The following is a 67,904-nucleotide window of genomic DNA, read 5'->3' as shown; positions in this document are numbered from 1 at the left end:
ATTTCTCATAAAATAGTCTTAAAATTGAAATAAAAAACTTTAATATTTGGAATTTGTTAAATAATTTTGATGCAATATCGAAAATAACTTTTTATTTCGAAAATTTTGACTTCTGGCTAAAAAAAATTATTTGAGAAAATAACTCTCGCTATCGGTCTTTAGAGTAAATATATAGTTACGAATCTTGTAATACTCTTGACAATGCCTCATCTTTAGCCTATTTAATAGTCTTGACTATAGATCAGTCTATAGTGTTGACTATAGATTAATCTATGTTCTTGACTATAGCTCACTCTTGGCTATTGACTAATATATAGTCTTGACTTTAGATCACTTTATAGTCTTGACCATAAATCACTCTATTATCTTGAATATAGATTACTCTATATGTATGATGGTGAATATCGATCAGTCTATCGTCTTATCTAAAGTCCCGACAATAGATTTTTCTATAGTCTTGACTACAGATCTAACTATAATCCAGACAATAAATCAGTATACAGTCCTGACTATAGATCAGTCTATAGTCCTTACAATACATCATGAGTCTATAGTCTTAACTGTATTTATATGAGTCTGACCATAGACTATAGATAAGTCTATATTCTACTATACATTAGTTAATAGTAGAGTCCGACCGAACTCAAAATCCGTTCGGTACCGAACACCGAATCCGAACTACGGTAAATTTGAAAGTTCGGCCGAACCCGAACTTTGTTCGGTTTTCAAAGTTCGGTGAACACGAACTTTTTTTAAATGAAAAATAATACTTTTTTATTTTTGGTTTTTAAACGATTTATTGACAATGTTATAATTATCTGTAAGAGCACGCAGAGAAAAACATGGTTGTGGTAACCATGTTCTAAGAGCAACATATTATGATTAAAATTATGATTGTAATCTAAACATATTATCGTTATTGTAACAATTTTAAAATATCATATTATTAAATACCGTCAAAATATTTCATCATTATATTTTTGTATTTATCATAATATTGTTATAAATGATATTATGATCCAATGTGATCAAAATTTCGTTTTAAATATGTATCGAAATCAAAATGAATTTATCGAATCAGTAAAATTAGTTTTTAAAAAAATAAAAAATATATATACAATACTTAACACAATTCGCAAATTTCAATTTGCCGATTTATATGAAATTTTGGTTCCTATAAAAATTTAAGTATAATTTCATAAAAATACTAGTATTTTTAAGCCTATTATGAACGTTAGTAATTTTCTAAAGCGAACATTATATGGAGGCCATGTCCAAATGTAAACCGATTTTGTCCATTTTGAATACCAATCAAACTGCAACAATAGTTTTGGTCCTATCGTTCTTTCAACGTTCTATCGTTCTGACAGACTGACTGTCTGACTGACTGACTGACTGACTGACAGACTGACTGACAGACATGTCTAGATCGTTTGAGAATAAGGACCTAGCAAATTTCAATGTTACAAATGAAATCAAAGATTTATAATCGAAACTAGATAATTCAAATTAAATGTTTCACTTTTCTTAGCTTTTTAATCACTTTCTGGTTAACAGTTTTTCAAATCAGCCGAAAAAACTAACGGTTAAAAATGCGTTTTGTACCTATGTATATCCGAAATTTATTGTACAGCCAGGATGTATGATAACTTCTGTAAACAGATTTTCAGCATTTTTAAAACTTTTTGATGATAAAAAAACATTTTATAAAAAGTTCGGCGTTCGGTTAAAATTTCGCCGAACACCGAACATTGACCGAACCTCACTTTTTACCGAACTCCGAACCCGTACCCGAACGTTCGGTCGGACACTAGTTAATAGTCTTGACTATAGATCAATCTTAAATTTTTTTATAGATCATTAAGTAGTCTGACTATAGTTTAGTCTATAGACTTATCTATAGACAAGACAGATCTATAGTTTTTACTAGAGATCAGTCTATAGTCATGATTATAGATCATTCTATAGTCTTGACTATAGATCAATCTATAGTCATGATTAGAGATCAGTCTATAGTCTTGACTATAGATCAGTCTATAGTCTTGACTATAGACAAGTCTATAGTCTTGACTATAGACAAGTCTATAGTTTTGACTATAGACAAGTCTATAGTCATATACACTATAGATCGGTCTATAGTCATGACTATAGATTAGTCTATTGTCTTGAGTATTGGTCAGTATATATATTCTTGACTATAGGTTAGTCTATAGTCTTGACTATAAGTCAGTCTATAGTATTGACTATAGGGCAGTCTATAGTCTTGATTATAGGTCAGTCTATAGTCTTTACTATAGATCTGTCTATAATCTTGACTATAGGTTAGTCTATAGTCTTGACTACAGATCACTCTATATTCTTGACTATAGGTCTATAGTTATATGCACTATATATCGATCTATAGTCTTGACTATAGGTTAGTCTATTGCCTGGAGTATAGGTCAGTCTATAGTTTTGACTATAGATCGGTTTAAAGTCTTGAATATAGATCTGTCTATAGTCTTGACTATAGGTTAGTCTATAGTCTTGACTATAAGTCAGTCTATAGCCTTGACTATAGATCATTTTATAGTCTTGACTTTAGATCATTCTATTGTTTTTGCTATAGATCACTCTATATAGCCTTTTATACAGATTAGTCTATAGTATAGTCTGTAGATCAGCCTATGACTATGGATGGTTATACCAGTGATTGAAGATTTGCCTATAGTCTTGAATACAGATCAGTCTATGATCGTGAATATCTATCGTCTTGTCTAAAGATGAGTCTATAGTCCTGACAATAGATTTATATATAGTCCTGACTACAGATCTGACTATAATCCAGACTATTAATCAACTTACAGTCCTGACTATACATCATGAGTCTATAGTCTTAACTGTTTATGAGTCTGACTATATTGACTATATACTACTATGCATCAGTTAATAGTCTTCACTATAGAGCAATCTATAGTCTTGGCTATAGATCAGTCTAAAGTCTGGACCATGGATCTATCTGACTATAGATTCTTGACTATAAATCAGTCTAAAGTCTTGACTGTAGGTTATTCCAAAGTCTCAACTATAGGTTAGTCTATAGTCTTGACTATAAGTCTGTCTATAGTATTGACTATAGGTCAGTCTATAGTCCTGATTATAGAACAGTATATAGCCTTGAGAATATGTAAGTCTATTGTATTGACTATAGATCAGTTTAAAGAATCGACTATAGATCTGCCTGTAGTCTTGACTGTAGATCAATGTATGTTTCTTACCAGAGACCAGTCTATAGTATTGACTTTAGAACAGTATAAAGTCTTGACTATATATCTGTCTATAGTCTTGATTATTGATCTATAGATCTGTCTATAGTCTTGAGTATTGACAGTCTATAGCCTTGACTATAGATCAATCTATAGTTTTGACTAATGATCAGTCTGTAGTCTTAACTATAGATCATTTTATGGTCTTGACTATTGATCAGTTAATAATTTTGTTTGTAAATCCCTCCATAGTTTTGATATTCATCAATTTTTACTCTTATATAAATCAGAATATACTATTGATTAATCAATTTATAGGCTTGGCTATAGATTAGTTTTAATTTGTGACTATAGGCCAGTCCACAGACTTCACTAAAGATCTTTGTAATTTTAAAAAAGACTTTGGTGAAAAATTTTTCTGAATTTAAAATAATTTTTTTCTTTCTCTGGAGGCACTGTAGTGTAAAATTTTTAATATTTACAGATATTTGATTTTATTATTACACATCGTTCTTATTAGTCAATTTTCTCTTTATTTTCAAATCTCTTGAACAAATAACTCACACATGATCGCACTCAAAATTCAACTGTCAAACTAGAGATTTTTATGTAAACAAAATCTATGGAAAACTTTTGTGATATTTCAATGAGCGTTTCAACTTAACCTTCACTCAAAGTGTGAGTTTCACACACATGTTTGAGTAAGAAATTCAAACAAACTTTTTACATTATTTAGCTTATTTTTTCAAACTAAGTATTGGCTAGATTCATCTTTTTAGTGCATTTTCTTGGGAAATATTCTTAACCTCTAGCTAATAAAAATTTTTCCGCAACAGGTTACATTTTAGAAAAAGAAGAGGTAAAACAAAGAAACTGCTATTTGTTCATTTAAGTGTGCTGTTTTTTGAAAATTTCCGCTTGATTTGTTTTGTTGTGATTTTCTCTATAATTTTCTGAATTCAGAAATATTTAGCGAACAAGTTCATGGAAATTATTTGTTTTGGTGTCGATTTTTTTTATTTTAATAAAAAGTAAAATTAGTGCAAATTGTAGCTGTTTAGTAAATAAAATGCATAAATTCTAGTTTAATTGAAACTGTTAAAGAAGAATGTTATGAGAAATATATATCAGATGATCTTGAAGAGTAATCTGAGCACTTAATGCAGATTTAGATAAAAAGATCACTTTAACAGTAGACGAACGTATGGCTTTTATAAGAAATAAAAAATCGATCTCATATATCTTCGATGATAATTATGGCGACTGATATAAGGACTCAATTAAGATTAGAGCAAATTTGTCAACTTAATATCAGATGATCATGTTGCTTTCAAATAATAAAAAAATATTGTCACCGGGACGATGATTTATCAAGAATGAATTTATATAACATTAAATTAAGCTACACGATCCAAATATTGGGACTTATCAAGATTAAGATGGAATGATCAAGTCAATATCAGATTACAGTGTTTGCAATTGAATCATAAATGATCGTTGCAGTGGAAATTATTTTCAAGAAATCGATTTGTATATTATAAAGCAATGATCGTGTTGCTATTAAATGATCTTATCCAAAAGAAACAAACAGAAAATATTGATTTCAAATAATTTTATGTGTATGTGAGTGCGTGCAATTAAATCTCCAAATTAATGTTTAATTGATAATAAACCATAATTAAAAAATTAAAAATTACTTCCTAATTTCCTCAAAATCAAACACGACATTGTGCATTTATGTGTTAAAATATGAAGAATTCAACAGAGAAAAAAAAAAACGTCTTCAAAGTTATTAAACAAGAAAATAAAAAAAAATAAAACAAAGTAACAGAAATATTGAAACACTTGAGTAATTTCTTGATACAAAACCGCCTAAAACATTTTTCACTTTTAACGTTATAACAAATAACTTGAAAATTTAAATAAAATTACTTTAAAACCTTAACAAATTGTACGCTATTTTCCCTCTTTTTATCAGTTCATAATCAATTTAATTTGAATCTTAAACTTAGTTTGGTTTATAAACACAAATACCCTGTAGACAACTACAACTAAATGAGCAGTTTCCTTAAAAAGAAAAAAATAAATCAAGTTTAAATAAAACAAAAATATATATTGATAAACACTTTCGCGCTTTCATTTTTTTATTCTATATTAAAGTTATTATCTAAAAAATAACAACGTAAATTATAAATAAATGGTCTGTTAATTTTCTTCAAGTAGAAAAGAAATATTGTTAAATCAAATATTTAATTATAGTTTTTCTTTCATCAAATTATTAGCTAATATTTATAATACGCAGCAGTTACTGCAAAACTGGTTAAGTGATTTTAATAAATAATCAGAAAAAAAAAATCAACTCTATAGTCTAGTCTATAGTCTAGTCTATAGTCTAGTCTATAGTCTAGTCTATAGTCTAGTCTATAGTCTAGTCTATAGTCTAGTCTATAGTCTAGTATATAGTCTAGTCTATAGTCTAGTCTATAGTCTAGTCTATAGTCTAGTCTATAGTTTAGTCTATAGTTTAGTCTATAGTCTAGTCTATAGTCTAGTCTATAGTCTAGTCTATAGTCTAGTCTATAGTCTAGTCTATAGTCTAGTCTATAGTCTAGTCTATAGTCTAGTCTATAGTCTAGTCTATAGTCTAGTCTATAGTCTAGTCTATAGTCTAGTCTATAGTCTAGTCTATAGTCTAGTCTATAGTCTAGTCTATAGTCTAGTCTATAGTCTAGTCTATAGTCTAGTCTATATCTAGTCTAGTCTAGTCTAGTCTAGTCTAGTATAGTCTAGTCTATAGTCTAGTCTATAGTCTAGTCTATAGTCTAGTCTTAGTCTAGTCCTATAGTCTAGTCTATAGTCTAGTCTATAGTCTAGTCTATAGTCTAGTCTATAGTCTAGTCTATAGTCTAGTCTATAGTCTAGTCTATAGTCTAGTCTATAGTCTAGTCTATAGTCTAGTCTATAGTCTAGTCTATAGTCTAGTCTATAGTCTAGTCTATAGTCTAGTCTATAGTCTAGTCTATAGTCTAGTCTATAGTCTAGTCCTAGTAGTCTAGTCTATAGTCTAGTCTATAGTCTAGTCTATAGTCTAGTCTATAGTCTAGTCTATAGTCTAGTCTATAGTCCTAGTCTATAGTCTAGTCTATAGTCTAGTCTATAGTCTAGTCTATAGTCTAGTCTATAGTCTAGTCTATAGTCTAGTCTATAGTCTAGTCTATAGTCTAGTCTATAGTCTAGTCTATAGTCTAGTCTATAGTCTAGTCTATAGTCTAGTCTATAGTCTAGTCTATAGTCTAGTCTATAGTCTAGTCTATAGTCTAGTCTATAGTCTAGTCTATAGTCTAGTCTATAGTCTAGTCTATAGTCTAGTCTATAGTCTAGTCTATAGTCTAGTCTATAGTCTAGTCTATAGTCTAGTCTATAGTCTAGTCTATAGTCTAGTCTATAGTCTAGTCTATAGTCTAGTCTATAGTCTAGTCTATAGTCTAGTCTATAGTCTAGTCTATAGTCTAGTCTATAGTCTAGTCTATAGTCTAGTCTATAGTCTAGTCTATAGTCTAGTCTATAGTCCAGTCTATAGTCTAGTCTATAGTCTAGTCTATAGTCTGGTCTATAGTCTAGTCTATAGCCTAGTCTATAGTCTAGTCTATAGTCTAGTCTATAGTCTGGTCTATAGTCTAGTCTATAGTCTATAGTCTAGTCTATAGTCTAGTCTATAGTCTAGTCTATAGTCTAGTCTATAGTCTAGTCTATAGTCTAGTCTATAGTCTAGTCTATAGTCTAGTCTATAGTCTAGTCTATAGTCTAGTCTAGTCTATAGTCTAGTCTATAGTCTAGTCTATAGTCTAGTCTATAGTCTAGTCTATAGTCTAGTCTATAGTCTAGTCTATAGTCTAGTCTATAGTCTAGTCTATAGTCTAGTCTATAGTCTAATCTATAGTCTAGTCTATAGTCTAGTCTATAGTCTAGTCTATAGTCTAGTCTATAGTCTAGTCTATAGTCTAGTCTATAGTCTAGTCTATAGTCTAGTCTATAGTCTAGTCTATAGTCTAGTCTATAGTCTAGTCTATAGTCTAGTCTATAGTCTAGTCTATAGTCTAGTCTATAGTCTAGTCTATAGTCTAGTCTATAGTCTAGTCTATAGTCTAGTCTATAGTCTAGTCTATAGTCTAGTCTATAGTCTAGTCTATAGTCTAGTCTATAGTCTAGTCTATAGTCTATAGTCTAGTCTATAGTCTAGTCTATAGTCTAGTCTATAGTCTAGTCTATAGTCTAGTCTATGTCTAGTCTATAGTCTAGTCTATAGTCTAGTCTATAGTCTAGTCTATAGTCTAGTCTATAGTCTAGTCTATAGTCTAGTCTATAGTCTAGTCTATAGTCTAGTCTATAGTCTAGTCTATAGTCTAGTCTATAGTCTAGTCTATAGTCTAGTCTATAGTCTAGTCTATAGTCTAGTCTATAGTCTAGTCTATAGTCTAGTCTATAGTCTAGTCTATAGTCTAGTCTATAGTCTAGTCTATAGTCTAGTCTATAGTCTAGTCTATAGTCTAGTCTATAGTCTAGTCTATAGTCTAGTCTATAGTTCTAGTCTATAGTCTAGTCTATAGTCTAGTCTATAGTCTAGTCTATAGTCTAGTCTATAGTCTAGTCTATAGTCTAGTCTATAGTCTAGTCTATAGTCTAGTCTATAGTCTAGTCTATAGTCTAGTCTATAGTCTAGTCTATAGTCTAGTCTATCTATAGTCTAGTCTATAGTCTAGTCTAGTCTAGTCTATAGTCTAGTCTATAGTCTAGTCTATAGTCTAGTCTATAGTCTAGTCTATAGTCTAGTCTATAGTCTAGTCTATAGTCTAGTCTATAGTCTAGTCTATAGTCTAGTCTATAGTCTAGTCTATAGTCTAGTCTATAGTCTAGTCTATAGTCTAGTCTATAGTCTAGTCTATAGTCTAGTCTATAGTCTAGTCTATAGTCTAGTCTATAGGTCTAGTCTAGTCTATAGTCTAGTCTATAGTCGAGTCTATAGTCTAGTCTATAGTCTAGTCTATAGTCTAGTCTATAGTCTAGTCTATAGTCTAGTCTATAGTCTAGTCTATAGTCTAGTCTATAGTCTAGTCTATAGTCTAGTCTATAGTCTAGTCTATAGTCTAGTCTATAGTCTAGTCTATAGTCTAGTCTATAGTCTAGTCTATAGTCTAGTCTATAGTCTAGTCTATAGTCTAGTCTATAGTCGAGTCTATAGTCTAGTCTATAGTCTAGTCTATAGTCTAATCTTAAGTATGGTATGTAGTCTAGTCTATATCCTAGTCCATAGTCTAGTCTCTAGTCTATATAATATTCTCTAGTTCATAAATGTTCTTTAAACAACATAATTATCATTTAGTTAATAATGTTATTAGCATAAATAGTTACAGCATTTTAAAATTGTATTTCCTCTTCCAATTTTACTCTTGAACTTTCATTCGAATGCGCAACTTTTGCAGTTATTATGACATTACAACTAAAATTAGTTTATTAAAGATAAAAGAGCATAATAGTGCACATACCGTTTAGTTTAAAAGGAAAAACATCTTAAGACCACAATAATTTCAAAGCCATTTCATGTGAGACAGTTTGTCTCACTAACTGACTACCATACATGACATTATGATATTATTGTTGTTATTATTATAAACAGGGGAAAAATATTAAAAACATATTTTAACTAATTGCTTTTTGTAACTCATACAGCGACCAACAACCACGGCGATCATCAATCAATTGTCTAGCAAAAAAATCTTGTATAGGAAAAGGTTTTTTTGTGACGAGTTAAAAAAAATGAGATTCTTTGTCTTATTTTTCATTTCTGATATGAGACTGTTTTTGTTTTTTGTTTAAAGTAATTTGTATGTGTGAAAATTTCAATGGCAAATTGCTCAAGCTGCATAATAAATATTTGTTGCATTATTAATGTGTTTTTGTATGCTATGTTAAATTTTACTTTTGGTAGTTATTTACTTCCTCTTGCAGCAGTCTGGCATCTTTGGTTTACACGAAATTGTTAATATTTTAAAAATTATATGAGTATTTTAGCATAGTTTCAGGCGATTTATTAAAAGAAAAAAATTTATACAATTCACTAGTTTAAAATATTAAGTAAATTCAGACACCCAGGAAGAACTTATATTGAAAAGTAAGAAGTTTAAAAGCTAATAAAACTCTTTTCGCTACCATTTTAACTCTTTATTTTAAAACGATTATGACATTGGAGTTAAGTACTTACTTACCATTAACTACTTATATGGAGTTAAAAATTTTTTATCTAGTTTTTGCTGGGATAAATGAAATTAGAATATCGGACAAAGTCCTGAAATATAATCAACATGCTTATGTTGATCAATTGAAATCGCGTTGAATAAGGTTGTTTACTATACTCTTGCAGACTGTACTGATATCGAAGATGTTTTTATTAACCCACAAACTTATTTTCTTATACAGTCCTTTAACTAGTTCCAAATTGAGCAGGCGATCCGTGAATCGTTCAGCAGTATATTAAGTTATAGGTGATTAAGCTGAAAGATGTACAAGATAATCATCAGGAAAAGAGTATTTCGTGGTAACCAATATTAATAGCTTACTAAACAAAAATTGCATAGGAATTCATCTGAGCTTAGCCATGAGTACCGAATGCACATTGCATCTTAAACAGAACGATATCAGTTACCGACACACAAACACCGGACATGACCTATCGCATACCGTAAATACATTGTTTTTAGATATGAGACAGAAGGCAATTAGAGCAAAAACAGCTGATAAGTTTTAATCTAAGACTGTATTGGGCTCTATGAAAACCATAACCGAATACTCTTCCAGTGCTAAGCTCTCCATCGTATGAATACAATCTATTCTATTGTCTAGTCTATAGTCTAGACTGTAGTCTTATAAAAAGTCTATAGTCTAATCTATAGTCTAGTCAAATCTATAGTCTAGTATATAGTTTAGTCTATAGTCTAGTCTATAGTCTAGTATATAGTTTAGTCTATAGTCTAGTCTATAGTCCAGTCTATAGCCTAGTCTATAGTCTAGTCTATAGTCTAGTCTATAGTCTAGTCTATAGTCTAGTCTATAGTCTAGTCTATAGTCTAGTCTATAGTCTAGTCTATAGTCTAGTCTATAGTCTAGTCTATAGTCTAGTCTATAGTCTAGTCTATAGTCTAGTCTATAGTCTAGTCTATAGTCTAGTCTATAGTCTAGTCTATAGTCTAGTCTATAGTCTAGTCTATAGTCTAGTCTATAGTCTAGTCAATAGTCTAGTCTATAGTCTAGTCTAGTCTATAGTCTAGTATAGTCTATAGTCTAGCCTATAGTCTAGCCTATAGTCTAGTCTATAGTCTAGCCTATAGTCTAGTCTATAGTCTAGTCTATAGTCTAGTCTACAGTCTAGTCTATAGTCTAGTCTATAGTCTAGTCTATAGCCTAGTCTATAGTCTAGTCTATAGTCTAGTCTATAGTCTAGTCTATAGCCTAGTCTATAGTCTAGTCTATAGTCTAGTCTATAGTCTAGTCTATAGCCTAGTCTATAGTCTAGTCTATAGTCTAGTCTATAGTCTAGTCTATAGTCTAGTCTAGTCTATAGTCTAGTCTATAGTCTAGTCTATAGTCTAGTCTATAGTCTAGTCTATAGTCTAGTCTATAGTCTAGTCTATAGTCTAGTCTATAGTCTAGTCTATAGTCTAGTCTATAGTCTAGTCTATAGTCTAGTCTATAGTCTAGTCTATAGTCTAGTCTATAGTCTAGTCTATAGTCTAGTCTATAGTCTAGTCTATAGTCAGTCTATATTCTAGTCTATAGTCTAGTCTATAGTCTAGTCTATAGTCTAGTCTATAGTCTAGTCTATAGTCTAGTCTATAGTCTAGTCTATAGTCTAGTCTATAGTCTAGTCTATAGTCTATAGTCTAGTCTATAGTCTAGTCTATAGTCTAGTCTATAGTCTAGTCTAGTCTAGTCTATAGTCTAGTCTATAGTCTAGTCTATAGTCTAGTCTATAGTCTAGTCTATAGTCTAGTCTATAGTCTAGTCTTAGTCTAGTCTATAGTCTAGTCTATAGTCTAGTCTATAGTCTAGTCTATAGTCTAGTCTATAGTCTAGTCTATAGTCTAGTCTATAGTCTAGTCTATAGTCTAGTCTATAGTCTAGTCTATAGTCTAGTCTATAGTCTAGTCTATAGTCTAGTCTATAGTCTAGTCTATAGTCTAGTCTATAGTCTAGTCTATAGTCTAGTCTATAGTCTAGTCTATAGTCTAGTCTATAGTCTAGTCTATAGTCTAGTCTATAGTCTAGTCTATAGTCTAGTCTATAGTCTAGTCTATAGTCTAGTCTATAGTCTAGTCTATAGTCTAGTCTATAGTCTAGTCTATAGTCTAGTCTATAGTCTAGTCTATAGTCTAGTCTATAGTCTAGTCTATAGTCTAGTCTATAGTCTAGTCTATAGTCTAGTCTATAGTCTAGTCTATAGTCTAGTCTATAGTCTAGTCTATAGTCTAGTTCTATAGTCTAGTCTATAGTCTAGTCTATAGTCTAGTCTATAGTCTAGTCTATAGTCTAGTCTATAGTCTAGTCTATAGTCTAGTCTATAGTCTAGTCTATAGTCTAGTCTATAGTCTAGTCTATAGTCTAGTCTATAGTCTAGTCTATAGTCTAGTCTATAGTCTAGTCTATAGTCTAGTCTATAGTCTAGTCTATAGTCTAGTCTATAGTAGTCTATAGTCTAGTCTATAGTCTAGTCTATAGTCTAGTCTATAGTCTAGTCTATAGTCTAGTCTATAGTCTAGTCTATAGTCTAGTCTATAGTCTAGTCTATAGTCTAGTCTATAGTCTAGTCTATAGTCTAGTCTATAGTCTAGTCTATAGTCTAGTCTATAGTCTAGTCTATAGTCTAGTCTGTAGTCTAGTCTATAGTCTAGTCTATAGTCTAGTCTATAGTCTAGTCTATAGTCTAGTCTATAGTCTAGTCTATAGTCTAGTCTATAGTCTATAGTCTCTTCTGTAGTCTAGTCTATATTCTAATCTATAGTTTACTACATAGTCTAATATATAGTATATGTTTTAGTCCATAGTCTAGTCTAAAGTATAGTCTATATGGGAGTATATAGTCTATTCAATAGTCTTCTCTATACTATAGTCTAAAATTTATTCTAAAGTCTAGTCTATAGTCTGGTATACAGTTTAATACTCCATAATGAAGTCTATAGTCTAGTAGTGAATCAAGTCGATATTCTACTCTAGTCTACAGTCTAGTCTATAGTATCGTCTATAGTAATACGCGATATATTGTTAAGCTATCGCTGCATCCGGTTTCATTCCAAGTTCATACAAAGAATTAAAATGGGTTTATTATATTTCATTTATTTAATTCAGTACGTATACAATTTTATTACTTAATTGCAAAGAAAAATATCATAAATGTTGTTTAAGGTTTTAAATTTTATAAATAAATTTAAAAATTGTATTAAAACTACTAAATGGAAATTTATTTTTCATATAAACACAGTGATGATTATAAACAATTTGTTAATTAAATACTTGGTATTTGTAATACAATATACACACATACATAAGTAAAATTATTAGAAAAAAAAAACTTAATTATTTACATGCTACAAAATCTTCTAATAATAAACTTTAAACAGTGCAAAAAATATATAATTACAAAACATAAAATAATTATTTAATTAAATATAAAATAAAAAATTAAAGCCAAATTTAAACATATAATTTACAAATCGAGAAAATTAAAAGACAAAAAATAAAGACTAGAAAACTAAAAAGAAAATTAAATAAAAAAAAATTACAAGAACAAAATTTGTCATTAACTGTTAAAAATGGCTTCGAAGGACCAGGGGAGAAGAAAATTTAATTTGTTCGAAAAATTTTTAATTCGCAAAACCTTAAGATAATTTGAAATTAATAACACAGAATTTATTAGAATATTCTTTAAAATAAATTTAGTTGAGTAATATAGTTAATGATAATATGGAATTATTGGCTTGAAAGACCATATACATAATTCGTAATATCATATTGACAAATTTCGTTTATTTTATTTAAAAAAAAAAAATAATATAACTTAACTAATAAATCATTATTTAAGAAAAATACACTATTATTTACATTAATCATGAAATTGTTGCCGAATCATTTGCAGCAAATTCCATAATATTTTCTATACTATTTTAAACGTTTTCTTTAAAGCACCTTTTTCACAAAAAAACCAATTTTCTTTATACAAAAATCTTTAGCACTTTGAAAGCCAAGACAACCAAAATACAAGAAAAATTTTAAAAATAATACTGCTAAGAGCACTTGATGAAAATGAGGGGGGAGGGAGGGTGAAGAATTATATATAGAATAAAGTGAAAGTTAAGCAGGGTTAAATAGAGAGAGAGAGAGAGGGATCAGTTCTCCTAATGTCATATTTCACATTCAAACTCCGATATACGATGATTGAAATAGACCATGCCCTGTTCGAGATCTTCACTAAAACCACTAACATCCATATAATCCGAGGCGGCCGAGTCATCATCAACCCATTTGTGCAAAGAACGTGATATCTCCAATCTACACTGGCAAAAACTGGGACGCATATGGGGATCCTTATGCCAGCAGCGTGACATTAAGTTATAAAACTCATGACGACCCTCTTTGGGTAAATCGGGTCGTAAACCTTGTGGTACTCGCCGTATAACTTCACGTCCCGTTATTTGGGAATAAGGCGTAGATCCTAGTGCGAGTTAAAGAAAACGATTAACTTAAGAATTTCTTATTCCCATTAATTACTTACCCAATGTTGCTATTTCCCACAATACTATTCCAAATGCCCATATATCCGTTTCAGTACTGAATATATTATATTGCAATGCTTCCGGTGCCATCCATCTAATGGGTAATGCTGGCCTCTTACCTATGGTATCATGTCCATGTGATTTCTTTTCACTACAATCTTTTGGCGATCCTTGCCAATGATTCATTATGAATTTCTGTCCAAAATCAAATTTGAATTTATTAAAATTACTGCGCATTATTTCATTTGCACAATTCTTTTCTAGCTCTTTTCGTTTGCGTTCGGCATCCAAATCTATGGACATACCAAAATCACAGATTTTACAAACACCGTTATGATCGAGTAAAACATTACGGGCTGCTAGATCACGATGAACAATCTGGAATGGGAAATTTGGAAACAAAGTGAAATGTGTAAATATTAAGATATGTTTGTATGAGATATATGTTTATTCGAACTAACGAACTCCTTATCAAATGAAACCAAATGATCCTGTTTGGATATGTTTTCACATCTCCATTGAAAGGTTCGAAGAGTTTTGAATTTAAAACTGTTAAAAGGACCCTATAGTACTTAATTAATGATCTAGAAGAGAGATTACCTTAAACAAGATCAAAATTACCTCAACAAGAAAAATATTCTATTCTCTTTACGTCACCTGAAGAAGACAGTGTTTAACAGTCCACATGATCTTGTATGGATCCAATTGACCTTGTTTGAATCAGATTTTAGTTGAAATTATCTTTACATCAGCAGATAGAGATAACTTTTTGAAACCAGTGTAATCTATATACATGATCTTGTTTGTATACAAACTATTGAAGTAGATATGTGGTGACAAACTTACACTCAAGTGATATCATTGATTAGACAATCTTGTTAAGATCTAAAGATCTTTATACGTCACACGAGACAAAGTTGCTAAATAAGTTTGATCATCCATTTAAGCTTATGTGGATCCAAATGACCTTGTTTGAATCAGATTTGAATTTAAATTATCTTTACATCGCCAGATGGATTGTAAGAAAGCTTTAACTGAATACTCTCCCAGAGGTAAGGTTTACATCATATGGGTATCAGCCCACTCGGGAGTAGTCGGTAACGAAAGGGCGAATGTAATAGCTTTAAAGGGAAGGGAGCTCGAGGCAGTTAACCTGACAAACGCAAAACCATTCGACGCAACAAAAGCTGAACTAAAAATATGGGTGAGAGAATCCCATAAGGCCTCTTGGAATAATGAAACGGTGGGTAGACTACGAAGATCCTATGGGGTGACCCTGATGAGAGCAAGACGAAAAATCTCCTCAAAATGAGCAAGTCTGAAGTTAGTATGATGGTACGTATTCTGAGTGGACACACAGGACTACGAGCACATCTATGCAAAATTGGACGTGCGGATTCAGACGAATGTAGAGCATGTGGAGAGGACAGTAAAACTCTGGAGCACTTTCTTTGCCACTGCCAGGTATTCGTCGAAGTTAGATCCAAGTATCTTGGAAGTGATGTTATTCCGGAAATAACATTCCTGACTAACACTGATTGGAAGATTCTTAGGAATTACGTTCAGGAAACTGAGTTTCTGAACACTGAAAAATAATTCTTTCAGTTTTTTTTATTCATGATAAGGAGCGCACAACAGGTCCGGTGTATTTCTTCGGATTTGATGTAATATACATCCTCCTATCGACCTACCTACCTACCTTACATCACCAGATAGAGATAACTTTTTGAAACCAGTATAATCTTCATGCATGATCTTGTTTGCATCCAAATATCTGATATCTCAAACTTCCACACTACCAGAGGAAGGGAATGTCAGAGAAAAAAGTTTAATATGATCTTTATCGAGCAATCTCACGAAATAAAGTATTTTCAACTATAATCGCTAGCAGGATTAAATATTTTTTTATGAGAACAGCATATAAGATCCAATAACGGTTCAGATATTCTTTCAGATATTTCTTTTTTAGTAAAACTATCACTTTTTTAAATATATAAATAAACGATAATTTTGAAAATGCTTATTGGAAAACGATCGATTCATCGGTTTAGAGCAATTCACGAATCAAGTTTTCGTCCTTGCTTCTATGACGTCAAGTTTCATTCAAGACATAACTGCTCTCTAATCGTATAGATTCTCTTGGAATGTCTCTGAAGAAAGAAGTCAAACATGACTGAGATGTGATCCTTTTTCTTCTACCCCGAGTCAATGACATGAAAAATTTTCATAAGAAGACCATTGATAAAACAGCCTTGTTTCAACAACCCTAAAGTAATTATATATGAAGTGAAATTCCCTTTATAATCCACACCTAGTCTAGTTACGAAGGAGAAGCCAAGCCTTAGAGAATTGTTTGGTATAGAATTTTCTCTATATGAAATGGCTCAAATCAGATTGCTTAGCGAACAGTTGAACAGTAAGCTTGTAACTTATGCCAGGAGAATGAATCTCGCATACAATGATTACTGTAGAAATTGTCGTAACGAGGACGAAGTGGAGACTGTATCTTCTCTGCTCCCGTCCGACACTCACTGAGAGCAGGAAACAATAATTTGGAGGAGTTACCTATCATAAATCTTAAGAACATCCTAAACTTTGTAAATCGAAACGGTTGGTTTAAATCGTTGAAGTAGTGAATAGTATTATAAAAGGACTTATACGACCGTTAAGGTATCACAATGGTACCACAATAAGGTGGACCCACGTGAGCTACTCAATTAAGTGACTATCTTTTGTTTCTAAAACCTAAAACTATAAAGAATCAAATATTTTAATAATTCAATGCCTTTGTTTCAACCTAGAGCAATTCTAAGTGAAATTCTTTCCAGAATATCAATTCTTTGGTCTATCCTATCTTCTTTTGGTCTATCCTATAGAATATAGTAACGATCCATATACATTTATCTTCAACTGCTTCTCATATCTTTATGTCTGCTTATATACTCTGAAGGTCCCAAGTACTTCCTATTTGAATACTTTTTTGGACGAATATTTCTTCTATGATATCACATGAAGGGGAGCCCAACCTTATAGAAATGTGCTCTTTTTCAAATCATAAAATCTTCAATTAAGTGTTTTTGAACACAAGATCTTCCGTAAGATTTTCAACTGCCAGAGAGAAGTAAAGGAGAGCTAAAAGGATATTCTTTTTAACTTCATGATTGGTCCTTTAAAATGTAAAGTATTCTGTTTTGGAACTATCTTACTTAGTGTTTTAATATGACATTGATCACTTTATCATAAAATTGGAAATATGTTACAGTTCCTGAACCACCCTAAGCATAAAAACAAAATCTTTCCGCAATCAATACTCACTCTCTTCTCAGCAATATATTCCATGCCACGAGCTATATCCAAACAAAAACCAGCCAAGGTACGAGGAGACAAAGGGGTCAGACTTCTGCCACCTGGGACAGAGGCCGGTAAAATGTTGGTAGCATTGCGAGCTGCCCTCAGCAAAGATAACAAACGACCACGCATGGCATATTCCATAATCAACATATGAGGTTCTGGAAGAAGAAAACAACAAATCAATAAAAAAATTCCAATTAAATATAAAGCCACTACTTACCCGAATCCACACAAGCTCCCAGCAATGTAACCACATTCTGATGGGAACCCAATTTACGCATAATATTCGCCTCATCCTTAAGACTCAACTGGGTGCTACAAGCCTTAATGGTCTTGACAGCTACGATGCGTGTCGCACCAAAATGACCACTTAAATCATCAGCTTCCGCTTTCCAAACCTGACCAAAATTACCCTCTCCCAGAAGGCTCTTTAAACGTATATTAGTACGTTCGAATTCTTGATCACTGGACACCGAACTTTTATCATCATAACGCTGCTGCTGGCTTAAGGTCACATTATGATTATTATCACGCGCCATAGGAGCCGATACCAATTTACTGTGTAGACTATGTTGTCTCTGCGGCAGTTTTTTATGATGATCCACCTCATCTTCATCCTCTTCTTGATATTTCGAATCGATTTTTTTCACTGGACTTATAGGCTGTTGATCTGTGATGCAAACATCAAAATCTTCATCATCTTTAATGGGTCGTTTTAGCAGATAGTTGCGTAATAGATATAGAATAATGGCCAGTAGTGGAACAATGCCTATACCCGCCAAGACCATGGTAACAACATTCATGCGTTGCATTTCCAAAGAAATCTCTTGATCATCGGTCACCACTGTCGAGCTTATTTCGCCAGTTATCACCGGCTGTAGGGTGGTAGAGGAGGGTGTCATTTCATTATTTAACAAAGGTCCCTTTTGTGAACTAGCCGTGGGCAGTGGAGTGGTGGTATAAAAGTTATTAATTTCTTTACGAGTATTTACTGTCGATCTTATCGAAGTTAAGATGGTGGTATGTAGAATAGTTGTCGAGGAATCGGTTGTCGCTGCTTGAGGTGAATAGGCTGGTATTATAGATTGATAAGGTTTGGGGGTTGTTGTGGTTGTGAAGCGATTAGGTCGATAGGTGTCTGTGGTTCGATTAACAAATATTATAAGATTCGTTCGGTCGTCTGTGTTAATGGGTTGTGTTAGACTGGGACCCAATTGTCTTAAAACTTCGGCCTCTTCATCGCTGATAAGGGGTTTGTAGGTGGTGATATCAGCAGGAGTAGCAGGAGGTGACGGTGTAGTAGTGGTTGTTGTAGTGCTGGTAGTAGTAGTTGTTGGGGTAGTGGTTTTAGCTGTAGTGGCAGGAGGCTGCTGATATGGTTCAGGAACTGGTGTGGTCGTGGTTGTCGTCGTAGTTGGCATAGTAGTTGTGGTAGTGGCTGCTGTGGTGGTGCTAGTAGTTGTTGTAGTAGCAGCTGTTGTAGTTGTAGGTGCCGCTGTGGTAGTAGTTGTAGTTGGTTTTCTTGTTGTTGTGGTAGTCGTTGTAGTGCTGGTGGTTGTTGTTGGTTGTGTGGCAGTTGTTGTGGGTAAAGTGGTAGCTACTTTCGTTGACTCCTGTTTTGTGGTAAATACCACTCCAGAGTCCGGTGTGGGTGTTACCATATCTTCATCACTTAATACTGTTATTATCAAAGGTGTTGATGGTGAAAATACTTGTTCATCCCTCAAAGCTTCTGTAAAAGGTCTAGGTGATGTAGAATCACGTATCTTTTCCAAAAATGAGGCTATCTTAACTTTAGGCTCCTTCACCACTTCGGCTACTATTCTCAAAGTAGTAGTTCTGGGTTCGGTAGGTACTTCCGGAGTAGTAGATCTATTTATGTTGGTATATCTGCGATTAAAACTTACTCCGTTTCTCATGTTATATTTGAAACGAGCGCGACTTCTTTCCACCGCTGATAGAGTAGAGGCGGAAGTTAAACTTACTGGTGTGGTTGAGGAAGGTTCAACATCTGCTACTGACACCTCCAATAGCTTGGGGTGGTCATCACTTATCGCGGTAATGGTTAAGGAATTGGGTTTTAAAGGTGGCAACTTTTGTCCAAAATACAAATAAGGTTGTATTTCATCATCTTCTATGGAGGTGGTGGCCAAAGTTACCGTACCTATTTGGGCTTGCGGCTTACGTCTTCCCCTCAGTTTGGCCACTGTGCCACCTTTATTTTCATCTGGTATATGATTCAAAGTATCATTTTGTTCTTTCGCTATGACCAATAGGCCATGTGAAGATTCGTCGGTAAATAAGATTTCATTAGTATCCCTCTCTCCCGCTTGAGCCGTTCCCGTTCCAGATTTTGAGGAATTTTTTACTACCACTGTCGAGGATCCGGGTATATTAGAAGCTACTCTTGAAAAGTTCGCACATTGTCTCATACAGCTGGCTGTGGTTCGTCTTGTGAAATTTTTCGTACAATTTCGTATGCAAATTGATCGTGGATCGGTGGGTGATTTTGAGGTTGTTTCAACAGCTGTTGCTGTACGTCCAGTGGTGCCAATACGATTACGGAAACCAGGACGCTGTAGGGCACTGCGTCGTGCCGCTAACACATGCATAAGACGTCTCTCCCGTTCTTGGGCCGAAGTAAGTGAAGGTGTTATTGAGGATCGTATAGGACGATAGGTAGTAGAGGAAACAGTGTTCAAGTGCTCGTAACCATCTGAAAAAGAAGAAATAAAATCGGCATTAGTATACAATTATTTGAAAGAAGCTATATAAAATGTATATATCTTTCTGTTATCAAGTTCCCCTGTTTCTTTTACTCTTTCCACTACATTTCCCATTCTTAACACGTTGAATTTGATATCGTCTCGTCTAGTAGCTTGGAATATTTGCATGAGTATAAGGAACAAAGAACAAAAAAATCATATAAATAACTCGAAATTTTATTTAAAATAATTCGTCATGCATAAATGCATGAATTAAGCATTGAATGAGTAATGACAATACATCCATTCGTCAAACCTACTTGGATACAAACAAATATGGCGTATTGTTATTTTTCAACGTCATTTAAATTAAACAATAATATTTTTTTTATAAATTCAATAAAAACAAAAACTTTTAAATTAAAGTAAATAAAATAAAAAAATAAGATAAATTATTTAGCTGGAACTAACTAGAAGATACTTAACAATGATTGCACAAAGAATGATCGCACAAAAACAGATCGATCACATAACATTTTCTGAAAACTGATAGATCCTAAAATTTTTTGTAAGAAACTTATGTTACTCCTTAGTTTTTTAATGGAAACTGATCAATTTCAAAATTTTCTTTATAAACTGATTGATCTCTATATAGTCTTTAAAAAACTGGTCGATCTTTATATTTGTTTAAAAAAAAAAACTGATCGATTTTAAAATTTACTACAAAAAACTGATAGAGTTAACAATTTTGCTTCCAGAAACTGTTAGATCTCACATTTTTCTATACAAAATTTATAGATCTCACAACTTTTTCTATACAAAGTTTAATAATCTTTCCTATAGGAAAGAGAACAATCTAAAAATTTCTTCTGAAAAAAGATCAATCTCACATATTCCCCAGGAATTGCATAACTTTTAACAGAAAATCTATGGAATGTAGAATTAACTACATTCCACTTTTCATTAGAAATAGGAAAATCGATCACAAAACAGTCTATAGATCGATCATACAATTTTCGACAGAAGTCAGATCGATACTATTGATCTCTCTAGACATTTCAGCGATCTCACAATTTTCTTCAGAAAACTGATTTGTGATCGGTATTAATTGAATCGTTTTCAAAAAAGGACCAATTTTCTAGAAAATCTGCATAGCGATCGCAACAATTATGTACAGAAGAGTGATCGTTGATCGCAACAAATCTCCATAGGGAACTGATCTGCGATCACACTATTTTTTATAGAAAACTTATTCGCGATCGTAGAAATTTTCTATTTTATGTACAAAACTGATCAGCAGATTTTTAAAAAACTTTTCTGCAATGGCAGAAAACTGATCTGCGATCGCTAAAATTTTCTTTAAAAAAGATTTGAAAACTGATCTGCAAACGCTACAATTTTCCGTAGAAAACTGATCTGCGATCTTAAAATCTTTTGGAAAATTTATATGCGATCGTAACAATTTCGATCGCAGAAATCTTCCGCAAAAAACTAATTTCCGATTGGAACAATTTTCCACAGAAAACAGATCTGCAATGACAATTTTTTTTAAGAAAACTGTTCTGCAATTGCAACAATTTTCTATAGAAAATTTCTTGTAGAAAAATGATCAGCGAACGCTACAAATTTCTGTATAAAACTGATCATAATAATTTAATTATCTGTAGAAATCTGAACGTTATAATTTTCTGAAGAAAACTGATTTGCGATCGCAAAAATTTTCTATAGAAAACTGATCTGCAAACGCTACAACTTTCCGTAGAAAACTGATCTGCGATCTTAATATCTTTTGGAAAATGTATATGCGATCGTTACAATTTCGATCGCGGAAATCTTCCGCAGAACAATTTTCTACAGAAAACTGATCTGCGATCGCAAAAAATTTCTATAGAAAACTGATCTGCAAACGTTATAATTTTCCGTAGAAAATGATCTGCGATCTTAATGTCTTTTGGAAAATTTATATGCGATCGTAAGAATTTCGATCGCGGAAATCTTCCGCGGAACAATTTCTTAGAGAAAACTGATTTGTGATCGCAAAAATTTTCTTTAGAAAACTGATCTGCAAACGCTTCAACTTTCCGTAGAAAACTGATCTGCGATCTTAATATCTTTTGGAAAATGTATATGCGATCGTAAGAATTTCGATCGCGGAAATCTTCCGCGAAACAATTTTCTACAGAAAACTAATCTTCGATCGTTAGAATTTTCTGCGCAACACTGATCGTTACAGTTTTCTGTAATTTTCTAAAGAAAAATTATCTTCGATTGCACTATTTTTTACTAAACGATCACCGCAAAGAAAAGCTATCTGCCAGAAAACTGATCAGCCATCTCTGAAATTTCCCAAAGAAAACTGATCGATCGATACCCTCTAGAAAACTGATCCGCGATCGTCAGAATTTTCTAAGGAAAAGAAATCAAAAGATCAACAATCGTAATAATTTTATATAAGATCTCACCAAATTTATTAAAAACATAATATTAATGCAACCTTATCGACCAAATGTAGTGTACCCCCGTTCAGTAGTCACAGCAGTAGCACATCAATTAATCAACATCGCTGAGCGAATATTGTTTGTCTCTCTCTCGTTTAAATAAATAAAAATATTGCATTTTTTCAACTTATTGTAATGAATTCTTTTTGGTTTATTTTTTATAAATCAAAAACAGAAGTTGAATTTGTTGATGCGGGGTTTCAGCAGGTAGTTTTTTAACAAATTTTTTCTTAAAATCATGACATTTTTATGTTGAAATTAAAACACAAATGGTTTTAAATTTTTATTTTAAATTTGACTTATGGACTTGTATTCCATGGCTGCCTACATTTAAGGTAATTGAGAAATATTTTAGAATATTTGTAACAAATGAAGCAGGATTCTAATCTTAGCTCAATTCTTACAATAGTTTGAATATTTTTAAATTCCCTTGAAATATATTTATTAAACATTTACGAAATTTATTTATAGCCCACATGTATTTTATTATCCATAAATCAATTACACAAACACACACCATGTCCTTCTAATACCAAACTTTTTAACCAAAAAAATATTTTAAAATTTGTTTCTATATCACCTTTTAAAGTATTTCATAAATATTTTTACACATTTTTTTTCTTCTAAACCACCCATTAAAACAAAAAAATTAAAATTCCAACTTGCAAACCAACCAAAAGAAAACAACACAAAATCCAAAATAAAAAACCGCCATAATATATTAACAATTGTTTAGAAGGTTTTGTGCAAATGAAAGAGACTTATGAGCTGACTTGCTGAATTGAATAGGTGGTATTTGTGGTGGCAGCCAACGGCACACATACCAAAGACTGTACCCTACAGTATATATAAGCGTTTTGGACAGTGATCGCAACAAAATTGTATAGAGAAAACTGATCAGAGATCTGCAAACAAGTTTTCTATAGAAAACTGTGTAATGCGATCGCAAAGAAGTTTTCTATAGAAAACTGTGTAATGCGATCGCAAAGAAGTTTTCTATAGAAAACTGTGTAATGCGATCGCAAACAAGTTTTCTATAGAAAACTGTGTAATGCGATCGCAAACAAGTTTTCTATAGAAAACTGTGTAATGCGATCGCAAACAAGTTTTCTATAGAAAACTATGTAATGCGATCGCAAACAAGTTTTCTATAGAAAACTGTGTAATGCGATCGCAAACAAGTTTTCTATAGAAAACTGTGTAATGCGATCGCAAACAAGTTTTCTATAGAAAACTGTGTAATGCGATCGCAAACAAGTTTTCTATAGAAAACTGTGTAATGCGATCGCAAACAAGTTTTCTATAGAAAACTGTGTAATGCGATCGCAAACAAGTTTTCTATAGAAAACTGTGTAATGCGATCGCAAACAAGTTTTCTATAGAAAACTGTGTAATGCGATCGCAAACAAGTTTTCTATAGAAAACTGTGTAATGCGATCGCAAACAAGTTTTCTATAGAAAACTGTGTAATGCGATCGCAAACAAGTTTTCTATAGAAAATTGTGTAATGCGATCGCAAACAAGTTTTCTATAGAAAACTGTGTAATGCGATCGCAAACAAGTTTTCTATAGAAAACTATGTAATGCGATCGCAAACAAGTTTTCTATAGAAAACTATGTAATGCGATCGCAAACAAGTTTTCTATAGAAAACTGTGTAATGCGATCGCAAACAAGTTTTCTATAGAAAACTGTGTAATGCGATCGCAAACAAGTTTTCTATAGAAAACTGTGTAATGCGATCGCAAACAAGTTTTCTATAGAAAACTGTGTAATGCGATCGCAAACAAGTTTTCTAAAGAAAACTGTGTAATGCGATCGCAAACAAGTTTTCTATAGAAAACTGTGTAATGCGATCGCAAACAAGTTTTCTATAGAAAACTGTGTAATGCGATCGCAAACAAGTTTTCTATAGAAAACTGTGTAATGCGATCGCAAACAAGTTTTCTATAGAAAACTGTGTAATGCGATCGCAAACAAGTTTTCTATAGAAAACTGTGTAATGCGATCGCAAACAAGTTTTCTATAGAAAACTGTGTAATGCGATCGCAAACAAGTTTTCTATAGAAAACTGTGTAATGCGATCGCAAACAAGTTTTCTATAGAAAACTGTGTAATGCGATCGCAAACAAGTTTTCTATAGAAAACTGTGTAATGCGATCGCAAACAAGTTTTCTATAGAAAACTGTGTAATGCGATCGCAAACAAGTTTTCTATAGAAAACTGTGTAATGCGATCGCAAACAAGTTTTCTATAGAAAACTGTGTAATGCGATCGCAAACAAGTTTTCTATAGAAAACTGTGTAATGCGATCGCAAACAAGTTTTCTATAGAAAACTGTGTAATGCGATCGCAAACAAGTTTTCTATAGAAAACTGTGTAATGCGATCGCAAACAAGTTTTCTATAGAAAACTGTGTAATGCGATCGCAAACAAGTTTTCTATAGAAAACTGTGTAATGCGATCGCAAACAAGTTTTCTATAGAAAACTGTGTAATGCGATCGCAAACAAGTTTTCTATAGAAAACTGTGTAATGCGATCGCAAACAAGTTTTCTATAGAAAACTGTGTAATGCGATCGCAAACAAGTTTTCTATAGAAAACTGTGTAATGCGATCGCAAACAAGTTTTCTATAGAAAACTGTGTAATGCGATCGCAAACAAGTTTTCTATAGAAAACTGTGTAATGCGATCGCAAACAAGTTTTCTATAGAAAACTGTGTAATGCGATCGCAAACAAGTTTTCTATAGAAAACTGTGTAATGCGATCGCAAACAAGTTTTCTATAGAAAACTGTGTAATGCGATCGCAAACAAGTTTTCTATAGAAAACTGTGTAATGCGATCGCAAACAAGTTTTCTATAGAAAACTGTGTAATGCGATCGCAAACAAGTTTTCTATAGAAAACTGTGTAATGCGATCGCAAACAAGTTTTCTATAGAAAACTGTGTAATGCGATCGCAAACAAGTTTTCTATAGAAAACTGTGTAATGCGATCGCAAACAAGTTTTCTATAGAAAACTGTGTAATGCGATCGCAAACAAGTTTTTCTATAGAAAACTGTGTAATGCGATCGCAAACAAGTTTTCTATAGAAAACTGTGTAATGCGATCGCAAACAAGTTTTCTATAGAAAACTGTGTAATGCGATCGCAAACAAGTTTTCTATAGAAAACTGTGTAATGCGATCGCAAACAAGTTTTCTATAGAAAACTGTGTAATGCGATCGCAAACAAGTTTTCTATAGAAAACTGTGTAATGCGATCGCAAACAAGTTTTCTATAGAAAACTGTGTAATGCGATCGCAAACAAGTTTTCTATAGAAAACTGTGTATGCGATCGCAAACAAGTTTTCTATAGAAAACTGTGTAATGCGATCGCAAACAAGTTTTCTATAGAAAACTGTGTAATGCGATCGCAAACAAGTTTTCTATAGAAAACTGTGTAATGCGATCGCAAACAAGTTTTCTATAGAAAACTGTGTAATGCGATCGCAAACAAGTTTTCTATAGAAAACTGTGTAATGCGATCGCAAACAAGTTTTCTATAGAAACTGTGTAATGCTATCGCAAAACAAGTTTTCTATAGAAAACTGTGTAATGCGATCGCAAACAAGTTTCTATAGAAAACTGTGTAATGCGATCGCAAACAAGTTTTCTATAGAAAACTGTGTAATGCGATCGCAAACAAGTTTCTATAGAAAACTGTGTAATGCGATCGCAAACAAGTTTTCTATAGAAAACTGTGTAATGCGATCGCAAACAAGTTTTCTATAGAAAACTGTGTAATGCGATCGCAAACAAGTTTCTATAGAAAACTGTGTATGCGATCGCAAACAAGTTTTCTATAGAAAACTGTGTAATGCGATCGCAAACAAGTTTTCTATAGAAAACTGTGTAATGCGATCGCAAACAAGTTTTCTATAGAAAACTGTGTAATGCGATCGCAAACAAGTTTCTATAGAAAACTGTGTAATGCGATCGCAAACAAGTTTTCTATAGAAAACTGTGTAATGCGATCGCAAACAAGTTTTCTATAGAAAACTATGTAATGCGATCGCAAACAAGTTTTCTATAGAAAACTATGTAATGCGATCGCAAACAAGTTTTCTATAGAAAACTATGTAATGCGATCGCAAACAAGTTTTCTATGGAAAACTATGTAATGCGATCGCAAACAAGTTTTCTATAGAAAACTGTGTAATGCGATCGCAAACAAGTTTTCTATAGAAAACTGTGTAATGCGATCGCAAACAAGTTTTCTATAGAAAACTGTGTAATGCGATCGCAAACAAGTTTTCTATAGAAAACTGTGTAAAGCGATCGCAAATAAGTTTTCTATAGAAAACTGTGTAATGCGATCGCAAACAAGTTTTCTATAGAAAACTGTGTAAAGCGATCGCAAATAAGTTTTCTATAGAAAACTGTGTAATGCGATCGCAAACAAGTTTTCTATAGAAAACTGTGTAAAGCGATCGCAAATAAGTTTTCTATAGAAAACTGTGTAATGCGTTCGCAAACAAGTTTTCTATAGAAAACTGTGTAATGCGATCGCAAACAAGTTTTCTATAGAAAACTGTGTAATGCGATCGCAAACAAGTTTTCTATAGAAAACTGTGTAATGCGATCGCAAACAAGTTTTCTATAGAAAACTATGTAATGCGATCGCAAACAAGTTTTCTATAGAAAACTATGTAAGGCGATCGCAAACAAGTTTTCTATAGAAAACTATGTAATGCGATCGCAAACAAGTTTTCTATAGAAAACTGTGTAATGCGATCGCAAACAAGTTTTCAATAGAAAACTGTGTAGTGCGATTGTGTTTGCGATTTCTGATCAGTTTTAAACTTTTTTGCGATCGCACAGCTTTCTCCAGAAATTCTTGTTACGATCTTCTCTATAGAAAACTTGTTTGCGATCGCACTATAGAAAACTCTGTAGTGTTATCTCAAAAAACAGTGTGTTGCGATCGCATGAGTTTTCACGATCCTAAATGCACATGTGCATGAAAATGTCGGTAACCGAAATTAAGGTTAAATTTCTATACAGTTAATGCCCCATTTTAAATGATATTGCCATAATAAAAGTGTTGCTGTTTTAAATATATTTTGTTAATTATTCAGTTCTTTTTATATTATTTTAAGTATGTATTTGGGTTCTTTTAATTAACCATTAAATAAAGATTTAATTTTAAGATAATTTTAAGTTAAATTTTGCACAAAACTAAACAAATTAGTTACCCAAATCATTTAACAAAAGCCATAACAGACTAATGGTTTTACTGTTTGAGGGCTTAGCAAAAGAAAAAACTAATTTATCATTTCAATTTATTTATTTTAAGATTTGTTTAAAAACCAAATAATTCTAACGGCTTTTAGTTATACAATTAACTGATTAACAACCAACCAAGACTACTTGAACGAACGAAACAGAAAAACCAACAAAAATTTCTTTTGGTTTTTAGTACATTGGCTTAAGAGTTTAGGCCAAGGTTGGTTTAGTGGTGGTAGTTGCGATGATGTCAAAACAACGGTTAGGAAGCTTTAACAAAGAATTCAGTAGAAAAATGCAAAAAAGTTTATCTGACAGTTGTTAGAGAAAAAAATTGTAAGGAAAAACAATGAATGAATAAAATTGTTAAAAAGTTTTTAAGTACAGCAGAAAAATAACTAACAAACTGCCCACTGCAACAGGGCCTCCAACATGATTCAACTAAAACAAAATGGACGGACAGTTAGACAAACAAACAATCTTGAAAAGGTTGATGGAAAAAATCCCCACAGCTGGATGGTTTTTTTTTACACAATTTCTGAATTGTTATGAATTTTACAACAAAAATATATATTTTAATAGTTGTTTGGGATGATGACCCGGGGTATTGCTGTGTTACTGTGTTTCTTTTTGTTTTTTGTACTATGCTCAAGTATGTACTTGTTTAATTGTAAACATTTGACTTTTTGTTGTAACATTTTGTTGTTTTTAGTTTTATTAAAGCTTAAAGCTTTTTTTAACAAGAATTTAAAAATTATTCAAATATCAAACTTAGCTATACTCCAGCACAATTGTACTTGTATGGCAAAAGAAAAAAAAAATAAAATTGAATTGTTTAAATTAAACAAAATACCAAACGAATGAACCAACCAACAACTGTTTGTGGTGTTTGCAGCTGTTTGCATTTTATAAGCCGACATTAAAATTTCCCAGCAGTTTTGAAGGTAGTTAATGTATCCCTTTGTATGTTTTACAAAATTGCTAATTTTATAGGTTTGCAATCTCTCAACGGGAGAAAGTCAATCGTTGGTATCTACAAGTTAGGCGCAACATACTCATTACAAAGCTGCCCCTAAGCAATCAAGAAAGTGGTCACTTTAAACTTTTTATTCCAACATTCCTAAAATTAACAATGATTTAATAAGCACTTTTTGACAAAAAGTTGCTGAAATAGCTAATTCTAATTATGTAACCAAATGAAACATGTAGTTGGTGTCACACGAACTGCTGGGTTATTTTAACTTAAGCCAAAACATCTAATATATTCTCTTATATCTATTTCTTTTCTATTATTTACTATTTGGGCGTCTTGTCACGTTGTTAGAGTTTCAATGAAAATAAAAACATATATTTGTTTGTTATTTTGCAGCAACTTTAAGAAGAATTATTAACTTTTTTGAAAAATACATGTTTTTGTTGTAGTAATACTACCTACACTTGATAGAGAATTAAAATGCAATTTACACTAACCATACTATTATTCTTAATACGAAGATATAAACAAAGTTCAACGCTTTGTTCCCTAACTAACTAACTAACTACTACTACTAACTAACTAACTAACTAACTAACTAACTAACTAAACTAACTAACTAACTAACTAACTACTAACTAACTAACTAACTAACTACTAACTAACTAACTAACTAACTAACTAACTAACTAACTACTAACTAACTAACTAACTAACTAACTAACTAACTAACTAACTTAACTAACTAACTAACTAACTAACTAACTAACTAACTCCTAACTAACTAACTAACTACTAACTAACTAACTAACTAACTACAACTAACTAACTAACTAACTAACTAACTAACTACTAACTAACTACTAACTAACTAACTAACTACTAACTAACTAACTAACTAACTAACTAACTAACTAACTAACTAACTAACTAACTAACTAACTAACTAACTAACTAACTAACTAACTAACTAACTAACTAACTAACTAACTAACTAAACTAACTAACTAACTAACTAACTACTAACTACTAACTAACTAACTAACTAACTAACTAACTAACTAACTAACTAACTAACTCCTAACTAACTAACTAACTAACTACTAACTAACTAACTAACTACTAACTAACTAACTAACTAACTAACTATCTAACTAACTAACTAACTAACTAACTAACTAACTAACTAACTAACTATCTATCTAACTAACTAACTAACTACTAACTAACTAACTAACTATCTACTAACTAACTAACTAACTAACTAACTAACTAACTAACTACTAACTAACTAACTACTAACTAACTACACTAACCAACTAACTTAACTAACTAACTAACTAACTAACTAACTAACTAACTAACTAAATACTAAATAACTAACTAACTAACTAACTAACTAACTAACTAACTAACTACTAACTACTAACTAACTAACTAACTAACTAACTAACTAACTAACTAACTAACTAACTAACTAACTAACTAACTAACTAAACTAACAACAACGAACAACGACTAACAACGAACGAACGACTAACTAACTAACACTAACTAACTAACTAACTAAAACTAACTAAACGAACTAACAACTAACTAACAACTAACGAACTAACAACAACGAACTAACTAACTACGAACGAAAAAACTAACTAACTAACTACTAACAACTAACCTAACTAACTAACTAACGAACTAACTAACGAACAAAACGAACGAACTATAACTAACAACTAACTAACTAACAATAAAACTCGAACTAACTAACTAACAAGTAACTAAACTAAAACTAACTAACTAACTACTAACTAACTCCTAACGAACTAAACTAACTAACAACTAACTAAACTAACTAACTAACTAACAAAACTAACTAACTAACTAACTACTAACTAACTAAACTAACTAAACTAACTAACTAAATGAACTATACTAACTAACTAATACTTACCTAACGAACTAACCAACCAACCAACTAACTAACTAACCCACCAACTAACTACCTAACACTCTTAAGTTCTTACAACCGATATTTATGGTTACAGGTTTCAGAAATACTCTCGAATAGTTTATGAGGAGTACAAGGTTAAAATCCCAAGTAATGTTAAGGTAGCATCTCAAAGGACCTTTACGATCTTTAGAAAATCGTTTCAATGTAATATATGTTACAGTTTTCCCCTAAAGTGAAATCCACATAATTTTGAATCGTAAAATGCTGGGAAATAGAATGGTATTTTTTAAGGGAGACACAATTTTAGTACGTTAATTTATAAGAAAGACCTTTATCGACCTACGTGCAGACTAGGTTGTCCGTGGGCCTTTTATGTATTAATATGAGAAAAAAATTATTAAAGGCCCTCAGTTGCTAGCCAGCAATTGAATATCCTGATCTCAGTGTAATATATTAAAAAAAATTGTCTGCAATATTTTCCATTTGAGCCTCAAAAATTCCATAAAAGAAATTAAATTTTTTTAGAGTATTTTTGATCCGCTAAAGCGACTTTTAGTGCATTATAGAGGGTATATAAATTCCAAAATCATCTGAAATTAACCAAAACTGTATGTGTGTGTAAGATAAAAATTAGGTAAACTTTGACACTTATTGCGATAAAAAGCGAAAATAATATGCTTCTCAAACCTACTAAAAATCACATTGCGGACCAAAGATATTCTAGAATTTCACCATTTTTCCCCGTAATCAGTTCAAAATTATGGAGTTTTCGAGACACTTTTCGAAAAGATTGCAGAAAATCTATTTAACTTAACTTAGTCGTTAAATAGTTATAGGATACTTTTATCAATTTTGAGTTAGACAGGAAATTCTAAAACAAGTAAATTGTAAGAACAATTTAATCCAAAAAGACTTTAGCAGAATGGACTTTTTAACACTGAGAAAATGAATTAATTAAATCTGATTACGTCAATTTATGTAGACAACTAGATATTTATTAGTCAAAAGTTCGTGTTGTGTTTGTGTAAGAATTCGATCAATGTTCATGCTCTGGGTCAACAGTTGGTTCTCATAGCTTTATAGACAAAAAAGACCGCCAGAAGTAATTTAATAGCTTTAACAAGCTAATTACATACATATGTATGTATATTACTACAATTAGAATAGTAACGAAATCAATTAATTTTCGTATAATTATATACTTGAGAACTAAATAGGGTTTTAATTAAATGGACCTAAACTATTTACACGCCCGTTTTTTTATTTAACCTTAACGTTAATTACAAAGGTCAAAAATACTTTTGCTTTAGGCTATAGATTTTTTAAGACAAAAACTTAAAATAATGACTATTTAATCTAAACTAAACTACTTAAAAACTAATTTTTGAATTTTTTAAATTTTTTCAAAAAAAAAACTTAACATTATTTAATAGTTTTATTATGTAAATATTAGGAAGTTGAATTGATTTCAAGCAAATTTTCCATTGTTTTTGCTTAATTTAATAAAATTTTTTTATTTTTGTTTGCAAAAAAAAAAAAAATTGTTACAACATCAGCCCCAACTACAACAACTGTTGGTTGGCTATTTCTTTTCTTCGATTTGGCTGTTGTTGACCTTTTTATGTGAAATTTTAAACTTTTTGGCAAATAATATTAAAATTTAACTACAACACAAATTTATTTTCTTTTTGTCGATTTATTCGTTATTTTTGGCAACAACTTTCGCTTTTGTGGTTTTTTGAGATCAACAGATCAACGCTATAAGATGTGAACATTCAAAACGATGACGACAATAAGTAGAAAAAAATTTTTAAACACGTTTATTTTCAGTTTATAAGTTTCATTCATAAATAAAGACCACAAAAAGTAAAATTTGTTCAAAAAAAAATGTTTTTATATTTAGAAGAAAACGTTCACCACAAAAAAAAAGCAAAAGCCAATAAATGTCAGTCACGTGAATATGAGTGTGTGGGAATTTTAACATATATACATAGTACGGGTTTAAACAGTTAAACATAAATATTTATTGCCGGTGATACACATAATATTTTGTTCGATGAAATATACTTTCATTCTTAACGAGGGTGGAGAGAGAAAGTTTTGTTGGTTTTAAAAACGAAAGTTTTTACAATATTAAGTGATCTGTAGTTAGGGCCCAAATTAATGCATACCATAGTCTGGTCTACAGACTCGACTATAGTCTATGGTTTCTACTATGGTCTATGGACTTGACAATAGTCTGGTCTATATACTCGACTATAGTCTGATCTATAGACTTGTCCATAGTCTGGTCTGGAGACTCGACTATAGTCTGGTCTATATACTCGTCTATAGTCTTGTCTATAGACTCATCTATAGTCTGATCTATAGACTCGACTATAGTCTGGTCTATGGACTCGACAATAGTCTATGGACTCAACCATAGTCTGATCTATAGACTCGACCATAGTCTATGGACTCTACAATAGTCTATGGAATTGACTATAGTCTGGTCTATATACTCGACCATAGTTTGGTCTATGGACTCGACTATAGTCTGGTCTATAGACTTGTCTATAGTATTGTATATAGACTCGTTTATAGTCTGGTCTATAGACTCGAATATAGTCTGATCTATGGACTCGACTATAGTCTATGGACTCAACCATAGTCTGGTCTAGATTCTCGACTGTAGTCTAGTATAGAGACTCGACTATAGTCTGGTATATGGACTTGATTATAGTCTGGTATATATACTCGACCATAGTCTGGTCTATGGACTCGACTATAGTCTAGTCTAGAGACTCGACTACAGTCTGGTCTATAGACTCGTCTATAGTGTAGTCTGGAGACTCGTCTATAGTCTGGTCTATAGACGAGTCTATAGTCTTATCTATAGACTCGTCTAAGTCTTATCTATAGACTCGTCTATAGTCTTATCTATAGACTCGTCTATAGTCTTATCTATAGACTCGTCTATAGTCTTATCTATAGACTTGTCTATTGTCTGGTCTATGGAATCGACTATAGTCTAGGACTCAACCATAGTCTGGTCTATAGACTCGACCATAGTCTGATCTATGGAATCGACTGTGGTATATGGACTTGACTATAGGATGGTCTATAAATCGACCACAGTCTGGTCTATGGACTCGACCATAGTCTGGTCTATGGACTCAACTATAGTCTGGTCCAGAGAATCGACTATAGTCTGGTCTATAGACTCGACAATAGTGTGGTCTATATACTCAACCATAGTCTGGTCTATGGACCACACTATAGACTCGTCTATAGTGTGATCTAGAGACTCGTCTATAGTCTTATCTATAGGCTCGTCTATAGTCTTATCTATAGACTCGTCTATAGTCTTATCTATAGACTCGTCTATAGTCTTATCTATAGACTCGTCTATAGTCTTATCTATAGACTTGTCTATAGTCTTATCTATAGACTTGTCTATAGTCTGGTCTATGGACTCAACCATAGTCTGGTCTATAGACTCGACCATGGTCTATGGAACCGACTATAGTCTATGGAGTTGACTATAGGCTGGTCTATATAATCGTCCATAGTCTGGTCTATGGACTCGACCATAGTCTGGTCTATGGACTCAACTATTGTCTGGTCTAGAGGCTCGACTATAGTCTGGTCTATAGACTCGACTATAGTGTATTCTATATACTCGACTATAGACACGACTATAGTATGGTCTATGAACTCGACTATAGTCTATGGACTCAACCATAGCCTGGTCTATAGACTCGACTGGACTTTAGTTCTGTCTATAGACTCGACTTTAGTCTGGTCTCTAGACTCGACTATAATCTACTCCATGGACTCGACTATAGACTAGTTTATAAACTCATCTATAGTCTAGTCTAGTCTTTAATCTTGAGTTCATTTCAAAAATTTTCTTCAACTACTTCTGCAACCACCCTCGTATTAATCAAATAACATCGCCTGCATACTTATAACTTTTAGTTGTTTCTTTGAAAATTATACTTTCTTTCAACTGTTTTTTCTTGTATTATTTTGTGTTTCCCCATTGTTTGTTCCAATTTCTTTCCATCGAAAAAATAAAGAGTTTCAACTTTAAAACTATTGAATTTTTAATGTTAAATTTTTAGTTGTTTTTAATAATAATAATTTTTCGGAGGCAGGCACTTTGCCAAAAAACACGTACATTTATGTATAAATAATAAATAAATTTTCATAACAACTGAAAAATTAAAAAAAAAGAAAAACTTTGAATAACCAATAAGTTTAAGTTTGATGGTAAATTTAACAAAGTAAGGGTGTTCATACAACTAGAGCTAAAGCATGAAAATTGCATTTATTGGAGATTTTACTAGGTGAAGGTAATGCAGTGGCCTTCGGTAGGTTAGTGGTTAGTGTTCCAGTCTGGTAAACCGTAGGTGGTGGGTTCGATTCTCACCTGAGGCTGTGGTTAAGGAGCGCACAATGGGCCTGATATAACGTTGGTTTTGCATTACTACTACTAAGTGAATTCCCTTAATATTTATTGCACAAACTATTTGTCTGTTGCAAAAAAAAAACTTTTGTTGGCATTTCGCTTTATTTGATTACAATTTCGTGTAATGTTAAAATAAAATGAAAACATATTTATTTATTTTTTTTTTTTTTTCATTGAACACAACACATTCATGAGTCGACAGACTCTGGCTGTAAAACTAATTTAACATGAATTGCAATCATGTGTTAAACATATTTTTCTTTTGTGAATCTTTTGCTAAACTGAACTACTATTTGTAGCTGAACATTTTGAATTTTTAGAAATTTTGCTGAAAAAGAAACTTAAGTAAAAATTAACATAGTTTTCTAAAGAAAGTTATTATGCATCTAAAAGTTTTAGACTGAAACATCACTCTGTTATGGAGGAATTCGCTGACTTGTTATTCCTGTATGATCTAAGTCAATTTTAAATTCATTTGAAATTTACATATGTTATTAAATTTATTATAATTTAATTACTTTTTATTGCATTTTTTATCATTTAATTGTGTTTGTTTCAAATATTTAATCTGATTTTGCTGAAATAATTTTTTCTGTAAAAATAATTAATGATGTCACTTGAAAGTGGTCACTTGTCATTAGATTTAAGTCATGTGGTTTTTGTGTATTTATTTTAAAACAAGTAGAGTATAGTATAATTAACCCAATTAAAACAGAGATATGAGTCATGTATGTATATCAATGGCCAATAAAAAGAAGTTTTTATTGAAAAAAGTACCAATTTTTTAAATTTATTTCTAATTTCTTAATTAAATTGTCTTAAACTAATTTTATAATATTAAGAACAGAGTTAAAATTTTTAACATATAGATTTTCTATTATATTATAATATTATCAATATCGATCTAAGACCTAGGTTTAATCATTTAAAACATATCACCTATAAATTTTCGTTGGACGGACGGACAGACAACCATATGGAAAATTTTATTGATTTCATCAATTTACATAATATATATACTATAAAATACAGTTAAAAATAAAATACAGTTCCCATTCTGAAAGTTGAACTCCTTTTCTATTTGTATCTAAACAATTTTTGTACACATCATAAACGTTGCCCTCGGGGGACCAATCGCCATACGCCAATAATATCTAATCATATGTACTACTAGCTCCAATTTTTTATAAACTTTTAAAGTAAACAATTCACACTTATTTCATACAAAATTTTAAAGAAAAATTTCATTGTTCTAGAAAGCATATAACTTAAAAACTTTAAAAGGGGGACCAAACACCGCTCTCATAAACATTCCTTCTAACCTTATATGTTCCCTTTTAAAGTATGAGAAAATATTTGTATAATTTTTTTAAATTTAAAAATCTTAAAACAATATCAATTATATTAATCATTACCCCCCCCCCAAAAAATAACTACACAATTATAATGACAAATTTCGAAGTAAAAAAGTTTTGAATAAAAAAAAACAATGTCATTTGTCAAAGAATTGGCTACGGTAAAAAACTAACAACAAGGTAATTACACAACAACAATTGACAAAAAAAAGTATGATACAAAAAACAAAATAATTGCAAATTTAAAAATTCTAATAAATTTTTGTTTAGAATTTTTTTTCGCCAAATGAGCGGAAATGAATTGTACCCTATAGGTGGTATTTAAGAATAGTTAGGCATTTAGGTCTATATACAAGACTTGTGTATAGGATTGACTATAGTTTGGTCTATACACTCGACTATGGTTTGGTAAATAGACTTGACTACTGTTTGGCTTATAAACTCAACTATAGTCTGGTCTATAGAATCTACTATATACTCGACTGTAATCTGATCTATAGCCTCGACTATAGTCTGGTCTATAGACTCGACTACAGTCTGGTCTATGAACTCGACTATAGTTTGGTCTATGGACTCGACTAAAGTCTGGTCTATAGACTCGACTATAGTCTGCCCAATATACACGTCTACAGTCTGGTATATTGACTCGACGATAGTCTGGTCTATAGACTCGACTATAGTCTGATCTATAGACTCGACTATAGTTTGATATATAGACTCGACTATAGTCTGGTCTATAGACTCGACTATAGTATGGGTGTAGACTCGACTATAGTCAGGTCTATAGACTCTGCTATAATCTGGTTATAGAATCGACTATAGTCTGGTCTATAGACTCGACTATAGTCTGATCTATAGACTCGACTATAATCTGATCTATAGACTCGACTATAGTCTGATCTATAGACTCGACTATAGTCTGGTCTGTAGACTCGACTATAGTATGGTCTATAGACTCAACTATAGTCTGGTCTATAGACTCAACTATAGTCTGGTCTATAGACTTTACTATAGTCTGGTCTATAGACTCGACTATAGTCTGGTCTATAGACTAGACTATAGTCTGGACTATAGACTAGACTATAGTCTGGTCTATAGACTCGACTATAGTCTGGTCTAAAGACTCTGGCCTAGAGGCTCGACTATAGTATGGTCTATATACTCAACTGTAGTCTGGTCTATAGACTTTACTATAGTCTGGTCTATAGACTCGACTATAGTCTGGTCTATAGACTCGACTATAGTCTGGTCTATAGACTCGACTATAGTCTGGTCTATAGACTCGACTATAGTCTTGTCTATAGACTCGACTATAGTCTGGTCTATAGACTCGACTATAGTCTGGTCTATAGACTCGACTATAGTCTGGTCTATAGACTCGACTATAGTCTGGTCTATAGACTCGACTATAGTCTGGTCTATAGACTCGACTATAGTCTGGTCTATAGACTCGACTATAGTCTGGTCTATAGACTCGACTATAGTCTGGTCTATAGACTCGACTATAGTCTGGTCCATAGACTCGACTATAGTCTGGTCTATAGACTCGACTATAGTCTGGTCTATAGACTCGACTATAGTCTGGTCTATAGACTCGACTATAGTCTGGTCTATACCTACGACTATAGTCTGGTCTATAGACTCGACTATAGTCTGGTCTATAGCTACGACTATAGTCTGGTCTATAGACTCGACTATAGTCTGGTCTATAGACTCGACTATAGTCTGGTCTAAAGACTCGACTATAGTCTGGTCAATAGACTCGACTATAGTCTGGTCTATAGACTCGACTATAGACTGGTCTATAGACTCGACTATAGTCTGGTCTATGGACTCGACTATAGTCTGGTCTATAGACTCGACTATAGTCTGGTCTATAGACTCGACTATAGTCTGGTCTATAGACTCGACTATAGTCTGGTCTAAAGACTCGACTATAGCCTGGTCTATAGACTCGACTATAGTCTGGTCTATAGACTCGACTATAGTCTGGTCTAAAGACACGAGTATAGTCTGGTCTATAGACTCGACTATAGTCTGGTCTATAGACTCGACTATAGTCTGGTCTAAAGACTCTGGCCTAGAGGCTCGACTATAGTATGGTCTATATACTCAACTGTAGTCTGGTCTATAGACTTTACTATAGTCTGGTCTATAGACTCGACTATAGTCTGGTCTATAAACTCGACTATAGTCTGGTCTATAGACTCGACTACAGTCTGGTCTATAGACTCGACTACAGTCTGATCTATGGACTCGACTATAGTCTGGTCTATAGACTCGACTATAGTCTGGTCTATAGACTAGACTATAGTCTGGTCTATAGACTAGACTATAGTCTGGTCTATAGACTCGACTATAGTCTGGTCTAAAGACTCTGGCCTAGAGGCTCGACTATAGTATGGTCTATATACTCAACTGTAGTCTGGTCTATAGACTTTACTATAGTCTGGTCTATATACTCAACTATAGTCTGGTCTATATACTCAACTATAGTCTGGTCTATAGAATTTACTATAGACTGATCTATAGACTCGTCTATAGTCTGGTCTATAGACTCGACTATAGTCTGGTCTACAGATTCGACTATAGTCTGGTCTATATGCTCGACTATAGTTTGTTCTATAGTCTCGGCTATAGTCTGGTCTATAGACTCGACTGTAGTCTGGTCTATAGACTCGACTGTAGTATGGTCTATAGACTCGACTATAGCCTGGTCCATAGGCTCGACTATAGTCTAGTCTATAGACTCGACTATTGTCTGATCTATAGACCCGACTATAGTCTGGTCTATAGACTATAATCTGGTTTATAAACTCGACTATAGTTTGTTCTATAAACTTAACTATAATCTGGTCTAAAGACAATTGGTCTATATAGTCTGATCTATAGACTGGTCTATAGACTCGACTATAGTCTTGTCTATTGAATCGACTATAGTCTGATTTATTGACTCGAATATCGTCTAGTCTATTGACTCGACTATAGTCTAGATTTATTGTGATTGTCAAAAACGTTTCAATTGCTACTAACCCTCTCACATATTTAGTAAAGGGTTTACATAAAGAAAATTTAAATAATTAAAACAAAAACTAAAACAATAATCATTAAAATCAACACAACAACAACATCTACACACATTTGAAATAAAAATCAAATACCCATTCACAAACAAATAGAAAAATACCCAGCACTGTTACACACATACCCACATGGCTGGGAGTGTTTTCGTGTTTTGACCATTATTAAATTGTTAGTTTTTGCTGTTTTCTTTATAAATAAATTTCCAGTATAATTAAATAAAACTAAGAAAATACAATAGTATTTACTTAATTTTTTTCACTGAGCAAAAACAAAAGTTTAAAAAAAATACTCATACATTAATGTAAATGTTTAATAAAATATTGCATCACGACTTTTGTTTGTTATTTTAAACCCGCAAATAATTTTTGAAAAAAAAAAAACAAAGAAGTTTACACTTGTAAATGCCAAAAGAAAAACAACATGGAACGTCAAAAGAACTTTATGTAAGATTTGAAAAAAAAAAATAAAATAAACAAATTTACATAAAATAATTTTAGAAGGGGCGTTTAGATTTACAAGTTTTTTTTCAGAAAAGATAACAAACAGGATGTTGGGATGTCTTAAATATGAGCTTCAATTATTTATTAGTCGTAAATTTTAGAAATTTATTACTTTAGGAATTTTGCACAATTTGTCGGAAACTTTCTAACGCTTAAAATTATTTTAAAATATAGAAAGTATTCCTTTTTCTTCATGAATAAAATTTCTATAAATTTTCTAGAAAAAATTATTACCTGGGATAGAAGTTAAGAAAAAAGGTATAATTGTGAAATTATTTATGATTTTCTAGTTTCTTAGGGATTATATAAAATTTTTTGTTATAAATATGGAACTTTTGTTTTATAAACTTTTTTATGAAATAAAAATTTGTATAGGGCCTGTCTATTTTAACAATAAAAACAAACTTCTATAAGAAAACTTTTTTATACGAAAACTGTCTTCATAATAACGACTCTTTTTTTAAAAGAAAACAATCTTCATATTGAAGACACTTTTCTATACGAAAACTGTCTTCATAATGAAGACTCTTTTCTATCAGAAAGCTATCTTCATATTGAAGACACTTTTCTATACGAAAACTGTCTTCATAGTGAAGATACTTTTCTATATGAAAACTGTCTTCATAATGAAGACACTTTTCTATGTGAAAACTGTCTTCATATTTTCTATACGAAACGTGTCTTCATAACGAAGACTCTTTTCAATATGAAAACTATCTTCATAATGAAGACACTTTTCAATATGAAAACTGTCTTTATAATGAAGACATCTTTACATATGAAAACTATCTCCATAATAATTAAGACTCTTTTCTATATGAAAACTGTCTTCATATTTTCTTTACGAAACCTGCCTTCATAATGAAGACACTTTTCAATATGAAAACTGTCTTCATAATGAAGACATCTTTACATATGAAAACTGTCTTCATAATGAAGACATCTTTCCATATGAAAACTGTCTTCATAATAAAGACATCTTTCTATATGAAAACTGTCTTCATAATAATGAAGACACTTTTCTATATCAAACTATCTTCATAATGAAGACACTTTTCAATATGAAAACTGTCTTCATATGAAGACATCTTCACATATGAAAAAAAAAAATAAAGACATCTTTCTATATGAAAACTGTCACATAGTGAAGACACTTTTCTGTATGAAAACTGTCTTCATAGTGAAGACACTTTTCTGTATGAAAACTGTCTTCATAGTGAAGACACTTTTCTATATAAAAATTGTTTTCATAATGAAGACACCTTTCTATATGAAAACTGTCTTCATAATGAAGACATTTACTATATGAAAACTGTCTTCATAATGAAGACATTTACTATATGAAAACTGTCTCCATAATGAAGACGTTTTTCTATATCAAAACTGTCTTCATAATGAAGACATTTATTATATGAAAACTGTCTTCATAATGAAGACGTTTTTCTATATCAAAACTGTCTTCAATATGAAGACCCTTTTCTTTACAAAAACTGTCTTCATAATGAAGACACCTTTATACACGAAAACAGTCTTCATAATTGAAGACACTTTTCTATACGAAAACAGTCTTCATAATGAAGACACTTTTCTATACGAAAACAGTCTTCATAATGAAGACACTTTTCTATACGAAAACAGTCTTCATAATGAAGACACTTTTCTATACGAAACAGTCTTCATAATGAAGACACTTTTCTGTACGAAAACAGTCTTCATAATGAAGACACTTTTCTATATTAAAACTGTATTCATAATGAAGACACTTTTCTATATGAAAACTGTCTTCATAATGAAGACACTTTTCTATATGAAAACTGTCTTCATAATGAAGACACTTTTCTATATGAAAACTGTCTTCATAATGAAGACACTTTTCTATATGAAAACAGTTTTCATAATGAAGACACTTTTCTATATGAAAACTGTCTACAATATGAAGACACTTTTCTTTACGAAAACTTTCTTCATTATGAAGACACTTTTATGTACGAAAACAGTCTTCATAATGAAAACACTTCTCTATACGAAAACAGTATTTCTATACGAAAACTGTCTTCAAAATGAAGACACTTTTCTATACGTAAACTGTCTTCATAATAAAGACTCTTTTCTTTAGGAAAACTGTGTTCATTATGATGCCACTTTTCTATACGAAAAATGTCTTCATTATAATGAGACATTTCTATACGTAAACTGTCTTCATTATGATGATACTTTTCTATACGAAAACTGTCTTCATTATGAAGACACTTTTCTATACGAAAACAGTCTTCATTATGAAGACACTTTTCTATACGAAAGCTTTCTTCATTATGAAGACACTTTTCTATACGAAATCTTTCTTCATTTCCTATACGAAAACTGTCTTCATTATGAAGACACTTTTTCATACTAAAAACATCTTATAATTTGTAGTAAATATTTCTAGAAAAACATATTTGAGCCACTTTTTCCTTTCAATAACAATTTCGAACATATTTCAAATTATTAATTAAAAATTGTGTATTTTTTAATAAAAATATTGTATTTTTTCAATTTACCATGCTTTGACCTTAAAAGCAACAAAATATAATCATTGGTTAGTTAATGCATTATTGCTAATAAACATGCCACACACAGAAATGTGGTAAACAAAACCACGGAAAATAATTACTAAACCCAAGTCGACTGAGATGCAGCCTACATTTTCTTACAAAACTTTTAGCTCTTATAGTTATTAGTGCGTTTTTTTTAAATTAAAATTAATACGGTTACCCCCTAAAATAACGATTGCTTTCATTTATGTGTTGTAGTACTTAAAAAAAATAATAACAAACTACAAAAATAAACCTTATAATCATAACAAACAACTAAAACTGAATCAAAAGTTGCTTCAAACAGTTAGCAGAGCAACAAATAATCATGAAGAAAAAGAAAAAACATAATTTTGAAAAAAAAATGTTGGAGAAAGTTTTTGAAAAATAATATTTGCGGTATTTTGAGCTTAACACCAAAATCGCTTAAAATGTAAATAAAATTTATTTAATGTGTAATAAGTTTTTATAATTTTTCTTCATACTTTATTTTACATTGTGGTAGTTTTGGTTTAAAACAACAAATTTATGATTATGGCAGTAAACAGTGAAAATATTTACAGGGAGAGTGAAAAATTAAAAACTGAAGTAGTTTATGACAAAATTTTTAAACAAATATTAAAAAAGAATTTAAAAAATTTTAAATAAAAAACAAGTATTTGTTTATATTGTCAAAAATTTTTTTTTAATAAAACGCAAAAATTTTATTCATTATTTTAAACACACTCCACTGTCTTGAACTTAAATACAAAAATTTATATAAAATTTGCATTTTTTTAAATCGATTAAATTGCCAATAAATTTTAAGCTTAAATGTTGGTCTTGCCAAAAAATAAAAAAAATCTAGATTGTGTTTTATTATACACTTAGTATATCGAAAAGAAATCTTAATTAAAGTCACGTTTTTTTCGAAATGAAAAGAAATAAATTTAAATCGTTTGATAGATTGACATTTTTAGTGGCTGTTGTTTTTGTTGTTTCTTGGTAAATTTCAGTAGAACCAAAGTCTATTTCTTAGTTATTTTTTTAAGATATTTTATTTAGACACTTTTAGAGCTTGGTAGGTAAAAGATTTTAAGTGAGATAGATATTGACATGTTACATTGATAAGTTTTTTTTTGTTAAAGCACAGTGGGCTTAGAAGACATTTTTCTAAACGAAAACTATCATCACAATGCAAACACTTTATCTATAAGAAAACTGTCATAATGAAAACACTTCTTCTATACGAAAACTGTCTTCATAATGAAGACACTTTTTCTATATGAAAACATTCTTCATAATGAAGATACATTTCTATATGAAAACTGTCTTCATAATGAAGACACTTTTCTATATGAAAACTATCTTCATAATGAAGACACTTTTCTATATGAAAACTGTCTTTATAATGAAGACACTTTTCCATATGAAACCTGTCTTCATAATGAAGACACTTTCCTATACGAAACCTGTCTTCATAATGAAGACACTTTTCTATATGAAACCTGTCTTCATAATGAAGACACTTTTCTATATGAAACCTGTCTTCATAATGAAGACACTTTTCTATATGAAAACTGTCTTCATAATAAAGACAATTTTCTATATGAAACCTGTCTTCATAATGAAGACACTTTTCTATATGAAACCTGTCTTCATAATGAAGACACTTTTCTATATGAAACCTGTCTTCATAATGAAGACACTTTTCTATATGAAAACTGTCTTCATAATGAAGACACTTTTCTATATGAAAACTGTCTTCATAATGAAGGCACTTTTCTATATGAAAACTGTCTTCATAATGAAGACACTTTTCTATATGAAAACTGTCTTCATAATGAAGACACTTTTCTATATGAAAACTGTCTTCATAATGAAGACACTTTTCTATATGAAAACTGTCTTCATAATGAAGAAACTTTTCTATATAAATACTGTCTTCATTATCAAGACAATTTCTATATGAAAACTGTTTTCATAATGAAGATTTTTTTCTATATGAAAACATTTTTCCATAATAAAGACTCTTTTATATTTGAAAGCTTGCTTCACAATGAAGACACTTTTCTATATGATAACTGCCTTCATAATGAAAACACATTTCTATATGAAAACTGTCTTCATAATGAAGACACTTTTCTATATGAAGACGCTTTTCTATAATGAACTTTTCTATAATGAAGACACTTTTCTACATGAAAACTTTCGTCATAATAAAGACACTTTTCTATATGAAGCTGTCTTCATAATGAAGACAATTTTCTATACGAAAACGGCCTTCATAATGAAGACACTTTTCTACATGAAAACTTTCTTCATAATGAAGACACTTTTCTATATGAAACTGTATTCATAATGAAGACACTTTTAACCACTTCCTATCAACCTAACCTTATATACGAAAACTGTATTCATTCTGAAGACAGTTTTTTGTGGATATCCAACCAATATTTAGTTGTACCTTAAGTTCTAACTACACAACTATATTTCTATAACAAATTTTATGTAAATAACTGCTTCTAACCTACACTTAACCTAAAAACCTTAATCAGACTTTTAACTTCAAACAATTGTAAACATTAAAACAAATATATAATTTAGTTAAATTATCTATTACGTAAACTAAATATAGTTTTACTCTTTTTTAAACAAAAAACAACAAAACATGTCGTATGACGTTGTCTTCATTATTTATTTGCTCCAATGATTTTGTATTTTGATTTTGTCTTTATTCTTCTTCTCAGTACCCCGATAATTACTAACTGGTAACAACAAAAACAATAAAAACTAAAAAAAAAAAAATATAAATAAACTTCCGCTGCAATCACTGGGATTATATTTCTGTCATTTGAACAGCAGCAAAAGTTTCAATGCCTGCTTAAATAATGACTTACTGACTATTTGTTGGGATTTCAATTTCAATTTTATTTCACTTCGATTTGGTTTTCATTACAACAAAATTACTAAACGATCAAATGTCTAAATGAGCATTGAAGCATTAAAAAATGGGCGTAAACTGTTGTCATATTAAATAATGAATTTGAATTTTTATTGTTTTTATATTTTGTAAAGATTTTTTATTTTTTCGTTACGGACATCACAACTTTTAAAGTGATCATTAGATACACATTGTGTTTGAGGTGGAAATAAGAAAAATAAAAACAAAAAATTATCAATAGCTTGGGAAACTTTTGTGGATAATTTAGCAAAAATTTAAAATTTTCAGTTCAAAAGCGAAAATTTATTAAAAAAATACAGTTTTCATATAGAAAAGTTTATTCATTATGAAGACAGTTTTCATATAGAAAAGTTCCTTCAGAAAAGTGCCTTCATATATAAAAGTGTCTTCCTTATGAAGACAGTTTTCATACAGAAAAAGTGTTTTCCTTATGAAGACTGTTTTCATATAGAAAAAGTGTCTTCATTATGACGACAGTTTTCATATAGAAAAATATCTTTATTATGAAGACAGTTTTCATATAGAAAATATCTTCATTATGAAGACAGTTTTCATATAGAAAAGTGTGTTCATTATGAAGACAGTTTTCATATAGAAAAGTGTCTTCATTATGAAAACAGTTTTCATATAGGAAAAGTTTCTGATCAAAAGTGAAAATTTATTAAAAAAATACAGTTTTCATATAGAAAAGTTTATTCATTATGAAGACAGTTTTCATATAGAAAAGTTCATTCAGAAAAGTGCCTTCATATATAAAAGTGTCTTCCTTATGAAGACAGTTTTCATATAGAAAAGTGTCTTCCTTAAGAAGGCAATTTTCATATAGAAAAGTGTCTTCCTTATGACGACAGTTTTCATATAGAAAAAGTGTCTTCATTATGAAGACAGTTTTCACATAGAAAAATCGTCTTCATTATGAAGACAGTTTTCATATAGAAAAAGTGTCTTCATTATGAATACAGTTTTCATATAGAAAAAGTGTCTTCATTATGAAGACAGTTTTCATATAGAAAAAGTGTCTTCATTATGAAGACAGTTTTCATATAGAAAAAGTGTCTTCATTATGACGACAGTTTTCCTACAGAAAAAGTGTTTTCCTTATGAAGACTGTTTTCATATAGAAAAATTGTCTTCATTATGACGACAGTTTTCATATAGAAAAATATCTTTATTATGAAGACAGTTTTCATATAGAAAATATCTTCATTATGAAGACAGTTTTCATATAGAAAAGTGTGTTCATTATGAAGACAGTTTTCATATAGAAAAGTGTCTTCATTATGACGACAGTTTTCATATAGGAAAAGTGTCTTCATTATGAAGATACTTTTCATATAGAAAAAGTGTCTTCATTATGAAGACTGTTTTCATACAGAAAATTGTCTTCCTTATGAAGATAGTTTTCATATAGAAAAGTGTCTTCATTATGAAGATAGTTTTCATATAGAAAAGTGTCTTCATTATGAAGATAGTTTTCATATAGAAAAGTGTCTTCATTATGAAGATAGTTTTCATATAGAAAAGTGTCTTTATTATGAAGACAAATTACATATAGAAAAAGTGTCTTCATTATGACGACAGTTTTCATATAGAAAATATCTTCATTATGAAGACAGTTTTCATATAGAACAAGTGTCTTCATTATGGCGACTGTTTTCATATAGAAAAAGTGTCTTTATTATGAAGACAGTATTCATATAGAAAAATGTCTTTATTATGAAGACAGTTTTCTTATAGGAAAAGTGTCTGCAGTATGAAGACAGTTTTCATATAGAAAAAGTGTCTTCAGTATTAAGACAGTTTTCATATAGAAATAGTGTATTCATTATGAATATAGTTTTCATATAGAAAAGTGTCTTCATTATGAAGACTGTTTTCATATAGAAAAAGTGTCTTCATTATGACGACAGTTTTCATATAGAAAAATATCTTCATTATGAAGACATTTTTCATACAGAAAAGGTGTCTTCAGTATGAAGACAGTTTTCATATAGAAAAAGTGTCTGCAGTATGAAGACAGTTTTCATATAGAAAAAGTGTCTTCATTATGAAGACAGTTTTCATATAGAAAAAGTGTCTTCATTATGAAGACAGTTTTCATATAGAAAAAGTGTCTTCATTATGAAGACAGTTTTCATATAGAAAAAGTGTCTTCACTATGAAGACAGTTTTCAAATAGAAAAGTTTCTTCATTATGAAGACAGTTTTCATATAGAAAAAGTGTCTTCATTATGAAGACAGTTTTCATATAGAAAAAGTGTCTTCATTATGAAGACAGTTTTCATATAGAAAAAGTGTCTTCATTATGAAAACAGTTTTCATATAGAAAAAGTTCTTCGTTATGAAGACAGTTTTCATATAGAAAAAGTTCTTCGTTACGAAGACAGTTTTCATATAGAAAATTATCTTCATTATGAAGATAGTTTTCGTATAGAAAAGTGTCTTCATTATGAAGATAGATTTCATATAGAAAAGTGTCTTTATTATGAAAACAAATTACATATAGCAAAAGTGTCTGCATTATGATGACAGTTTTCATATAGAAAAAGTGTCTTCATTATGAAGACAGTTTTCATTTGGAAAAAGTGTCTTCATTATGACGACAGTTTTCATATAGCAAAATATCTTCATTATGAAGACAGTTTTCATATAGAAAAAGTGTCTTCATTATGAAGACAGTTTTCATATAGAACAAGTGTATTCATTATGGCGACACTTTTCATATAGAAAAAATGTCTTCATTATGAAGACAGTTTTGATATAGAAAAAGTGTCTTCATTATGAAGACAGCTTTCATATGGAAAAGTTTCTTTATTATGAAGACAGTTTTCATATAGGAATAGTGTCTTCATTATGAACACGGTTTTTATATAGAAAAAGTGTCTTCATTATGAAGACAGTTTTCATATAGAAAAGTGTCTTCATTATGAAAACAGTTATTTTTTTGTGGGAAAACTTAAATTGCATTTATAAAAAAAATCAACATTAAGGTGTTTTAACTAAAATTACTAATAATAGTTTCACATTTATATCCAACCATCATTGTGTTGTAAACAAGTACTTGGAACTTCATATATCCGGTTCCCATATTATTTTACTATTATTTTAGTTAGTTTGTTTATTTTAAAATTTAATAGTTGGTCAGTATTATTTTAGTTTTTATTTATACAAAAAATTACACAAACATTTTTGCAAAGTTTAAAAAAAAATAGGAAGTAAATACAATGTAAATGCACCACAAATTTAAGTTCCTTAAACACAATGGTCTAACATAATGATGATGGGATTCATAATATTTTACTAACACAAAAATTATACAAAAAAAAAAAAAACTGAAAATAATAACAATAATATTAACATTTACAATGTTTTTAATGTTATGAAAGGTATTTAATGGAATTGAAAACATTATTTTTGTTTCGTATTATTGATGGACGTTTGTTTGTTTTACATTAAAGTACTTTAAGGAAATGTTTATAATATGAAACAATTGTAAATGTAATGCATTAATAATTTTGATTTTTTTGAAATAGTCAAAAGGTTATCATATTTTCAATAAAGGGGTTTTTTAAAGTTTTGTTTCAAGTTGAATGAACTTTTTTAAAATATTGTTTAAGAAACTTTTTCTTTTGTGATTATCTCTTTATGATTATTTAGTAATACATAATTTATGGTTTGAAACATTACATAATGTTTAGTTTATTTTTTGGTGTGTTTTGGAACCACCTTTAAGTTTCTTTTTTTCTAAATGTGTGGTGAACCGTAATCATTAACTCATTAAATGTATAATTATAAATTAATCAAATTTACGTTAAAAACAAATAAGCAAACTTGGTTAAAAAAATTTTATATATTTTTGAATTTTTGAAAACGTAGAATACACTATGATGAATACACATAGATAAACACTTTTCTATATGAAAACTGTCTTACTAATTAAGACACTTTTCTATATGAATGACACTTCGTAATGATGACACTTTCCTATATCAAAATTGTCTGCATAATGAATATACTTTATTATATGAAAACTTTCTTCATAATGAAGACACTTTTCTATATGAAAACTGTCTTCATTATGAAGACACTTATCTATATGAAAACTGTCTTAATTATGAAGACACTTTTCTATATGAAAACTTTCTTCATAATGATGTCACTTTTATTTATGAAAACTGTCTTATGAAGACACTTTTCTATATGAAAACTGTCTTCATTATGAAGACACTTTTCTATATGAAAACCGTCTTACTTATAAAGACACTTTCCTATATGAAAACTGTCTTCATTTTGTCTTCATAATGAAGACACTTTTCTATATGAAAACTTTGTTGTAATGATGTCACTTTTCTTTATGAAAACTGTCTTCAAAATGAAGACACTTTTCTATATGAAAACTGTCTTCATTTTGAAGACTCTTTCTCTATATGACAACTGCCTTCATTATGAACACACTTTTCTATATGAAAACTGTCTTCATTATGAAGACACTTTTCTATATGAAAACTGTCTTCATTATGAAGACACTTTTCTATATTAAAACTGTCTTCATTATGAAGACACTTTCCTATATGAAAACTGTCTTCATTATGAAGACACTTTCCTATATGAAAACTGTCTTCATTATGAAGACACTTTTCTATATGAAAACTGTCTTCATTATAAAGACACTTTTCGATATGAAAACTGTCTTCATTATGAAGACACTTTTCGGTATGAAAACTGTCTTCATTATGAGGACACTTTTCTATATGAAAACTGTCTTCATTATGAAAACACTTTCCTATATGAAAACTGTCTTCATTATGAAGACACTTTCCTATATGAAAACTGTCTTCATTATGAAGACACTTTTCTATATGAAAACTGTCTTCATTATGAAGACACTTTTCTATATTAAAACTGTCTTCATTATGAAGACACTTTCCTATATGAAAACTGTCTTCATTATGAAGACACTTTCCTATATGAAAACTGTCTTCATTATGAAGACACTTTTCTATATGAAAACTGTCTTCATTATAAAGACACTTTTCGATATGAAAACTGTCTTCATTATGAAGACACTTTTCGGTATGAAAACTGTCTTCATTATGAGGACACTTTTCTATATGAAAACTGTCTTCATTATGAAAACACTTTTCTATATGAAAACTGTTTTCATTATGAAGACACTTTTCTATATGAAAACTGTCTTCATTATGAAGACACTTTTCTATATGAAAACTGTCTTCATTATGAAGACACTTTTCTATATGAAAACTGTCTTCATTATGAAGACACTTTTCTATATGAAAACTGTCTTCATTATGAAGACACTTTTCTATATGAAAACTGTCTTCATTATGAAGACACTTTTCTATATGAAAACTGTCTTCATTATGAAGACACTTTTCTATATGAAAACTGTCTTCATTATGAAGACACTTTTCTATATGAAAACTGTCTTCATTATGAAGACACTTTTCTATATTGAAACAGTCTGCATTATGAAGTCACTTTTCATATGAAAACTGTCTTCATAATGAAGACACTTTTTCCATATGAAATCTGTCTTCATAATGAAGACACTTATTCTATATGAAAACTGTCTTCATAATGAAGACACTTTTGCTATATGAAAACTGTTTTCATAATGAAGACACTTTTCTACATAAAAAATGTCTTCATTATGAAAACACTTTTCTATGTGAAAAATGTCTTCATTATGAAGACACTTTTCTATATGAAAACTGTCTTCATTATGAAGACACTTTTCTATATGAAAACTGTCTTCATTATGAAGACACTTTTCTATATGAAAACTGTCTTCATTATGAAGACACTTTTCTATATGAAAACTGTCTTCATTATGAAGACACTTTTCTATATGAAAACTGTCTTCATTATGAAGACACTTTTCTATATGAAAACTGTCTTCATTATGAAGACACTTTTCTATATTGAAACAGTCTTCATTATGAAGTCACTTTTTCATATGAAAACTGTCTTCATAATGAAGACACTTTTTCCATATGAAATCTGTCTTCATAATGAAGACACTTATTCTATATGAAAACTGTCTTCATAATGAAGACACATTTCTATATAAAAACAGTCTTCATAATGAAGACACTTTTCTATACGAAAACTATCTTCATAATGAAGACACATTTCTATATAACAGTCTTCATAATGAAGACACTTTCCTATACGAAAACTGTCTTCATAATGAAAACTATCTTCATAATGCAGACACTTTTCTATAAGAAAACTGTCTTCATAATGAAGACACTTTTTTATATGAAAACTGTCTTCATAATGAAGTCACTTTTCTATATGAAAAGTTTCTTCATAATGATGTCACGTTTCTTTATGAAAACTGTATTCATAATGAAGATACTCATAATGAAGACACTTCCATATGAAAACTGTCTTCATAATGAAGACACTTTTCTATATGAAAACTGTCTTTATGATGAAGACACATTTCTATATGAAAACTTTCTTCATAATGAACACACTTTTCTATATTAAAACTGTCTTTATAATGGCGACACTTTTATATATGAAAACTGTCTTCATAGTGGACACACTTTTTCTGTATGAGAACTTTCTTCATTATGAAGACACTTTTTCTATATGAAAACTGTCTTCATAATGAAGACACTTCCCTATATGAGAACATTCATCATTATGAAGTCACTTTTCTATATGAAAACTTTCTTCATAATAAAGACACTTTTTCTATATGAAAGCTGTCTTCATTATGAAGAAACTTTTTCTATACGAAAACTGTCTTTATGAAGACAATTTTTCTATACGAAAGCTGTCTTTATAATGAAGACACATTTTCTTCATATTGAACATACTTTTTTATCAATAGTATCTTCATAATGAAAACGCTTTTCTTCATATTGTAAATACTTTTCTATATGAAAATATATTCCTTATACTGAAGAGGTTTTTCAGTTAATTTTTTCAAGTAGTTCTTTCTAATTGTTCGATACATATTTCTGGCTCAAAAATATTTTTAATATTTCAACATTTTGCAAGTAAAAATTAATTTTGTATTAATATGCTGTTTTAGTGTCCACAGCAGAAGCTCTACAAACCAATTAACGTCATTGAAATAATACAATAAAGCAACAACAACAATAACAAAAATAAAGACAACATTTTAGCAGCAACATTTTAATGAAATTGTAAACCTCAAAAGCACACACACATTAACAGACATTTATTATTATTATTATTTACTTGAAAAACTAACTGCTCGCAACTCAACTGAAGTGGATAAAATATCTAACTATCTGTCCGTCCATACGCCTGTTGGGTTTTAAAAGCGATACGTCTGCCAGTTTTTTGTTTGTTTTTCTATATAAAAATATGTATAGTTTTTTGTTGTTGTTTGTTTGTTTAATAGCAACAAGGTGACGAGTGTAATGTTGCGTTACATTCATTACTAACAAACTGCGATTTGGTTTTGGTTTCTGTTTCAATTGCTGACTGCCTAACTGCTGCTGCTGTTAGTTGTTGTTAAATTGTTGCTTTTCGCATTAAAGTAGAAATTTCAAACGTTTAAGTCTTCAGTCATATTGTTTGTCTAAGTAAAATAAATTTTTTTTTTTTTTTGCAAACATATAGAAAAAACCAAAATAATTGTTAAATATTCGTATTAATGTTGCTGCATCGTTGGGGTTTTTTTTTTTTCTGTGGCTTTTTGTAGTTGCTATTAATATTTCAGCAATTGCTGTTAGATACATATATACTATATATTTTTTGTCTGTGTGCTGTTTTTATTTCTATTGCAAATTTTATTTGTTTAAAACCAAAATTTTGTTGTAACACTCTTAACAAAAGCCAAAATGAAACATTTACAAAAAAAAAAAAAAAAAACTAAATAAAAAAAGATGAAACTGTGCAAGAAAAATTGGTCAATAGTGCAAATAACAATAACAACAACAGCAGCTATAGAAACGAAAAAAATCCAACAAGATAAATGATATTTATGCGACTGACTGGTTTATTTTACGTTTTAGAAAGATTTTTTGTTTTAGCTCATCTCGTTTGTTGGTCATTCATTGCAATATGTTGGTCAGTAGTAAAAATAGTTTTTGCAAATGTAAAATTTATTTTGAAAAAAATGCAAAATAAATATTTGTGTATTTTTTTTTTGTAAGAAACCAAAATAAATTATCAAAATAAATACAACTATAAAGTGAGAGGTATTAAATAAATATTTATGAGATTTTTTTTTAATGATTACACATTTGTGTGTTTGTAATTTTGGGAATTCATTAATAACTAATGTTTCAATTTATTATGACAAGGAAATTTATTAAATATAATTTTATAACAATAATAAGTGAAAAAAATTTAAATATTTAATTAGTTGTATGCACTGGACATGGTGGCGTATGATTGTTATAGAAAGCTAGTTAGTGCAACATATGTACGTAGGCGTATGATTAATTTGAATATGAAAAGAATGAAGTAAATAACTTTTTTCTTAGAATAAAATTAAACAAAATATATAACAAGCGTACGCTGAGAACTTCGCTACCCTCATCCAAATTAAAAAAAATACTTTTATGGAATTTAATAGTGAAATAAATTCTTCCTTTGTGGAAAGTACTAATAGGAAAAGTTCAACTTTCCCTTTCTAGCACAGGAACAGACTTTTTCGAGGAATAAGTTTTCAAAGTACTTCCGTTTTTAAAAGTGTAAGTTACCCCAATTTGGTCACATACGTATAGACCTTAGTAATCGAATTCCAAATAACAAACCAACAGCTTATTATATATAGAACGAAAAAGTACCAAAAAGTCTGATTTTACCAAAAATCTCAATTTTTACTAACTAACTAACAAACAAAAAAAACTAACTAACTAACTACTAACTAACTAACTAACTAACTAACTAACTAACTAACTAACTAACTAACTAACTAACTAACTAACTACTAACTAACTAACTAACTAACTAACTAACTAACTAACTACTAACTAACTAACTAACTAACTAACTACTACTAACTAACTAACTAACTAACTAACTAACTAACTAACTAACTACTACTAACTAACTAACTAACTAACTAACTAACTAACTAACTAACTAACTAACTAACTAACTAACTAACTAACTAACTAACTAACTAACTAACTAACTAACTACTAACTAACTAACTAACTAACTACTAACTAACTAACTACTAACTAACTAACTAACTAACTAACTAACTACTAACTAACTAACTAACTAACTAACTAACTAACTAACTAACTAACTAACTACTAACTAACTAACTAACTAACTAACTAACTAACTAACTAACTAACTAACTAACTAACTAACTAACTAACTAACTAACTAACTAACTAACTAACTAACTAACTAACTAACTAACTACTAACTAACTAACTAACTAACTAACTAACTAACTAACTAACTAACTAACTAACTAACTAACTAACTAACTAACTAACTAACTAACTAACTAACTAACTAACTAACTAACTAACTAACTAACTAACTAACTAACTAACTAACTAACTAACTAACTACTAACTAACTAACTAACTAACTAACTAACTAACTAACTAACTAACTAACTACTAACTAACTAACTAACTAACTAACTAACTAACTAACTAACTAACTAACTAACTAACTAACTAACTAACTAACTAACTAACTAACTAACTAACTAACTAACTAACTAACTAACTAACTAACTAACTAACTAACTAACTAACTAACTAACTAACTAACTAACTAACTAACTAACTAACTAACTAACTAACTAACTAACTAACTAACTACTACTAACTAACTAACTAACTAACTACTACTAACTAACTAACTAACTAACTAACTAACTAACTAACTAACTAACTAACAAACTAACTAACAAACAAACTACTAACTAACTAACTAACTAACTAACTAACTAACTAACTAACTAACTAACTAACTGACTAACTAACTAACTAACTAACTAACTAACTACTAACTAACTAACTAACTAATTAACTAACTAACTAACTAACTAACTAACTAACTAACTATATAAAATACTTTGCAAAAACATCTCCAAACTTTAAAAACGGTGCAAAACTAAGATCAAAAAGTAAGAAGTCTATATTCGCCTTTGCCGAATCTTATATACCCTTACCCATATTGTGTTTAAAAAATATTAATTTTAATTTAATCTATTTATTCAATATTCCCGACCCTGTCATAACTTAAGCAAAACAAGAGAAACAACAACAATGCTAAACGAAATAAAAAACAGAAAAAACAAAATACACAACGTAATGAAACCACAGCCATCCAAACATTCGAAACAATATACACAAAAAAACAAAAACAAAATACACAAGGCGATGAAACCACAGACATCCAAACATATGAAACGAAATACATACACAAAAAAACAAATACAAAATACACATCGCAATGAAACCAACCTTTTATACAATAAGCAGTGTTGTTGTTGCTTTTTTGATGAAATTTTCAGAGGTTGTTCCGGATTTTTGCTCATATCTCCGTTATTTATGGACCGATTTTGCTGATTTTCAATAGGAAACTTCTCGAAAGTATGTCCAACAGAATTATTGAAGATTTGGATCCTGAAGATATCTGGGGTCTTCAGAAAATTGATTTCAACAAACACACAGACAGACGGACGGACAGACAGACAGACAGACAGACAGACAGACAGACAGACAGACAGACAGACGGACATAGCTTAATCGACTCCGCTATCTATAAGGACTCGGAATATATATACTTTATAGGGTCGGAAAATTATATTGTAGAAATTACAAACGGAATGACAAACTTATATATACCCTTCTCACGAAGGTGAAGGGTATAAAAACATGTTTGCCAATGAAATGTAAACATATTTTTCTAGGTTACTTAAACATCGTATATGTCATTATAAAGGCCTCTGCTTCTGCATCCAAAATCCGTACAGAAACTTAAAATCGGTTGAGATTCAACTAAGTTACTGCCTTTCAAGTGCTTAAAGATATGAAAAACCGGTTTTTTACCCGTATCTCAAGATTTTGGAGGTGTTTGGGAAATTTCAAAAACAGATTCTTGTTCTACCCGGATCCACTTTTCAGAAAAATAGTATCACTTCCCAGGTATTTCGATTTTCGTTTATTTTGTCTCACTGTGTTATTAATCTAGACACCAAAGTGTACTTTTCTAAAGGATTGAGCCGCGCTGATTCCAAAAGTGGCCTTAGATTTCCTCCATTTGGCTTTTTTGGAGGCGCTTTAAAGCTCCTAGAGGGCTTTATTTATAAAATTAAAAAAAAAAAACAATGAAGAAATCTAAACCCCTTTGGACAATTTTTGCTAGGACCAGTATGACCAATATGTGCAACTTTGACCCCCTCTAAGTCCAACAGTTCTTGACAGATAGAGCTGAAAATTTGTGTCTGGCCTATAGTACTAACTTTAGTGCAAATTTCATACAAATCAATTTTTTGAATTGGGTCACTTGACACGAAATTTCCCATATGTATAACTATGTATTACTTTCCTAAAGTTAATATTCTATTAAATCATATTCCAGCCTTAAAATTATGAACTTAATACTTTTTTACAAAAAAAAAAAAAAAGCATGTCTACTACTATTTAAAAATAAAATAATAAGCAATAATGAACCTTAAATTATGCAAATAGATGACTTGTAGAACTATGAAAGTATGATTAATGATATTTCTTTTCTCATACAAAAAGTACTTTCAAACTGAATACAAAAGAGAAACTAATTAAGTAAAAAAGTAACATTTTTACTTATAATTTTATTTAAAAACCACGTTAAAAAAGTAACTTAGTGAATACTGGTATAAAAAGAAATTATATTGGATATAGTTTTACATTAAATGTCGGCCTAATATTATTACAAAATTAAACCAGATTTAAAAATATTTTATAAAATTTCCTTTTCGCAACTTAAACCCCCCCAAAAAAATTTAAACCAAAAATAAAAACAATCGATTTTAATTAAAATTTACGAGCTTATTAAAGAAATGTTTAATGTATTTTATAAAAAAAAAAAAAATTAAAAAAAAATATTTTACATAATTTAACTAAAAACTTGTGAATATTTAGTTATAAAGCTAAAAATGAATTTCTTAACTGTTGGTGTTTATATGCATTTTATACATACATATGTACATATGTATGTATATATGTCTATATTTATTTAAATAAAAATGCTGAATATGCATTACCATTTACAGGTTTTAACCATTTTTGTTTTTGGATTTTTTTTTAATTTTTATTTTTGGTAATACTAGTAGTTGTTTTGTTGTTGTTGTTGTTTTTTTTTAAACCACCTTAATTATGCAGACTGTGAGTGAGTATTTTAATTTTTTTTTTTTTCAAAAATTAAACTTTAACCGTCCCTGGTTTTTAGACACAAAATAGTACTTAAACCCGAGTCTAGTCTATATGGAAATTGTTTAAGTAGTTAGTACTATGTGTATAACAAAAACAAAATATTTTTTTTTTTAATTTTTTTTATATGGGTACGACTAGGTTTTTTTTCCATTCAGTTTTGTTGTTGTAGTTTTTTTTAGTGTTCATTCACTTTACGATTACGCAATTTTTAACGCATTTAGTTTTTTTTTCTTTCTTGAACAAAATTATTATTATTTTTTTATTTCTTTCTTTTAGTTTTTTATTTGTATTTGTTGTTTGTATGTTTATTACTATTATTATGTTTTTTTATTTATTTTATTCATCTATTTTTTATTCAATAAAATACTCATCGATTTTGTTTAGATGTTTTAATCTGAAGGAGGTCTTGAGGGGTATTAAGTAGCAAAAATTTTATATTCATTATAGTTTAAATATCTATAAAAACAACAAACAGTAGTGAAAGAAAACAATAAATTTTATAAAATCGTAATAATATTCAAACAAGAAAAAAAAAACTTGTCACCTTTAAGTGTAACATCTTAAGAAAGGAGTTATACATAATTAATTTGCCAAATAGATTAACTGGTCTTTTTCAATTTTTGAATTTATATTCTAGTCCAAAAAGTTTTGGATTTAACACTTTTTTCAAAAAGTAGTATTTCTACTACTATTTTAGATTTGAAAAATTTTCATTATAACATACGCCAAACGGCTGAAACTAGAATTTTTTTGAAATTTTTACAGTAGATGTCTCTTTGGACTAGAATTCAGAAATATTTTAACAATTTGTTGACAAAAATGGGATTTTCTAAATGAGGGGTTATAGGGGGGCATAGGGTTAATATGGTCCTATCTATCTATTTATGTCTACATTAGTTATTTATGCTAAATAACATCATGATATTAGTGTTTATAAGTGAATTTTGACCATCAAGCCATTTTCTAAAAGGGGATTTTGTATGGGGGCTAGGGTCAAATGAGGCCCGATCATTACGAATATCGGCAGTATCATTTCAACTTATATAAAACTAAGATTTGCCGATTTTTGTAGGGATTGTACAATATTTAACATTATTATAAGCTCAAAAGCCCTATTCGAGCGGTACGGTTGTATGGGGGCTAGGCGAAATAATGGTACGAGTTCAACCAATATCAATAGGCTTCGTCCTTGTGTTAAAAAAATAATTATCTTGAAAATTGCGACCTGTAGAGTGCGCATAAACGGACGGACAGACGGACATAGCTTAATCGACTCAGAATGTGATTTTGGTGTTACAAACACATAATACCCTCCCCGCTATAGTGGAGTAGGGTATAAAAAGCTCCCCGGGGATATGTTACCTCGATGAAAGACCCCCATAGTGTAATTGGATTATAAACGGATAATGATCACATGTATCCTCGGTTTTTCCTTGGAATGATTTGTTGGTTGAGGTTCCTCCGGGATCCACGCTTAGTGACTGTATTTTAAACTCAAATTCGCGGGAAGAGAATGTCAGTTAAAGGAATGATGTACGGTGAAATATAAATTTCGGGATAAATTTGGTGCTTCACAGAGGAGTGTCTATGAGACTAAGCGTTCGAAATGAGATGGCGTTAAATGTATATGATACAGGATGAATGTAGGGGTATACGGATCTAGAGTGAGTGTGACGGATGTTGTTCTCTATGAATGTGTCGGATGAATGGGAAGAGTTCTGGGTTGAATAGTGATGGATGAAAGGTGATACCATTGAATTTTCCTTCCTTGTCCAGGTATGTTCAGGGAAAACTCTGATCATACCAGATTTACCACATTGTGTTCTCTGCGAGTAAGAACAAAGACCTCGGCTTATTTTAAGGATTCGTAATTTGGACTACCGAATACGTCTGTAACTGCTGTTGCCTACAGAGGCCATCCCATTTACGTGGTTGTAAACGGTAGTGATGTTTTTGCACCTCGAAAGTTAAGCAACAGGGCAGCAGTGGCCAGGGATTAGATAGCTTGAGTACTTGAGCAAAGTGCTTGTGCATGGACCGGCAGAACAAAATGTTTTCTACTTTATTGCCGCAATAAAAGTACCAAAAAGGGGAAAAACTCATGGAACCAATTATTTACAAAATTTGAAAAATTAGTTAATTTACTTACACAAAATAAGCTTTTGGTGTGTTATTTTTGAATTCGGGTACTAAGGCCCTACACATATAAGCCCAAATTCGGGTAAATAGATTGGTACTTTTTGTAAACATAACTAAAAGTAACTAATTTAGTACTTTTTATATCATTTTTATAAAAAGTATTATTTTCTCAAAGCTTATCATTTATTCTAATACAAAAAGTACTGTATTTAATACTTTTTCAAAAAGAAATATTTCTACTACTATTTTAAAAAAGGCAAACGAACTACGTTTTTGCTATCACATTTTCATTATAAGTAATTTCTGTAAGAAATTTTTTCATAATTGCTACTTTTTTGTTAAATAGTAGTAACAATTTAGTACTTTTTGAATAATTTTTAGAAAAAATATTATTTTCTTAAAGCTTACATTTTATTTAATCATATTATAGTACGAAAAGTTCTGTATTGAATACTTTTTTCAAAAAGTAGTATTTCTACTACTATTTTAAATAACCAAACTAACTACCTTTTTGCTATCACTTTTTCATTATAAATAAATTCTGTAAAAAAATGTTCCATAATTACTACTTTTTTGTTAAAAGGTAGTAACTAATTTAGTACTTTCTGAAAAATTTTTATAAAAAATATTATTTTCTTAAAGCTTATATTTTATTTAATCATATTCTAGTACAAAAAGTTCTGTATTGAATACTTTTTTCAAAAAGTAGTATTTCTACTACTATTTTAAATAAGCAAACTAACTACGTTTTTGCTATCACTTTTTCATTATAAATAAAGTCTATAACAAATTTTTCTATAACTACTATTTTTTGTTAAAAAGTAGTAACTAATTTAGTAATTTTTGAATAATTTTTATAAAAAAAATATTATTTTCTTAAAGCTTATATTTTATGAAATCTTATTCTAGTACAAAAAGTACTGTATTTAATACTTTTTTCAAAAGGTAGTATTTCTACTACTATTATAAATAAGCAAACTAACCATGTTTTTGCTATCACTTTTTATTACAAATAAATTCTGTAAGAAAAATTTCCAACATTACTACCTTTTTGTTAAAAAGTAGTAACTAATTTAATACCTTTTAAATAAATTTTATAAGAAATACTATTTTCCCCATTTTTTATATTTTATGTAAACATATTCTAGTCAAAAAGTAATGAATTTAATACTGTTTTTCAAAAAGTAGTATTTCTACTACTTTTTAAAATAGTCAAATAACCATGGTTTTATAAGAAATTTTTCATTATTAATATATTTTAATAACAAATTCAACAAATAATTGTCTTTTATTTTTCCTAAAATTACCTAATTTTCTTAACAATTTTCCATTTAACTACAAAAATTGTATAATAATTTTCACTAGAAATTTGCTTTATAAATCAAAAACTAAAAGAAACAAGTCTTAAACAAAATATCAAAATTTTTTGCCTCAATTTGTCCCACTTCAGGCCATATATAACAGTTTGACTTTAATATTATGTTCATACCAATTTCCTTTAAAACAAAACTCTAAAAACCCCCACCCTAAGGTAATTTTAGAAATGTTTATAACTTTTTTTTAACTATTTAAAGTTAATGATGTAGTTTTTTTTCTTTATAATCTTATATTTAATGCGAGATTTTTGTGTAACAGTAAATTGTTTAAAAAAATAAAAAATTACTTTCAACTCAATTTATTTTAAATTGAATTTATCTTTAAGCATCTAACTATTATATAATGCTTGTGTCGATTATTAACCATTATTTTGATTTTATTATAGTTTTGTAATTTGTTTTCAGAAAAATAATTTATTAACAATTAATAAGACTGTAGGCGAAAATAACAAACAAAAACACAAATTGTTATTAATGGAATTTTTGTAAGGAAAACTTTCATAAAGTGGAAATGATTAAAGAAAGTTGAAAGTTTTTACCAAAAAAAAATCTATTTTCAACAAAAAACTTTACTTTTTACTTTATTTTCAGACAAATTTTTAATGAATTAGTAATTTTCTTAAAAAATAGTATTTCTATTACTATTTCAAAATAGTAAAATAAGCAGGTTTTCTGTTAGCACGTTTTCATTATAAATAATACATATGGGAACAATTAGTACTTTTTGTTAAAAAGTAGTAACTAATTTAGTACTTTTTGAACAATTTTTATTGAACATTTTATTTTTTTAAAGCTTATAATTTATGGATTGATATTCTAGTACAAAAAGTATTGTATATAATACTTTTTTTAAAAGGTAGCATTTCTACTACTATTTTAAAATAGTTAAATAAACATGTTTTTGTTATCACATTTTCATTAAAATGAAATTCTGTAAGAAAAGTAATTTTAGAAATTAATAATTGTTACTTTTTTGTTAAAAAGTAGTAGTTATTTTGGTACTTTTTCGAAAATTTTTATTATAAATATTATTTTCTTAAAGTTTATATTTTATGAAAACATATCCTAGTACAAAAAGTACTGTAGAGAATACTTTCTTCAAAAGGTAGTATTTCTACTACTATTTTAAATAAGCAACATAACTAGGTTTTTGCCAACACTTTTTTAACATAAACAAATTCTGAAGAAAATTTTTCATAATTACTACTTTTTTGTTAAAAAGTAGTAATTAATTTAGTACTTTATGAATCATTTTTAAAAACAGTAATATTTTTTTAAGTTTATATTTCATAAAATCATATTCTAGTCAAAAAGTTTAAAATTCAGTACTTTTTTAAAAAGTAATATTTCTACTACTATTTTAAATAAACAAACTAACTACGTTTTTGCAATAAATTTTTCATTATTAATTAATTCCATAAGCAATTTTTCTATAATTACTACTTTTTTGTCAAAAAGTAGTAGCTAATTTAGTACTTTATAAATAATTTTTACTAAAAATATTATTTTTTTAAAGTTTATATTTCATAAAATCATATTCTAGTCAGTAAGTTTAAAATTCAATACTTTTTTTCAAAAGGTTGTATTTCTACTACTATTTTTTTAAAACAAAATAAGTATGTTTTTGCTATCACTTTTTCATGATAAATAAATTCTCGAAGAAAATTTTCCATAATTAGTACTTTTTTGATAAAAAGTACTAACTAATTTAGTATTTTTTGAATAATTTTTGTAAAAAATATTATTTTCTTAAAGCTTATCCTTTATGCAATCATATTCTAGTACAAAAAGTACTGTATAGAATAATTATAACTACGTTTTTGCTAACACGTTTTCATTATAAATAAATTCCATAAGAAAATTTTCTATAATTACTACCTTTTTGTTAAAAAGTAGTAACTAATTTAGTACTTTTTGTTTAATTTTTTTTTAAGAAATATTACATTTTTAAAGTTTCTATTTCATAAAATCATATTCTTGATCAAAATGTAGTGAATTTATAACTTTTTTTCAAAAAGTAGTATTTCTACTACTATACTAAATTTTCAAAGATTAGAATATAGGTTTTTCTAAAAAATCCCATTTTTCACAAAAAAATTCAGGAAAAAAGTGATAAAATTTTTAATAAAAATTATAACAAAAGAAATTTTAAGAAGAAAAAAAACACTCACCTTCTGATTCATTTAAAATTTCTGAGGAATTTAATAGATCTTCGCTACTGCTGCTGCTTAAATTATCGTTATTGTTGCTGCTGGTGGCACTAATACTTTCGCCATCATTTAATAATGATTCGTTATTGTTGTTTTTGTTGTTATTGGTGCTGGTGTTGTATTTGTTAATGTTGCTATTGCTATTACTAATGCCTCCTAATGTTGGGGCGTTATTTGAAGACGATGATGATGAAGAAGATGACGAAGAAGATGTTGAAGTAGATGAAGACGACGATGATGATGTTGATGATATAGTAGTTTTTGTTGTTATATTAGATTTTGCTGCAAATACTTGTTTTTCTGCATCATCCGCTACTATAATGCCAACACCAGCAGCCCCCCTTGCATGTCTTTTATTATTTGTATAAAGTGCTGCAGATGATGATGACGACGATGTTGGTGGTGTGGAAATTTGCAACAATATGTGGCCAATGTTGTTGCTGTTATTGTTGCTATTGTTTAGTTTAACATTATTGTTAATATTTCGTTGCTGAGAAATTGCACTATTGCCACATAATAACAACATAAATACCACCAACACAAGCCACAAATACAAAATACCACCAACACCACCAGCGCCACCTCTTTCCAATCTTCTCTTAACTCCCCTGTGATGTTGATAAAAATAATTTTGAACACTAATACTATTACAGCAACTACTACCAACAATGTCTTTAAGACATGTTGCTGTTGTTGTTGGCTTAGTACTTTTTGTACTTAATGTGTAATAAAATTCAGCATTTTCTGACAACTCCCTCTTCTCTCTGAGCTCCAGTTGAGGAGTTTTGTTTATACATTTCAATTGTTGTTGTTGTTGCTGTTTTAACTTTGCTTTGGCTGTTAGTGGTTTTTGTTTTTGCTGCTGTTGTTGATATTTTTGATGTTTATTATACATCATCACCTTATCCACCATTATAAAGCACCGTTAGTGTAATTGTTTTTTTTTTTATTATTATTTTCTTTTCTTTTTATTTGTCTAGGAGGGGGAAAGGGGGTTTTCCCTTGTCTATGTTTAGCTTTTGTTGAAAATTTCCTTTCGTTTTTCTTTTGATACTCTCGATTTTTCTTTTAATTTAATCTAGTTTAGTTTTTCAGTTTTTTTGGTTATTTTGCTTTAGTTTTATTTCTTTATTTCTTTTTAATGTCTTCTCTTTTCGTTATTAAAATTGTGCAGAATTTTCTCGTTTTCTTTAAGGCCACATTTAAGGCAATTGTTTATGAAACAACCACAAATGTCGCTTACAAAATCTGGTTGTTGCTTTCGATAATTTAAGTCTTGCTGTAGACTTATTTTCACTTGTTGTTGTAGTTGTCGTTGTTGTTGGGTACTTGATTGCAACATTGGTATCTGAAAGGAAATGTGGAAAGCAAAGCTAAATTAAAATTATGAAAAAAATATAAATAATATAACTATACAAATATAAAATTTAATGAATTTATAATGAAATGAAAATTTTTGTTAAATATTCTATTAAAAGAAAATAAAGAGACAAAATTTCTATAGAAACCAAGTCTCTTGAAGAGACAAAATTGCTATAGGAATCAAGCCTCTTGAAGAGACAAAATTTCTATAGAAATCAAGTCTCTTAAAAGAGAGAACATTTCTATAGAAATCATGAGAGACAAAATTTTGTCTCTTAAAGAGACAAAATTTCTATAGAAATCAAGTCTCTTAAAGAGACAAAATTTCTATAGAAATCAAGTCTCTTAAAGAGACAAAATTTCTATAGAAATCAAGTCTCTTAACGAGACAAAATTTCTATAGAAATCAAGTCCCTTGAAGAGACAAAATTTCTATAGAAATCATGTCTCTTGAAGTGACAAAATTTCTATAGAAATCATGTCTCTTGAAGAGACAAAATTTCTATAGAAATCATGTCTCTTGAAGAGACAAAATTTCTATAGAAATCATGTCTCTTGAAGAGACAAAATTTCTATAGAAATCATGTCTCTTGAAGAGACAAAATTTCTATAGAAATCATGTCTCTTGAAGAGACAAAATTTCTATAGAAATCATGTCTCTTGAAGAGACAAAATTTCTATAGAAATCATGTCTCTTGAAGAGACAAAATTTCTATAGAAATCATGTCTCTTGAAGAGACAAAATTTCTATAGAAATCATGTCTCTTGAAGAGACAAAATTTCTATAGAAATCATGTCTCTTGAAGAGACAAAATTTCTATAGAAATCATGTCTCTTGAAGAGACAAAATTTCTATAGAAATCATGTCTCTTGAAGAGACAAAATTTCTATAGAAATCATGTCTCTTGAAGAGACAAAATTTCTATAGAAATCATGTCTCTTGAAGAGACAAAATTTCTATAGAAATCATGTCTCTTGAAGAGACAAAATTTCTATAGAAATCATGTCTCTTGAAGAGACAAAATTTCTATAGAAATCATGTCTCTTGAAGAGACAAAATTTCTATAGAAATCATGTCTCTTGAAGAGACAAAATTTCTATAGAAATCATGTCTCTTGAAGAGACAAAATTTCTATAGAAATCATGTCTCTTGAAGAGACAAAATTTCTATAGAAATCGTGTCTCTTGAAGAGACAAAATTTCTATAGAAATCATGTCTCTTGAAGAGACAAAATTTCTATAGAAATCATGTCTCTTGAAGATACAAAATTTCTATAGAAATCATGTCTCTTGAAGATACAAAATTTCTATAGAAATCATGTCTCTTGAAGAGACAAAATTTCTATAGAAATCATGTCTCTTGAAGAGACAAAATTTCTATAGAAATCATGTCTCTTGAAGAGACAAAATTTCTATAGAAATCATGTCTCTTGAAGAGACAAAATTTCTATAGAAATCATGTCTCTTAAAGAGACAAAATTTCTATAGAAATCATGTCTCTTAAAGAGACAAAATTTCTATAGAAATCATGTCTCTTAAAGAGACAAAATTTCTATAGAAATCATGTCTCTTAAAGAGACAAAATTTCTATAGAAATCATGTCTCTTGAAGAGACAAAATTTCTATAGAAATCATGTCTCTTGAAGAGGCAAAATTTCTATAGAAATCATGTCTCTTGAAGAGGCAAAATTTCTATAGAAATCATGTCTCTTAAAGAGATAAAAATCAGTCCTCATTGTGAAATATAATTTATATAGAAGTCATGTCTCTTTTAGGGAGACGTAAAGTTGTCACAGATTTGGATCCTTTTTATATTCTCAATTTCATTTATTGTTGTTGGTTTTTTGCTTTGCAACCCAGTTTAGGCAACACTTCCTGTAATACTCACACATTTAAAGTAAAATTTCAAGTTTTTCTTTTCATTATCCTTGAAGGTTTTTTTCAACAATCATTTTTTTTTTAAATATTTAAAACAAGTCTTTTTATTTTTTAAGCAATAAATTGAACAGCTTACAAAAACCTTGAATTAAGAAATTTTTAACAAAACAAAACCAAGTTTTTACGCTACATTAGCCCTACTAAATAAGGTTTTAGAATCTTTTCAAAAAAACAGTTATAATTTTAACACCAATATCTATAGTTAAATTTCCATTAATAATTGCTAATTATACAAACGAAATAAATTTGAAAAGAAAAAAAAAACTAAAAATCGAAACTATAATTATTTTCAACACGCACCTTTAATGAACAACAAAATACAAAATTATCTATTGTTTTTAAATAAAAAAAAATGTATTAAAATTAATTGTAGATGTTTTTTTTTGCAAATATTTTCATTTTTATTAAAATATGTTTTTAATTGTAGTGAAAAAAAATCTAATTCTAATATAAAATTTCTAGAATTTTTTACTCTAACGTGGGGATTTTTTAAAATTATATAAAAATAGAAATTAAATTGTTAATAATTAATGCTGAGAATTTCTCAAAATAAAGTTGTTAACAATAAAACAATGTAAGTTTTTTTTATAAATAATTATAAAAATTTTAACATAAACAACATGGCTGCTAAAAATATTTTAATAAACAAGATTTTTATTAAAAATATTTATTTTTTGTTTAAAGTTTAAACTATTTAATACAAAAAAAGAGACCTGACACTTTTTAAGTCCGTCCGTCCGTCTGCATGTCTG

General features: G+C 29.8%; 1 protein-coding gene across 1 annotated transcript; it reads right to left on the bottom strand.

The window, feature by feature from the left end:
• Positions 1 to 12,616: 12,616 nt before the first annotated feature.
• LOC119608707 (mucin-5AC) lies at positions 12,617 to 65,199 on the bottom strand. Its single transcript, XM_037963225.1, has 5 exons — positions 63,814 to 65,199; positions 17,637 to 20,132; positions 17,381 to 17,574; positions 14,065 to 14,443; positions 12,617 to 14,004 (listed from the first exon to the last, which is right to left on the bottom strand). Exons 1-5 carry the CDS (start codon positions 64,763 to 64,765, stop codon positions 13,694 to 13,696), a joined length of 4,332 nt encoding a protein of 1,443 aa, XP_037819153.1. The 5' UTR covers positions 64,766 to 65,199; the 3' UTR covers positions 12,617 to 13,693.
• Between the last annotated feature and the right edge of the window lie 2,705 nt (positions 65,200 to 67,904).

Source organism: Lucilia sericata, unplaced genomic scaffold (genome assembly GCF_015586225.1).
Source record: "Lucilia sericata isolate MDLA Ls3-8-SP2 unplaced genomic scaffold, ASM1558622v1 Contig000874F_arrow, whole genome shotgun sequence".
Lineage (NCBI taxonomy): Eukaryota > Metazoa > Arthropoda > Insecta > Diptera > Calliphoridae > Lucilia > Lucilia sericata.
This window is presented reverse-complemented; position numbering and strand designations above follow the sequence as displayed.

What these genes read in the sequence shown, in the direction of transcription:
- LOC119608707 (XM_037963225.1), bottom strand. Translation starts at nt 64,765, where the DNA reads ATGGTGGATAAGGTGATGATGTATAATAAACATCAAAAATATCAACAA. An exon ending in AATTTTAAATGAATCAGAAG is followed by an intron (nt 20,133 to 63,813) that starts GTGAGTGTTTTT and finishes CTTCTTTTTCAG; the next exon opens with ATGGTTACGAGCACTTGAAC. An exon ending in GTGGGAAATAGCAACATTGG is followed by an intron (nt 14,005 to 14,064) that starts GTAAGTAATTAA and finishes AACTCGCACTAG; the next exon opens with GATCTACGCCTTATTCCCAA.